The sequence below is a fragment of the Papaver somniferum genome, chromosome 3 (assembly GCF_003573695.1).
Source record: "Papaver somniferum cultivar HN1 chromosome 3, ASM357369v1, whole genome shotgun sequence".
NCBI lineage: Eukaryota > Viridiplantae > Streptophyta > Magnoliopsida > Ranunculales > Papaveraceae > Papaver > Papaver somniferum.
The window spans coordinates 136,656,523-136,728,611 of NC_039360.1; the positions used below are offsets into that span (position 1 = coordinate 136,656,523).

Consider the following 72,089-nt stretch of genomic DNA (forward strand, 5'->3'; position numbering starts at 1 on the left):
ATTGTCGTCATAGCGCGTTGATACGTTGCACCGGCATTAACCAAATGGCATTACAGTATAAAAAATTCCGAGAGGAGTTCGAAAAGCTATCTTACTCGCGTCATGCTCATACATCCTTAGCCGCTATATCCATCCATGAAGAAGAATAAGCCGTGTCCGCTGGTGGCATCCACTAACATGTCGATGTTAGGTAGAGGAAAAACATCTTTGGGGCAGCATCTGTTCAAGTCTCTAAAATCCAGGCAACACCTGATCTGTCCATTTTTCTTTTTTACCGGAACTACATTAGCCAACCAGGTTGGATGATGAATGGGTTTGATGAAGCCAGCAACTAGCCACTTCTGAATCTCAATCTTGATTTTCTCTTCTACCTCGTGTCTGAACCGCCTCGGAGACTGTTTAACCGGCTTGAATCCAGGTATGGAATGTAGATGATGGGTGACCAATTTTTCATCCAAACCGGGCATTTCTTCATATGTCCAAGCGAATATGTCCTGGTACTCTTTGAGAAGTTCCACGAGTTCGTGCGTTCATCCGTACATAAGGTTGAGATGATGGAGATAGGCCTAGGAGATTCCTCATTCCCGATGTTAACGATTTCGAGCTCATCAGTTGTGGAGTTGGTGCTGGTAGGCTTCTAAAAGGTCCTAAAAATTATCCCCGGCAGCGGCGCCAAAAACTTGGTATGCCCGGGGGAGTGTAAAAAATTAAAGCGAAGAAACGCGGGCCTACAGTAATACCGCAAGTGCACGGTCGTCGGTTGTAGCTCGTGCAAGTACGGGTCGATCCACAGAGACTGGGTGTGTTTTGTAGTGTTTAGCTATTTGGGTTTCTAAATTGCTAATGGGCTTTGAATACCCTTTGAGTAAATTGGGTTGAACTGAGCTTGGGCTCAGAAATGTGGACTATGGGCTTTAGGTCTTAAACCTTGTTTTGGGTTTAATAGGTTTTGTTTTGGTCTTCTGGTGAGCCCAAGTTGTGCTCTGGGCTTTTGGGCCTTTGATTGAGTTCAGGCTTTTGATTAAGCCCACAGTTGACTGAATTGGGCTTTTAGCCTTAACCTAAACTGTGGGTGGGCCTTAATGAACTGGGCTTTGAGCCTTAATGAAATGGGCTTCAATTTGTACAAACAATGGACAGTGGGCTTAGAACTGAGAACTGAGCTTGGGCTCAGTGTTGAAGTGAGCTTTGGAGCATCAGCAGCAGTAAGCAGGAAAAGACAGCTGCAGCAACAGCAGCTGCAGCAACAGCAGTACTGCAGGGCAGTGGAAGCAGAAGCAAGGAAGAAATAGGCAGCTGCAGCAACAGCAAGGGAAGCAACAGCAGCAGTAGTGGAATGCAGCAGTGCAAGGCAGGGGAAGAAAACAGCAGCATCAACAGGGAGAAGGCAGCAGCAGTAGGGGCAGAAGCACAAGGCAGTGAATGCAGCAGGAACAAGGAGAACAAGAATTGATGCCTTGCACAGCAGCAGCACAAGGCAAAGAAAAGAAAGCAGCAGCAGTGCAAAGGGCAAGTGCACAGCAGCTGCACAAGCAAAGAAAAGAAAGCAGCAGCAGCAGTGGTGCTGCGCAAGCAGTGCAAGTAGTAGCAGCAGCAGAACAAGGAAATATAGCAAGAAATGGCAGTGAAGAAAACAGTGTGAACAAGATAATGAGTAACAAAACAGTGAACAAAAACAAAACAAAATGGAGCAAAGTGAAAGTGACACAAAGGCAATTAGCCTAAGGCAGGGAAGATGGTGAAACTAACAGTGATAACAATGCAAGTAGTAGCAGTGGCTCTAGGCATACCAATGGAATGGGAGGAGAATTAGCTTGCTATGAGCACTAATTTCTCCCATTGCTCAATCACAACAATGCAAGAGAGTTAAGCATACAAAAATGGAATGGCAAGATAATCAGCTTGCTCAACTGATGTGCTCCTAGCATTGACTGTCTTTTGACAGTACAATCAATCTTAAGCACAGTTGAGCACTGATTTCTTCCATTACTCAATCAATTCAGTGCTTCAAAGGCTTCTAGCCTAGCATTAACAGGAACATAACAGGAACATTAACAAAGGAACATTATCAAAGGAACTTATCAACACAATGCATCAAAACAAGCACATTAACAGGATCATCAACAGGATATGAAAACAAGCACATTAACAGGAACATAACAAACATTTAACAGAACACATGATTAAACAGGAGCACAAATTTTAACAGAACAATTTTAACAGAACTTGAAAGTCCTGGACACTGGCTAGTCCAGCATACCCAAAACTTTACACCCTCACTTCCTATTTATAATCAGAACACCCCATTAGGGTTTTTACACCAAACCCCCAAATTTAACAAAATTAGGGCTTTTAGAAATTTGGGAAAAACTCACCATGCCCTCTGAATTTGTTGTCCCCTCTGCAAATTGACGCCAACCCATGCTCCCAACTTGACTATGCTACGAACCCATCAATTTATTGCGTCTCTGAAAGCCATCTGCCATTTGTACTCAAACCCTAGTTCTCTTAGATGTATCTCATAGGTGATGAATGAGATATAGGTGAGAGAGATAGAGTCTAGAGTGATGTTTTACGGGGGAGGTTGTGTGGTTGGAGAGACTCAAGATGGTGAAGAGGTATAGGAGCTCGAGAAGGAGAAATTGCAGAGCTCTGCAATGGTCGGGGAGAACGATAGTTTTGGGGAAAGGAAGTGTTTGGCTGAAGGTGAAGATATTTGATGTTTAGGTGTTGGTCAGGTGCAGCGGAGTCTGAGTGGAAGGCGTTGGATCATCAGCTTCAGATTGAATCTAACGGCAATATAGAAGAATGCTCTGATCGACCGTTGGATTAAGTGATACAACGAAGCTGACGGCTCCAGATGGAGTTAGGTGCTGTAGTGTTAAGCGGAAGTATCTGGGTTTGATGCGCAGGCAAAGAAGCGATCGTTGGATTCAACTACAATCTAATCTGAAGGCTTGGAATTTCAGCGCTGTGGTGCTTGGCAGAGACTTCAGATTTTGATGCTCTATGAAGGAGCGACCATCGGATGCTTCTGAGAACTGATCTGATGGCTGAGAACGGAGGCGTTTTTGTGTGTAGAAAATGAGGTTGTGTGCACCATTCTTCGCGGCTTCCTTGCGTGATTTCTCCCGGCTTTTCACTACTTTTCTGCTCTTTTTGCTCCGCAAGTCATGCAGACTTTATTTATTACCTAAAAATGCAAAATTAATTAATAAAAATATTTATTCTTGAAAACAATGAAAATACAGAATATGGGATAAAATGTAGAATTACTGCACAAAAGATGAGTTAAATGCCAACAAAAAGGGATACATATATACATTATTTGGCACTCATCAGGTGCCATCTTGCAGTTGTCGTGGAGCATCTAGCACTTCTTCTTGTGGCTCGTCGTTGTTGTAGCATTTCATTGGGCGAAGAGAATGGGTAACAGTCTCCCCTGATAATTGCTAACAGCGACGTCGGTACATGGTTTTCCCTTTCTGATCACGGCTAGCCACAAAAGTTCGCTCCCTCTTAGTGTGACCGTGGGTCGTGGCTTCACGTGATGAAGAAGAATTGGTACGTCTTGTCAGCAAAGATGCATCGTGGGACTTAGCCTTCAATGATGCAAGTCGGTCCTCTTCCTGGATTGACGCCCACGTGGGGAGTGAGGTGCAATGAACTTTGTCTGATTCTTCCGGCAAAGCTTCTCTTGGTTCAAACAATTCCGCTCCACATATTGGTGTGTAAGGAGACAATGATGCAGGAATACGAACGACTTCTTTATTCAGCATAGTCTTCAGGCATTGGTGATACGTCGAGGGGAAGATCCTATTGGCATGAAGCCATGGTCTCCCCAGTATCATATGGTAGTCCGGCTTCTTTTCTATGACTTCGAATTTCACCTTTGATTGGACGAGCCCTACAGATAAATTCAGATTGACATACCGGTATGTGTTGGTTTGGATTCCTTCAAAGTCTGTCATCGTGGTAGGCTGTCGCACGATCTTGCTTGGGCGAACCTTGGATGTCCTGAGTGTTTTGAGAGTAATCATATTCGAAGACGCTCTCGTGTCGATGAGGGCCCTCTTGAACTCTGAATCCTTGATGTGTGTAGTAATGTGTAGGGCCCAGTTGTAACCTTCTTATGCCATCATGTCTTCTTCTGTAAATGTAACATTATTCACAGGCATCTCTGGTGTTTTTGAGGCTTCTGGACGCAAAGGAGTCAAATGCACGTCCAGGGCTATCTGGTTGATTGCAGCAAATGTCTCCGCCCGCTGATTCTTCGAGATGTGTAAAAGTTCGCATAAACTTTCCACTAGAGAAATTGATTCCTAATCCACCGACCTCTGGTTCATAGTGAAACTATTGACTTGAGGAGGATCGTTGCGAGGATCAGTCCTCAGTGTAGAAATCTCTGTGACAGGAGAACTGCTCATATCTGATATCATCTTGACGAGGAGATCGAGTATGTCGTTTATTGTTTCTTTGATCAGGTCCATGTTCTTCATGTGAATCTCCTGCACCCGTGCTAACTCGATCGGTGTTGGGATTCTTCTGGTTACACCATCAGATACACCGTTGGGAAGAGGGGTATCTTCATTGGAGGAGCTTCGATCGGGATTTGAAATTATTGGGGAAGTCCTAAGACCAACCATTTTGAAATCAGCCAAATGGGATTGGGTATTGAAGAAATTGACTTCACAACCGAGAGATTAATCTCTCACTGTGGTCGCCAATTGTTTATGAGTGAAAACTGTTTCTACTGGTTTTGGTAAATTTGGGTGTGTGTGGATGAGAAACGAATCTAAACCCTAAACAAATGCACTGTACGGGAGTGCTTTTGATTCGAGAGATCAATCTATACGATTCTGACCTAAACCAAGAAATGGTTGTTCCAGACTTGCTTCGGTCACAAAGTGAAGGAGATGGGGTTGATTTTAGGGAGGGAAGCGAAGAAGGTGCTGAGATTGTGAAGGTGTTGGTTGTTTATGAGTTGTATCAGAATGTTGAACTGGCTTGCACAATGTAAGCTATCAGTTCTGGGTGTTTTCTGGATACTGTGACAACATTTGGTTTTTCTCTGTCTGTGTTGTTTGGAAATAGGTGAAGGACTGATGAGTCGGAAGACCGACTTTGTTTTACCGCAAGGCACGGTGTCAAAAAGAGCACACAAAAGCAAGCACGGTTCATTCCCTCAAGGAGTGTGAAAACTACTAATCAATATCAAGGACTATCTAACCAAATTCAATATTTTCGGAGATTGTTGTACTAACAAAATGAAAACAAATTGATTCAAGCAAGTTTATAAGAAAATGTAATCAAAGATGTGGAAGTATTAGGGCTATGGAATTCGTTGTAGCTATGTTTACTTATGTTCTATCACAAGGTCTCAAATTTACTCATGCGAAGTGGCAAACCTAGCTACTAACACATGGAAGATATTTCGTTAAGGATTATAGACAAGAGTTATCATAAAAGATAATTTGTTCTCAACCTAGAAGGTAGACATCCTAAGTACTAAGCATACATGCATACAAAGTCTTGGAATAATCATAAAACAATTGATACCTAGGTTATAGCCTAGTTAACAATTCGGGATTCGGCAAACATACGGAACGACAAACGTACGAGTATTATACTGTTTTGTAAAATTCAGATTCGGTCCAAAATTCGGTCGACGGGACGTGATTCGTCAGTAATTCGGAACGGCATACGTACGTGTATAATTCGATTTATAAATGTGAGTTTGGCTCTGAAAATTCGGTATCTATATATAACAAATAATTTGTATTTATAAGGTCATAGACCAATTTTTGTGCATATGTGTGAGTTATTTAAAGAAAAAATAAACTTAATATGATGATATTAATAATATATACAACATTAGTTATCCAAGAGGACGTCGTATGGTGGTTTAGATGCTTGGTTAGTGAGTTTGAGATCTCTCTCACCTTCACCTTCAAATCTCTTCAGTCGTTTTTGTTTCATAAAAATTACAACACGTCTAATATTCGGTCGTGTATGCTCGGAAGGCAGTAAAGCCCAAAAAGTGGAGTCTTTGAAAAGTAAAAGCTAAAGAATTTATGGCGAATTAAGCGGACGTATCATTCGGAATACGTAAAATTCGTGAACGGTTCGCGAATAATCCGGGAATGCCACATAATACGCGACTTGGGTTCGGAGTTGCAAACGTACGCGAATAAGACGGTAAAATTCGTGATACGGAAAAATTCGCGAATGATTCGCGAATCATTCGCGAACTTACTAACTAGGGGTTATAGATGGAATGAAGTTCTAGAATTCAACTATGCAATATACATGGCATAAGACATGAAAAACTCTTAAAACGATCAACCTCTTTTGAGAAATACAAACATGAAATTAAGATTTTGTTTTTGAAACCATTGTTTAAGAATACAAGCACTTTAACCTACAAGTTCATCCTTCACCCTAATGAGGGGTTTAACTAGACATAATCTTGTTCAAAGCCATAGAAAATGATCTAGATATTATTAAGCTAAGCATATGAAAAGCAAAGACCAAACCAAAAAACCTAATTTCTCCCCTGATTACGGCGTGCCTCCTTGAGTCTATCTACTGAAGTATATAAAGTTTGTAGACCTAGCGGACAATACGCCAAGGCCCAATTCATTCCAGTCTGTTACTAGCTCCAGCTGCTTCCTAAGTCCAACCACAGGACTCATACCATCTCAATCAAGTACCTCTGCAGCAAAGCCAAATCAGCCTACACCCAGACTATCTGAACACCTCCTCCACTTTGTGTTTTCTGCCGACTACAACACCAGCTTCTGTTCCCTGGTCATCTGAAGCTCTTCTTCACCGAAACCAACTCTAATTGAGCACAAACCCATAAAGTAAACATGGACCTGTACTTCCATCTCACCCATGATTTCCATTCAAACTCGAATTTGTCTCTGTCTAGCCCAAGCTCAAATTCCATATATATCGACGACTGCAACTGCTTTTCAAACAGTACAGCTCCATCCATTGTTACGATGATAACCACCTGACCACGAATCCAGACCACCAACATCAGCCAGCACTCGTCTCAGATTACTCCTGACTGCAATAACTCCTCCCATTTCACAGCCGTACAACAATTTCAGCAGCACTAACTCAGTCTTCCATGTATATTCATGACTCTTCTTCACTTGATCCGAAAGTAAATCAATTAACCCCAAAAAAACAAATCAGTTGTCATACAAACCACAATTTCATTGCTAGCAAGATAAAACACCACTGCTTTTTGATTTCCGCCATTAGCATTCAGTACCCCTTTCTTCTTATGCCTTCTAACATCTTCCTGCCTTCAATCGAACACCCACTGGTCCATTGTTGCTGCTTTAATTTCTTAAGTGAGAACTGTCACTTAAACCCACTTCTGGATAATACGAAGACCCCCCAAATTCACTCATGCTGATGTTGTCGAGACAAATTGAAATAATTATCTTGAATCTCAACCCCGAAACACCACAGATCCTCAAATTCAGACCTCCTTCTTCACTAGGTTGCAGGACAAATCAATTAACAAATTCCAGCCATGTATGTACCTTAACTTCTCTACAGTTTCACTCCTCAATCTTCCACAATCGACCACCAGAACCATGGATTTTCGTCGACGAGCTTGTTCAGAACCGAAATCCCTAAATTCATCTCCATTTACATCTCAGAACTTCATAACAGATCCAGATTTCAGTTTATGATGATAACCCCCAAACATTATCAGTTGTTGTGTTGTTCCTCAGTTGCGAAATTTCACCTGAACCCATTTCCATTACTGATGTTGCTGTTTTAGAACCTCAGAAAGGCCATCACTGCCAATAATTTAGTCATCTGATTCTTCTCCCATCGCAAACAATTGATGCCCATCTCATACCTGATGCCGCTGGTGCTGTTTCTCAATCAGTTGATGCCAAAACCCCCAATCCTGTTATTTGTCTTCAAGGCATCAAATTCAGCTCCAACATGACTGAAATCTTCACCGATTCGAAACCCTGGATACATAACTCAGTTGTTGTTGTTGTTGTAACCACTACTACTTCAGATCCTTTCTCGTTGTTGTGGCAACTTGAAGAAGAAATGAACCCAGATCCCCTCTAGTTAGGCTGGTAAAGAAATGAACTGCTACTCTTCTCTCTCTCGATGAAAACGGAGAAGAAGCTTTTAGAATATACCCACAAGAGATGTGGTAATAGAGTAGGCCACGTCTCCCGTTTACTCCTTAGCCGCTGGTGGGTTAGGCTTGAGTGGTTCCGCCCATAAGCTTGAGCGAACAAGAAGGCAAGGTGGTACGCGTGCGGCATATGAGTTGTTGGTTTGTCAGCCCACAAACTCTCATTAAACTCGAGTGGTGCTGATATATAAAGATAGCAGGCCATCCATTTTGGTTATTTTTCGGTCGGATGATCGGATTTCACTTGTACTTCCTGTAAAAGTTTTAAAGTGATATAATTAGCAAAATATTGAGACCTAACTAGTATAAATGTGAGTATAAAAGTGTCACACTTGCGTGCTTATCAGATTCCCCCACACTTATATTTTGGTATTACAGCTGGATATAATAGGGGATAGGAGTATCCGCTCTACAGCCGGATAAAATAGGAGATAGGGGTATCCGCTCTATAGCCGGATAAAATAGGAGATAGGGAAAATCCACTCTACAGCTGGATATAACATTTTTTTTTCTTAGAATTCCTAATGAAGGTGAAAACCTATATAAAAAAAACTGAAGAGCGAACCACTCCCCCACACTTAAACATTACATTGTCCTCAATGTAATTGAGTCATCCAATGTAAAGTTAAGATGGGAAAAATCTAAAGCAAACAAATAAAAACAGGATATAAAGAAAATGAGAACAAATCTGGTGGGTTGACTCCCACGAAGCAGAATCCAATGGATTGACTCCCATGAAAAAAGAAAACAAAACGTAAAAAGGAACAATAATCTACTAATATACAACAACAATGATTCAAATAGTTTTAGTCTTGATAAACCGGATCTTCGAGGAGGACAGTTTCCACCTCGGTATTGATGAGCTCTAAAAATGGTTTCACTCGTTGTCCATTGACCTTAAACACATTGACAGATTCTTTATTCTCAAGCTCGACAGCCCCATGAGGGAAAACTTCTTTGACATGGTATGGGCCTGTCCAACGAGATCTCAACTTGCCTGGAAATAAATGCCACCTAGAATTGTATAAGAGAACTTTCTGCCCGGGTTCAAATGACTTGCGACTAATCGAATTATCATGAAATACTTTAGTTTTCTCTTTGTAAAGATTTGCATTCTCATATCCATCATTCCTAATCTCTTCTAACTCATTGAGTTGAAGCTTACGGTGATTCCCAGCTGTAGACAAATAAACATTAAAGGTCTTGATGGCCCAATAGGCCTTATGTTCTAACTCAACCGGTAAATGACATGCCTTACCGTAGACAAGTCGATACGGAGACATACCAATGGGTGTCTTATAAGCAGTTAGGTAACCCCAAAGTGCATCCAATAATCGTGCAGACCAATCTTTACGATTTGGATTCACCGTTTTCTCTAATATTTGCTTAATTTGTCGGTTAGAAACTTCAACTTGACCACAAGTCTGGGGGTGATATGGTGTAGAGACTTTATGAGTAATAGAGTACTTACTTAAAAGAGTCTTAAAAGAACTATTGCAAAAATGTGACCCTCCATCACTAATAATGGCTCTAGGAGTACCAAATCGAGAAAATATGTATTCTCTAACGAACTTGATCACAACATTTCCATCATTTGTCTTGGTAGTTATGGCCTCAACCCATTTAGAAACATAATAAACCACTAAAAAGATGTATACATTACCGTTCGAAGAAGGGAAAGGTCCCATGAAGTCTATTACGTCAAATATCACCACTATCAATATGGAGTTCAGCGGCATCATGTTGCGCCTAGTAATCCTTCCCAGCTTTTGGCACCTGTCACAACTTCGACAAAACTCATGAGTATCATGAAACAAAGTAGGCCAATAAAATCCACATTGCAGAATTTTAGCAGCAGTTTTCTTAGAGATAAAATGGCCACCACAAGCATAAGCATGGCAAAAAGTGATAACACTCATAATTTCATCATTAGGCACACATGTGCGAATAATCTGATCATGACAATATTTAAACAAATATGGATCATCCCAAAAAATGCTTAACCTCAGCTAAAAATTTAGTTCTATCTTGTTTCGACCAATGCTCAGGAATTTGGCCAATAGCAAGATAATTAACAATATCAGCAAACCAAGGAAATTGCGAAACAACAAACAATTTTTCATCGGGAAACGATTCATGCGAAGGTAAGGCATCATTAGAAGACTCTGAAATGATCCTAGAAAGGTGATCTGCCACTACATTTTCAGATCCCTTCTTGTCCTGAATATCAAAGTTAAACTCCTGCAGCAATAATATCTATCTAATCAACCTAGGTTTAGCATCCTTCTTAGAAAGAAGGTACTTTAATGCGGCATGATCAGAGAATATAATGATCTTAGACCCTAAAAGATAAGGTCTGAACTTTTCTAAAGAAAACACAATCGATAAAATTTCTTTTTCAGTAGTGGTATATTTCAATTGTGCATCATTCAATGTCTTACTAGCATAGTAAATAACATGTTGTGCTTTATCCTTGCGCTGTCCTAAAACAGATCCAACTGCAAAATTAGAAGCGTCACACATAATCTCAAATAGAAGATTCCAATTAGGCGGTTGTATAATAGGGGCAGAAGTTAACAACAATTTCAGCTTCTCAAAAGCTGCAATACACGTTTCATCAAAGACAAAAGCAACGTCCTTACCAAGAAAATTGCACAAGGGACGTGAGATCTTACTAAAATCTTTAATAAAACGACGGTAAAAACCTGCATGACCAAGGAATGATCTAACTTCCGTAACTGTACGTGGAGGTTTCAACTTAGAAATTAAATCAACCTTAGCCTTGTCTACTTCTATACCCTTGGAAGAAACAATGTGACCTAACACAATTCCCGACTGAACCATGAAGTTACATTTCTCCCAATTCAAGACAAGATTCTTCTCCTTGCATCTAACTAGGACAAGAGTGAGATGATGGAGACATTCATCGAAAGAAGAACCAAACACAGAAAAATCATCCATGAAAACTTCAATAAAACTTTCTACCATGTTAGAAAATATGCTTAGCATACAACGCTGAAAAGTGGCGGGTGCATTACACAACCCAAATGGCATGCGTCGATATGCAAATGTCCCAAATGGACAGGTAAAAGTGGTCTTTTCTTGGTCTTCAGGGGAAATAGGGATTTGGTTATAACCGGAGTAACCATCTAAGAAACAATAGTAACTATGGCCGGCTAACCTCTCAAGCATTTGGTCGATGAATGGCAGAGGAAAATGATCTTTCCTCGTGACCTTGTTCAATCTCCTATAGTCAATGCATATACGCCACTCGGTGGTCTGCCGAGTGGGAATCAATTCATTACATTCATTCTTGACTATGGTAATTCCTGATTTCTTGGGTGCAACTTGAACAGGGCTGACCCAAGTACTGTCGGATATCGGGTAAATGATACCTGCATCCAACAGTTTCAGAACTTCCTCTCTTACTACCTCTTTCATGTTAGTATTTATCCTACGTTGCATCTATCTAGATGTTTTAGAGTTCTCTTCTAAGTAGATATGATGCATACAATCGCTAGGACTAATACCTTTCAAATCTGCAATGGACCAACCTATAGTCGTTCTATGTTCTCTAAGGACATCTACCAGCTTACTTTCCTGTTCTAGTGTGAGATTAGAAGCAATAATGACATGTAAAGTGTTTCAGAGCCTAAGTAAACATATTTTAAAGTGTCGGGCAATGGATTAAGAGTCAAGGTCGTAGCTTTCTCGACTGATGGAACTAGTCGAGATTCGGACAGTACAAGAGGTTTAATTTTAGGCTTCCATTTACTACTAATGTCCAGCAGTGAGGTGGAGTCTAACAATGCATTGACTTCACAAATAACATTATCATCAGTTATATCCTGCCCAAAATGAGTTAAACATGCTTCTAATGAATCTTCTAAATGATTCTGCAAGAAAGTATCATGAACAATTTCATCAATCATACAAACAGTTTCATGGTCATTAAAATCAGGAGGGGAACGTGCAACAGTAAAGACATTCACTTCCATTTTCCAACTACCAAAAGTAAGTTCCATAATACTATTCCTACAGTTTATGATCGCATTAGCGGTTGCTAAGAAAGGTTGTCCTAAAATAATAGGAATTTGACCATTAGGGTCTGCCACAGGTTGTGTATATAGAATAATAAAATCCACAGGATAAACAAATCTATCAACCTGCACAGGAATATCTTCTACCACTCCTCTAGGAATTTTAATAGACCTATCAGCCAATTGGAGTGTGACATTAGTGGGTTTCAAGTCACCAAGTCCTAGTTGTTCATACACAGAATATGACAAAAGATTCACACTAGCGCCTAAATCTAATAAAGCATGCTCAATCTTGTGTTTTCCTATAGTGCAAGCAATAGTAGGACAACCAGGATCTTTGTATTTAGGCGGCGTTTTTCTGCGTAATGATAGAGCTCACCTGTTCAGCAAGAAAAGCTCTTTTCTGCACATTCAAATTACGTTTCACAGTGCACATATCTTTCAAGAACTTAGCATACAAAGGAATTTGTTTAATGGCATCTAGAAGAGGAATGTTAATCTTAACTTGTTTAAAAACTTATAAGATGTCACTAGAACTAGCTCCTTTCTTACGGGGTAGTAATCATTGAGGAAATGGAGCACGGGGAACATACGTATTTTCAGATTCATCTTTTTCAGGTTCATTGGTTTCTTTTTGTGTCGAAGGTGTAACCTGCGTCACAATGGGTGTGTTCCTGTCATGCTCATTTTCCTTAGGATTACTAATATGATTATCAATGATCCGTCCGCTTCTTAAGGAAGTAACGGCTTGGACTTGATAGTAGGATTTAGCATCAAATGTGCTGACATCAAAAGAACCCTTAGGGTTAGGAATTGTTTGACTTGGGAACTGTCCCTTGTCTCTATCTTTTGTTTGACTAGCAAGCTGACCTACTTGTCGTTCTATATTTGTTATGGACCTTGCAGTGGTCTGCTCTAAGTTTGTTATTGACTTTTGAGTAGCTTGCATAAAAAAACTTAGACTTTTTTCCATACTAGGCATTCTTTGGTTAGAAGAATCATTAGGAATAGAAGGTTTTTGTGTGTAACCACTAGCATTATTAGACTGACCTTCATACTGACCTCTAGACCATGAAAAGTTAGGGTGTCTTGCCCACCCTGGGTTGTAAGTATTGGAATAAGGGTCATATTTACGACAATTATCTTGATAGAGAGCATTGACTTGCTCACTACCATCGTCATAAAAGGTTTGGTCTGAAGACTCGATAAAAGGCTTAACTTTAGAACTGTGTTCTAGCGATTCAAGCCTTCTTGTCAAAGAAGCTATTTTAGCGTCAGAGTCAAATTGAATAACAACTCTGTGCGCTCCTTTGCTATTAGAAATTGACCTTACTGGTTCCTTAGCATCCCACTCTTGGGTTTTTTCAGCTACCTCTTGCAAGAATGCATACCCCTCTTCAGCACTTTTATCTTGAAAATTACCAGCACAAAGTGACTCTACCGTGGTCATAGTTTTATGATCTAATCCTTCGTAAAGAATCAACATAAGCCTCGGAGTATCAAATCCATGGTGTGGACACTGCAGCAAAAGATCATGGAATCTCTCTAAGTAGCCATAGAGAGATTCTCCTTGTTGTTTCACAAAAATATTCAGTTTCTGACGGATAGCAGAAGTCTTATGCCTAGGGAAATTTTTTTTCAAAAACAGTTTTGTCATGTATTCCCAAGTCCTAACCGACGAATGAGCCAAAGCATCTAACCAATATTTTGCCTTATCATTTAATGAGAAAGGAAACAACCTAAGTTTAAGGTATTCATCAGACAAATTTTTAATTTTAACCGTACCACACAGTTCTTCAAAGTATCTAATGTGATAGTAAGGATTTTCATTCTCCTTACCATAAAATTTGGGAAGATCCTGAAGGGTATTTGTCCTAATCTCATAAGTTGTTGTAGTAGCAGGCAAAACAATGCACGAAGGTTGGGAGACTCTAGTTGGATACATATAGTCTCTCAAACTCTTAACTGGAGGGTTTTCACCCTCATCATCGGTTCCATCCATAAATAGTGGAGCAAATTTATTTCTATCCCAACCAACCGGAAAGTCACGCATACACTAACCACAAGCAAAGAGTTGAATCGACATATTTAAAAAGCCTCTATCATGTACTTTGATGTATAATATGATAAGATTGGATCATGACTTGAGAGTAACTCTTGATTCAGAGAATCAAGCCTTCTGGTTCACAAGGAACTCATTCTAAAATCAATTTAATTGATAATATTTATATAACATTCTTTTACAGACACTTAGTTTATATAGATAGATTTTCTATCCCCAATATCCAATGACTACTACAACTACCAGTGACTCTATCCAGACCACACATTACAACCCGATATTAACTACTAATTAAGTTAATTAAATATTCACTACTACTAACTGTAATTAATAACAAGGAAAGACAACCAGCACTATATGGGGTATGTTATTCTTAGATAGGTACATGATAATACCCACCCCTCTTAGAATCCTTGTCCTCAAAAATGGAGATTTGAGCCAAACTTTTCATGGTAAGATATGAGATCCTTATTTTCATGTCCATTATGTTGGGACCTGTAAGTCTTGGCTTGCAAATGTGAATCAGAATTGTACCTCTTAAGATTTGAACCTTGTTTGGACTTCCCGTCCCTCGATTTTAATAACGAGTTTAAGCCTAATATGTTGAACTATAGCTCCCAAGAGTTGCGCTTTGGATATCACAACTAGTTTGATAATCACCTTAGAAACTTTCTCTACGTATCTATGAACCAGTACAATATTAGTATTTTCCGTGACAGACTAGTCATTTCAGTGAGTAACTAACTTTTCCAGCTTCTTAATAAGGCAGATGAGGTGTGGTAATAAAAAATTTGCAGGTAGTTAATTAATAAGGCGTTACATGCCAAGTGGATTTGAGATTTGAGTCTGAAAAACAAGCTTTATGGAGAAGAATTTTCAAACCAGAAATTTGGAGGATATATTGAGGCTTTATTTCCAAATCACACTAATAAAGATGTTTGTCATAACTTATGGACTGGAATTCTGAAGACAAGGGATTTTGTAAGAACTGGGACAATCTTAACAGTAAGAAATGACAAAACTATTCACTTCTGGGATGGTGTTTGGATGGGTGATGCTTCTTTAAAAAGTGTGTTCCCTAATCAATTTAGGATTACAAAAAGGAAGCTTCTATGGTGATGTTGATGGTGGATTTTAGTTCAGGGCTAAAATTGTAAAACCAAATTTAATGTGCTGACATCCTGCAAAGGGTAAAGCCGTTTGACAAGTGATGAGTACCTCTTCGCTTTATTTATTTGAAGCAATTTAATAAATATACAAAATTCACCCAGAATGGTGCATGTAGCAACAATCCCAAATATTCTGTGAATTTATAGCATTATTAATTAATGCATGGTTTGCCTAATATTTCCTGTGATGTTCTCAGCAGAACTCTCATTATTGGTGCGTCATGATGACTGAGTGTTACTCTCAGCAGAGTAACATGAATCTCCAAGTGTCAATAGTGAGGTACGCATGAAATACCCGTACATGCTACACCATTCTTTAACAAAGAGAATATCGTATCGGCGTGCTTATATTAGCCCGATCGAGCATATTTAATTTCCTAAGGGAAATCTGGACTGTCCGTATCAGTCTCAGAAACGATCACGGCCACGCAAGTTGACCGCATGATTTAATCATCCTAGACGAACCCTAGCAGGAGCAGGCGATCACCGTGATGACCACCGGCGGGCCCACTTATGACCTAGCCACTCGAACATCACACCTTGCTTCCCAGCGTGCCAAAAAGCCAGCCCTGAAATAAGGTAGCCGCGCTGCTTTGGAAGAAGCTCGAACGAGCAAGACTGTTCAAGACAGTCTTAAAAAACGATCGCGATCGTCCAACTTCACCAGCCTGATTGGACGGCTTAGATCGCACCATGAACGATTGAGGAGGCGCCAACACACACATTGGCGGGCCCACTCTATCCCTACCTGATCGGTTTGCTCACGGCGTGGTCATGGAGCCATGAACGTTTCCCCGAAACACGATGGGAGTGATGCTTTTCAAGGGTTACGAAAATTCCACTAATGTCTTAAATTGATCACAACCATCCAACTTAACCAACATATTTGGATGGCTTAGATCGTACCTAGGACCAACGTGGGCCCCACACGATCGGTCTCTCCAAAGGAGAAGCATAGCTCGCCACCGTTTGGCCAAAGTCACGTATGCATGACTGTTTCAAAACCCTAATTAGGGTTTGCGGCGTTGCATATCTGTCGTAGTTCGATCACGACCATCCATCTTCGCCAGCCTGGATGGAGGGTGTAGATATAGACTTAAGAGGTCCCAAGAGTGTCAACGTGATCACTGTGGGCCCACCTTTGCATGTAGCCGGCTGGCCTAGGCAGACTAGGACTCGGCACCTCGAAACGCGCCCCCAAAGTGGCATGTCACGCAGCCTTTAATCCTTTACGACAATGGATTTCTGTCGCAAATCGATCACGACCACTCATCTTTGCCAGTCAAATTGAGTGGCCTGGATCAAGCCTTCACGGGACGGAGAGGTATAGGCGTGTACAACAACGAGTTGTCTCCATGCATGACCGGTCGGTCCCACCAAAATCGGCGCCCATGTGTGGATTCGGTCAAGCCAAAGAGGGATGCTTGCGCACCTCCTAAAAACCCTAAAATTCCATCAACGGCCGCAAATATATGTCGTAAACCATCTCGTCCATCCAACTTTGCCAGCTTGTTCGGACAACTTAAGTTAAAGACTAGGTAACCAATGAAGCATCTCGATGATCACCGTCCGCCACTATGCCACAGGGAGTGATCGACCGGGGGATAGCTCACTCGTGTGGCCTCCAAACGGTCACTCGAAGATGGTTGGACGTAATTTTGTTTTAAGACGCTTAATCCACGACTTATTCGGTTAAGCTTTAAAACAGCGATGCTTCATACATATTGATTGTTTTCGATGCATTACATGCATCGAGCATACACAATATTTCATAAATATTGATTCCTTAAATAACTTAGTTATTTAACTTAATAGCACCGTATGCTATTTCTTGCGGTGGGTCCCACGATCCGTTCATTCGAGACATCAAGCATGTCACAAACTGGGAGATACTTACTGGGGTATTGGTCTGGAGGTTTACAGTGTGGAGCGTGCAACGCGCCATTACAAGAACGTGTCAGGAAAAGGTGGACGGTTAACAGTGATGAAGGAAGTGGGCAAAGGTGTGATCGTGTGATAATCACCACTCCTACACGACCCCACTACTCCATCACTTCACCTCCTCCACTTCTTACGAGATAAGAGTTGCGCTCAATGGCTTGTATAAATAGGTCCTTGATAAGCACGCAAGTGCGATACTTTTATACTCACATTTATACTATCTAAGTCTCAATATTTTGCTAATAATATCACTTTAGAACTTTTATAGGAATTACAAGTGAAATCCGACCACCGGACCGATAAAAAACCAAAGTGGATGACCTGCTATCTTTATATATCAGCACCACTCGAGTTTAATGAGAGTTTGTGGGCTGACAAACCAACAACTCATATGCCGCAGGCGTACCACCTTGCCTTCTTGTTCGTTCAAGCTTATGGGCTGAACCACTCAAGCCTAACCCACCAGCGGCTAAGGAGTAAACGGGAGACGTGGCCTACTCTATTACCACATCTCTTGTGGGTATATTCTAAAGGAAAATTTCTTGTTTGGTCCTAAGCCCATAAGGTTATTTATAGCAGGGTCCAACTAGATTTTACTCTTATTCTAAGGTCCAAAGTTATTTAAAAACATGGAAATGACTAATATACCCCACTGTTTAAGTACGTGTAAAATAACATACTTCTACCAAATCGGGATTTTATTTATCTGGAGGTCCAAATTTAATTAAAACATATAAAGGACCATAGATTTGAGTACATATCTGCTACACTGTTTACAAATTTGAGTACATATCTGCCACACTGCTTACAAATATGAGTACATATCTGCTACACTACTTAGGAATCTGAGTACTCCTCAATTCACTTTACTTTATTGCAGCACCAGCACCTCTGCAGTCAACCATTCACCACTGCCTTCAGCTCCATCTTCTCAGTAATCTTCTATCTTGCTGCATCACAATCTTCTTAGCTTAAACCACAACTGCAACAGCTACATCAACACCATTGTCATTTCAATTCAGCTGCAACACAGAGTTGTTCTTCTTCCCTGTTTAAACAGCACTACCATCTTCATAAACCCATTGAGACGAACATCTCATCCACTAATTTTGTTCACAGTAATCACCACATACAATTCCTCCTATATCTCATCTGTATCTTCAGTTTACATCAGCAACCCAGCCTTCTATGTTCCTCCAAATCCATTTGCAGCACACCTTCTTTCAAACACACATCACAACCAATTTGTAACTTCATCAAGACCACCACCAATTTCACAAGCTTGCATATCTGAACCAACAACAACTCCTGTTCCTATCATTCAAAATCTGTCATTTCTTGCAATAAGTTCTGAACTGCAACTCCAGATCATCTCCATATCCAATTCCAGTACTGAATCAAACGTAACAAAGATCATCTATTTCAGTATTTCATATACGTACTGAATCAAACATAACAAGGAGCACTTCCTATCAGTATGTGATATATGTACTGAAGATTCATGAACTACAAATCAACAGTATGACAACAACAGGTGACAGATCTATGAAAAATAAGACAATCGAAAGACATATTACAATATTTCACATAAGTACTGAAGGGTAAGACTAAAAAAGGAGCAAAAACACAGCAAATAACTTTCCTATCATTATTATACATACATACTCATGGATCGAACCAAAAAAATTGGAAAAACTTCAAATAAAACAAAACTAGAAGAGTTTTGTATCAGTACGCCATATATGTACTGTCAATTCATACACGAAAAACAACTGTAACAAACCTAAAAACCATAAAAGCGTCAATCAAATCGATTTGATTATCAGAATACAATCAAAAAAAAAATCAAAAGAAGAAAAACCGAACAAAATAATCAAACAAGATGATTAGAAAGCATACCTGGAAACAGAAAACAAATATTCTCCTCGTAAATCATAACGATGCACCATCTTGTTCTTCTTCTTCTTCTTAAAAGTAGACTAGGTTTCTGTCAGTACGGGATATACGTACTGTTGGTTCATACACAACAATCAGTTGCATGTCAAAAATAATTAACGAATCCGTGAAAAAACAGTATTGAAACACTTCTATTTCAATATTCCATATATGTACTTCTGAATCAAATAAAAAAAGGTCTTCAAAACTAGGTTTCTGTCAGTACTGCAGATACGTACTGTTGGTTCATACATAAAAATAAACCGAAACACATCTAAAACCAACAAAATGAAACTGATATGATCAGATCTAGTGAAGAAATTGACAAAAAACATGATTATCCATATAGATCTGAACTATTTTTTAATAAAATAAAATAAACAATCAAACAAGGAGATCAAAACATAATCAAACATCCATTAAACGATTAATATTAGAAGCCCTAAAATAAACATTACTAGATGAAAATTGATTATAAAAAAAAAAAACTAGACTAACATCAACAGTAAGAAAATCAACCTATATATCTTGCAAAAATCTTCATCGGAGGAGTTCTTCTATGATATACAAAACGATAGCTTTCGGATCGAATTGGCGACTCAATTAACGAAATCAAAAAAATCTCCAGCGTGAAAGCTTCTTTGAAGCAAAACCAAAAATTGAAAGAGAAGGTGACGATAAGAACTAGGAGATTAAATATCTAGAGGTGGAAGTTTAATTTGGGAATTTCGAAATTACGCATTACCGGTCCTGCAGTGTATCGGACCAGGGGATAAAATTTTTGGGTTTGTGCTCAATTAGAGTTGGTTTCGGTGAAGAAGAGCTTCAGATGACCAGGGAACATAAGCTGGTGTTGTAGTCGGCAGAAAACACAAAGTGGAGGAGGTGTTCAGATAGTCTGGGTGTAGGCTGATTTGGCTTTGCTGCAGAGGTACTTGATTGAGATGGTATTGATGTAGTAATTCGATTTGCGGTAAATACGGATTCGATGCTCGGACTTGAAAAGATTTTTAAAGCAAAAATATATACAAAATTGTCACAGGATCAAGAGACACTAGGACTCAGGATTCCACCATAATCATTCATATAATTAATATATTTATTTCCAAAACAATTATAGCTCACATAAAAATAGGGACTCTAATTCTTGCCAAGGTAGATTTTTAGAAGATTAATTGTAAATCGAAAGCATGGCATATCAAAAGTACTAAGACCAAGCATAAACCATCAAAAGAAATGACAATCAATTAAGAAAAAATCATAAAACATTTAATAAAAATGCAAGAAGTCATAAAAGAATTAAATATAATTTTTATATGTGTAAAATATGGCTTCCTCCATCATCCCAGTATTGGGGTTTAGCTATTCATATCAATCACACACTCAAAATATTAATTCAAAGTTCAAAGTGTGATTAAAAGAGTCAAAAGTTATAAAATAGTGGTTCTGAGACTCACAAAACACGTCCAACAGAAACGATAGAGGATAACTGCAGCTAACTGCGACACTTCGCTGATGCTGTTGACGCTGCTGAAAATAAGTCTGCTATGGAGAGTCTGTTCTTCGTGTTCTTGAAGCTTTTTAATGGCAGCAGCAGCAGCAGGTGAACATTGCTGTTTTTCCTTCTTCTTCGCTCCTCCTGGCTCTGGCTCGACCCCAAACTCTTCATCCCCCTTCTCTGACATAAAACCAACTATTTCTAGGCTTTAAATCCCCTTGAAACTCGATCAAACCCCTTGGAAATCTCCATTATTCTTTACGGGTTGTTTGAAGAATAATCTTCTTCTTGTTGTGTTACAGGCTGTTTCTAGCTATTCTCTCGTCTCAAATATCTTCTAGGACTTTTACCCAACTGTTTTGATGTATATCCCACGCAAGATATCCCATAAATCTCTCAAACTAATATCAAACCCTAAACAGAAACCGTGTGCACTGTCTTGACTTTGTGTGGATTTTCTGACTTATCCAGCCCAATTAGATGGGTCTAATCGCTTCTAACAGGTCCCTTATGTCTTGTAGAGTCCGTGGGTACCAAATTTGCCCATTTAATCGCCTCCTAGGTCGCTCAAATCATTGATCCAAAACTGTTGACGCTGCTGCCTTTTTTTCCGCCAAAATCCAGTTTTGAAACTTTGAAGATGACCTCCCCCTATCCAGTTCCGGTATCCCTTTAGTACATGTCCTGAAATGGGGTGCCCCTTAGTAATTAGGTTACCCCTTATCCAAAGTGAGAGTCCGTATAGTAATTTTCTCCCACGAGCGCAAAAACCACTTTTTAGCCAATTTCGCCGCAAAAGCTTATTTCTCCAAAAACACCTACAAAGACATAAAATAACCAAATAAGTACAAAATAGAGTACTAACAATATAAACAATTGGGACAAATTAGACACATAAATGCGTCTATCAAATACCCCCAAACTTATTATTTGCTAGTCCTCGAGCAAATCTAATCTAAAATAAAATGACTACACTTAGCACGTGCAGTAAGCCGTTAAACCACTAGGTGGCCCTAGTGGCGGAGTGTTGTCTCCGGGGGGTTTACCAGAGGTGTACCCACAAAACCTTAATACTCCAGAGCTTAGCTATCTACGCAGAACCTTGGAAGGCACTAAAGAATCTCCTTGGTTGGCATACTTATTGACTACAGGAAGAAGTACCCTGATGCGAAATTCCAATTGTGTACACGAGTTTGCACTCAAGCATACTAAAATTCATATAAAGTGACAGAGCTCTACTCAGATAGTTGCACTATGGACATCATATTCGGAGTCTAAACTAATCACATGGATAGATCAAGAAGATGGATATAGAAAACATAGATGGTTTTGATGTTTACTAAGTGAACGACGTTTCCCATATCTGTCTGAAGGCCTCCGCCAAAATGAACCTATCCTAATGGATTGAGATACTAGTCTGACTAATATCAACACACTGGCATATACAAGGGTACCAGTGGTCGATAACCTAACTCTAGGTCAACACAACTGGCATATACAAGGGTACCAGTGGTCGACTTTATTGAATTTATTCCTTTTGGTCAAATGGTCTGGTCTCAATTTTTTTTTTTTTTTTTTTTTTTTTTTTTTTTTTACTTTTTTTTATCTTTTTTTTTCATCTTTTTTTTTTCATCTCTTTTTCTTTTTCACTTTTTTTTTTTTTTTTTTCATGGTATCTCAATCACTCTAATTCACCCTAGCATTGGTAACAACTTGAATCGTGGGCCCCACCTATCACTTAGAGAAACATAGTTTAAAAACAAAATAAAATAAAAATAGAAGTGAAAAGGACTCAACGAGATATGGTGAAACTATCATGTTATTTCTAACACCTGAGCTCTGTGCTTTTATGAATAGACTCTTTAGATGTTTCCATCTAATCAGATTGGTTCCTCAAACTCCTACAATCAAAATGCTTCCATCCACTTAGATTAGTTAGTGCAATCCTCAATAGGCATAAATTTCTAAGCTCTGGAGTTTATTTATTCATACTAAAAAGTTTCTCCCATACCCCCAAACTTAAACCTAACATTGTCCTCAATGTTCTAAAGATGAAATTAAAAGCATGAACAAGGAGAAACTGTTACCATTTGAAATGAAAGAGTTACGGAAGGATATTACCTGGTTGCATGAGATTGGGTTACCTCCCAAGAAGTGCTAAGTTTAAAGTCTTCAGCCAGACTAAGAAAAGTATTAGTCAACTCGAACCGTATAACAGTAGCCGGAATAACTGTGGGTCTTTAACACCAAAAAGAGCTGACAAAAGGAAACTGCAGTGAACCAAGAAAATGTACAAGACTAGCATGCCCTTACCTAGTTTCCTGATTAAGATATCTATATCTAATTGTGGTTCAGGTTCTATAAAAGGGTCTAAATATATTTCTTTAGGCTGCAACTCCTCAAAATTGAGATCCGAATTATTAGGTCCTAGAGTCTGTAAGTACTTAAATAAGAACTTAGAAGCACAAAATAATAACCTAAATAATTGAGGATCCTCTAAGTCAATCAGGTTTGACTTACATAATTGACCACAGTGAGAGTAGTGGTCATTCTTAAGAAAATGTGTCGATTCTAATATCCTAAAGTAATTAGGTTTAGTCTCAGAACTTAATAATTGACACATTTGAAATTTATACGTTCCCACAATTTTTGAAAATATTTGGTGGGAAAACAAAGTCGATCGTAGTATCATAGCCTGGTCTAACCTCATCAACCAGAGGATGGGTTTCTAACAACTGAACTTCCTTATGGACATCACTAGGTTCAGGAAAACGAGTATGAAAGTAATCTTGTAAAATGGTTGAGGCATGATGTCAAGTCTAAGTGTGGGGACTTCTGAGAGTTAAAGGTAAGGCACTAGGGAAGTGATAATCACCCCCAAACTTAGAGTTTTCAGTTTCTCTAGATAGACCTCTAATTTTTTCTTGAATTTCCGTATCTTCAGAGTCCTTAAAATATTCAAGAGATTCTTCTAAGTTATTATCAGGTAGTGCATCTTTACTCATCTCTACGGGTCTATCTTCTTCTTCCAAGACTATTGTTTCTAAGTCGCTAGACTCTAAAACAGTATTTTCGAAATGAACCCGTTCCTCTAAACCACTATCGGCTTCGTAATCAAAAGGAAAAACTACATCGTCTAAAACGGTGGTATCCCTAATCAAATCCTCGTCCTTTTGAATAGGTGAATAATCATAAAAATTATTTGGATTTGAAGTAGAAATAATATAATCACTATAAAGCTCAATTGGATTACTAGATTCCTGATTACTATGCCTACATTTCAGATTCTTCATCACTACTATCCTCATCATCATAATAGTACGAAGATGATTGAACCTTATCTAAATAAGTAGTGTTACCAATTATAACCTCGTTATCTTGATTATGTGAAAAAGTATCTTCATTCTCAAGGGTATTATTGGATACACTATATTGGCAATTCAAGTTATTTCGAGCAATACTTTCATTCGTCTCTAACTCAAGTCTACGTGTCGACTCAGCTATCCTCTCAAGGGTCTCTTCCAAAGAAAGTTCCCTTAGTGTAGGATCTAAGTTTTGAGTTAATCTATTGAGGATATCTTCTACAGATTCAGTTGTTGTTGCAGTTCTTTCGTCCATAACTACATTATTCACCTCATCTAATTTATACGTCGATTCAGCTAACTGACGTGATGACTTAGCTAAATTCCTGAGAGTCTCTTCTAGAGAAGGAATAGGAACTGAAGGATCATAATAAGGACTACTTTTCAAAAGTTTGATTGTATCCTCTAAAGACGAAGAACTAGTATTATAATCTTCTTGCTCGTATGACTGATGCGCGTGCGGATAGTAATTGGGCTCACCATGGTATGAACCATAACCTTGAAAAGGTTGGCGTCCCCAGTCACTATTCTCACTATGGTCATAATATGATGATGTCCATATTCAAATTCAGGTCGATATTCATTGTATTGGCTTCTATCATACCAGTTCGACATTCTTAATTGCAGGGGAATTCTACGCAATCACAAACAAGTCCGACTCGACCAAATCAAACCTATAGAATCTAGCAAACAAAAAGCATGATGGCTCCACTTAGATTGTTTTCTAGACCAGCTTCTATTCCTTCGAAAAGGAATTCGTTACAATTTGAGCACACCCCTCTGGAATCAATCCGAGCTAATGTAAGTTGAATCGAGGCGAGGGAAGCTCAGTGGAGCTTTGATACCCAAGGCCTCACCGCTATCACAAGGCGGCGCAGTCACGCATTCAACTCACAGAAACCATCATGAACTTTGAAATGTGCTTAAAGAGCAACCAATATTTTTCGAACGAGTTTCCTATTAAGCTCGTTACCCTATTGGTCTCGTTCTATTCAAAATTTTAGGCTTAGGTTCGCGTTTGGTTTCGTTTTCCTAAGGCGGGCAAGAAGGAAACGGTGATGAAATCCGAGTCCTTATCTTGTTTAGGCCAGGCCTTGCCCTTTACTAGGAAAATAAAGACAGTCCGGTTCGTCCTCAAACAATTATCACCTTAAGGCAGACAGTAACCCGCTTGCAGGAGATTCGCGGGTGTTTCGATTGGACTTACCTCCCGTACCAGACGGGCGATGAACCGTTGTCGTCGACTCGGGCCACGACTCCTATGACGTGTGCGAACCCGAGGGGCCGAGACGATATAGTAATCGTCGTCCTTCCCTGCAAACAGTTTGTTTATTTTTTTTTTAATTTATAACCCTTCCGTAGGGTTTTAAAAATAATGTCCAAAGTCCAGAATAAAGTCCAAATAAAAAGTCCAAAATTACAAAAATTATGAAAAATAAAGCCTATTTACAAATTCTAAAAATAAATAAAAAGCTATATACAAAAAAATAATAATAATAAAAATTAAATCCTAAAAAAAAAATTATGTCTTTTTCTTCTTCTCTTTTAGCTTTTAACTTTTAGCTTTAAGCTTTTTGTTCCCAAGTCCTTAGTATTCCACTTCGAACCTGTAAATCAAAGACACAAAAAGAAACGTAAAAAGGAACAAATAATAGAAAAAAAAATAAAATAATAAACCTAAAAACAAATCTATATACAAGTCCCGGCGCGGCGCCATTTTGTTGTAGTAATTCGATTGCGGTAAATACGGATTCGATGCTCGGACTTGAAAAGATTTTTAAAGCAAAAATATATACAAAATTGTCACAGGATCAAGAGACACTAGGACTCAGGATTCCACCATAATCATTCATATAATTAATTATTTATTTCCAAAACAATTATAGCTCACATAAAAATAGGGACTCTAATTCTTGCCAAGGTAGATTTTTAGAAGATTAACTGTAAATCGAAAGCATGGCATATCAAAAGTACTAAGACCAAGCATAAACCATCAAAAGAAATGACAATCAATTAAGAAAAAATCATAAAACATTTAATAAAAATGCAAGAAGTCATAAAAGAATTAAATATAATTTTTATATGTGTAAAATATGGCTTCCTCCATCATCCCAGTATTGGGGTTTAGCTATTCATATCAATCACACACTCAAAATATTAATTCAAAGTTCAAAGTGTGATTAAAAGAGTCAAAAGTTATAAAATAGTGGTTCTGAGACTCACAAAACACGTCCAACAGAAACGATAGAGATAACTGCAGCTAACTGCGACACTTCGCTGATGCTGTTGACGCTGCTGAAAATAAGTCTGCTGGAGAGTCTGTTCTTCGTGTTCTTGAAGCTTTTTAATGGCAGCAGCAGCAGCAGGTGAACATTGCTGTTTTTCCTTCTTCTTCGCTCCTCCTGGCTCTGGCTCGACCCCAAACTCTTCATCCCCCTTCTCTGACATAAAACCAACTATTTATAGGCTTTAAATCCCCTTGAAACTCGATCAAACCCCTTGGAAATCTCCATTATTCTTTACGGGTTGTTTGAAGAATAATCTTCTTCTTGTTGCGTTACAGGCTGTTTCTAGCTATTCTCTCGTCTCAAATATCTTCTAGGACTTTTACCCAACTGTTTTGATGTATATCCCACGCAAGATATCCCATAAATCTCTCAAACTAATCTCAAACCCTAAACAGAAACCGTGTGCACTGTCTTGACTTTGTGTGGATTTTCTGACTTATCCAGCCCAATTAGATGGGTCTAATCGCTTCTAACAGGTCCCTTATGTCTTGTAGAGTCCGTGGGTACCAAATTTGCCCATTTAATCGCCTCCTAGGTCGCTCAAATCATTGATCCAAAACTGTTGACGCTGCTGCCTTTTTTTCCGCCAAAATCCAGTTTTGAAACTTTGAAGATGACCTCCCCCTATCCAGTTCCGGTGTCCCTTTAGTACATGTCCTGAAATGGGGTGCCCCTTAGTAATTAGGTTACCCCTTATCCAAAGTGAGAGTCCGTATAGTAATTTTCTCCCACGAGCACAAAAACCACTTTTTAGCCAATTTCGCCGCAAAAGCTTATTTCTCCAAAAACACCTACAAAGACATAAAATAACCAAATAAGTACAAAATAGAGTACTAACAATATAAACAATTGGGACAAATTAGACAATAAATGCGTCTATCAGGTATGGGTCCTGTGGTTGGACTTAGGAAGCAGCTGGAGCTAGTAACAGACTGGAATGAATTGGGCCTTGGCGTATTGTCCGCTAGGTTTACAAACTTTATATACTTCAGTAGATAGACTCAAGGAGGCACGCCGTAATCAGGGGAGAAATTAGGTTTTTTGGTTTGGTCTTTGCTTTTCATATGCTTAGCTTAATAATATCTAGATCATTTTCTATGGCTTTGAACAAGATTATGTCTAGTTAAACCCCTCATTAGGGTGAAGGATGAACTTGTAGGTTAAAGTGCTTGTGTTCTTAAACAATGGTTTCAAAAATAAGATCTTAATTTCATGTTTGTGTTTCTCAAAAGAGGTTGATCGTTTTAAGAGTTTTTCATGTCTTATGCCATGTATATTGCATAGTTGAATTCTAGAACATCATTCCATCTATAACCTAGGTATCAATTGTTTTATGATTATTCCAAGACTTTGTATGCCATGTATGCTTAGTACTTAGGATGTCTACCTTCTAGGTTGAGAACAAACTATCTTTTATGATAACTCTTGTCTATAATCCTTAACGAAATATCTTCCGTGTGTTAGTAGCTAGGTTTTACACTTCGCATGAGTAAATTTGAGACCTTGTGATAGAACATAAGTAAACATAACTACAACGGATTCCATAGCCCTAATACTTCCACATCTTTGATTACATTTTCTTATAAACTTGCTTGAATCAATTTGTTATCATTTTGTTAGTACAACAATCTCTGAAAATATTGAATTTGGTTAGTTAGTTCTTGATATTGATTAGTAGTTTTCACACTCCTTGAGGGAACGAACCGTGCTTGCTTTTGTGTGCTCTTTTTGACACAGTGCGCTTGCGGTAAAACAAAGTCGGTCTTCCAACTCATCAAGTTTTTGGAGCCGCTGCCGGGGAGTGGTTGCAAAACCCTCTCTAATTGATATTTAGACTTTCTAGTCAGTAGTTTTGGATTTAATTTTCTGCAGTTATTGCTTTGTTTTTAGTTTTTCTTTTAGATTTTTGTTCGTTCTTTTTGCTGATTTGGTTTGACTCTCATAGGTACATTTCTTAGTTGTCGAAATTTAGTTGTGGTTTGCAAATATTTAGTTGTTATGTCTATTTTATCTAGATTAAAAAAATTAAATATAAAATATGTGGATTTGAGAACCAAGTTGTCGAAATTCTTACCTAGTATGTTTAACCAACATATCTGCTAGTTTATCACAAAATCGTCCAATATGACAACAAATCCAACTAAAAAATAGTGAAGTAAACTTTTGATATCATCTTTGAACGGTAAATTCTCCCACGAAAGACAACTACCATCTTTGATGATTTAAGAGACCCATGTTAAAGCATATATTTCTTATTTGAGGTAAACAATGAAAACACTTATCCAAATTTGAAGTAAATATTGAAAACATATTAAAATGGAGCATTCGTCATGGATGATTTATTTTCCTTTTTCTTATTTTTATGGATGAAATGTATGAAATCTAATTTTGGCGAATACTTTGTACGTGTTTATTAAGTTTGACGCATACATAAATTATGTAAAGAATAGCTTACACGCAGTGGTGCAACAATAATATGGTTATATGAGATTTGATTTTATACATATGTAATGTAAGACCATTAAACTTCATGATAATCACAAGATAAAATATGCAAGAGTTGTCAATAGGAAAAACCTGGTAAAACTATTTCGTAGTTAGTCACTGACCAACTTATGGTACCAGTAATATCTTGTGGAGGTCTTAGTTTCTCTCCCTTGACCTTTAGTAGTATTGAGTTGTTAATTCCACGGATACAATATTGATGGTTATTAAGTAGACATAGGACCAAGTTACTAAAGGTTTTAGTATTAGACAATAGATCTCGACCATCCATCAGGGAAGAACATAAATAGGAAATAACCCCTTAAAAAGAAACTAGTTAAGTTTAAGGATAATCTGGATTATCCTAGATTGTTACATGGACCCGAGAGAATATTTGTAACGGTGTACAAATATTCTTACATGTTAAAGATATAATAGAGCTTAAGGTTTTTATAATAAAATTGAAAAGGTTTAGAGAAACAGGTTGTTTTGATTAAAGGAAGTACATAGATTAGAACTAGTTAAATTTCAAGGTTTCATGGAAATGCATACAAAAATTATATAAAAAAATACAATTGTTACCACATCCTTACAGAAAACATCAATTATAGCGGAATCTTAAACGTCGTATTGAAGGAATGACTTAACACGAAAATACAAATAAGAAAGACTCGGAAAAGGACACAGATTTTAGGATTCGATAAAAATCTCATTAATGTCTTACTTTCATCTCTTATGTGAGTTTTTAACTACTATTACTCAACTCGGAGTTGGTAATATGAAGCTTCAATACGATTGATGTTTCCTGCATAATAAAATACCTAGAAAAAAAGATAATCTAATGATTTGAAAGTAATTAAATTATCAGAATTAATTGTGAGGAAAACAAATTATTTTTTCGGCTACTAAGGCCGGTTTTTATGCACAGTGCTTTTATGCAAGTTTGCCACTTTGCACCCATTATGGGCAGGACAAAGTGGCAAACATAACTTGCTAAGTGGAATATCCAAGGTTTTTAAACTTGTACGAGTCACGAGTTGACTCGTACGATTCGCGTCAAATATAATCGACTCGATTCAAATCGAGTCCGTGAATCGTTTTCCTTTAAGAATCGTGTTTTAACCAACGTTGACTTACGATTTGGAAAATGTTGACCAAGTTAAGCTATGAAAAAATTAAGAGGATATAAGGACTCGTACGAGTCACGAGTTGACTCGTACAATTCGCGTCAAATATAATCAACTCGAGTCCCTGAATCGTTTTCCTTTAAGAATCGTGTTTTAACCAACGTTGACTTACGATTTGGACAGTGTTGACCAAGTTAAGCTATGAAAAAATTAAGAGGATATAAGGATTCGAACTTGGGACATCAAGCTTATGGACTAAGCATTCTACCGTTGTGCCAATTCGAATGTTGGTGATTATACTTAACCATACATACTACTTATAAAATCATAAGTTATGATTATTTTCAAATCTTTTCCATAAATCTATATTATTCATAACTAAAATACACTTCAAAAATAAACCATGAATCTATGTTTCACGATTCAACATACGATTCGATTCGTAAAAATAGAAAAACGATTCACGTTTCGATTCACAATTTAAAAACCTTGGGCATATCTAACAGTTAGATAGTTGTAATAGAGACTCTATCGAGCTATGGAGACTACATCGCTCTATGGTCTCTATATTGCTCGTTGGTCATTATAACTCTAGCGATATAGATACTATCGCTCAGCGCTAAGATCGTCGATCTATGGTTCATCATTCAACGGTCACAATTTCATCCCTTTATAAATACTCAATTTCAAACTCATTTCAACTCACACCTCTTCCATACTTCTCATAATTTCTCACCTATCCCATACCTCTCAAAAATCTTTTAATTTTTTTCATAGTATGAACTCTACCATGGATGGGTTCATAGAAAAACAAAATGCCGCCGAAAATCAAAGATTTGCCGATTGAGCCAGCGTGCAATATCGAATAAGAAACCGGGCAGCAAAATTTACTGTCGCTGAAGTTGAATGTTTTATTTCACCCAAGATTGTCAATAGTACACAGCAATAGGGTAATAATTTGTGGCAAAACATATTTTAGGAATTTCAAGAAGAAACAATGAATTCCAATAACCATGATGCAATTATGTTGAGCGGTCACTTCCTACGAATCAATCGCCAAGTAACTTCATATGTTGTTGCGTTAATGTGAGCACGTCGAAACATAATAAGAAGTGGTGAAAGTCTGATATACCCTGAAAAATATGTCGAGTGGAGTGGTTCCACATGAACGGGAAAAACTTCCAATATGGAAGTTGTTATAAGATCTTAAAAGTGTTGCCCAAATATAATGCAGTCTTGTTATTTTTAGTAAAGTTCTAGTTAATTTCTTAATTATCAACTTTAAACTAAATAAAAGTTTTAAATTTTCTTAATTTTTTAATTAAATATAAGTTTTAATTAAGTAGATGGATTAAAACTATAAGGCCAATGTTCAATAATAATTCTTGTTTTAAGTCAAATTTTCGAATTCATTAATAATATTACGCCTTTTTACATAACACTGTGCCATTTTACAAGATATAAACTTTGATAACAAAAAATTAAAAGAAAGATTTCAATAAAAAAAATTGTCAATCTTTGACGTCCTGGTTTTCTTCATTTGAATAAACTTCCATTCAATACACTCTTGAGGGGATTTTCCTTTGTTCTTCATACCAGTATGGTTAACTTTCAAATTTCCTTTGTCTTTCCCTTGATTTTCCTTGGCTTGAACTCTTCTTTGCCCTGTAGATGCAGGATTGGCTTGGTTGTCCAAAACTTGAAGACTTTTTTTTTTTTTTACCTATTCTTTATAACTGTCACATAGCTTTTTAACAATAGCTTGAAGTACTACTTTAGAAAAATCTAGTTAAGTTGGCAAATCAAGTTGGATATAAAATCCCGGTATTTAAAAAAAATTGAGAAAATTATTTAAAATTGAGAAAGTGAAAGAGAGAAACTTTTGCGTAAGAATTTGGGTGTAAAAATTAAGTTTGAAAATCACCTATACAGAGAAGCAATTGATGGAGATAGATCCATCGAGCGAAATAAAAAAAAAAATCCCTAGCGATAAAAACTCTATCATTGACACTTTAAACACGCTTGCTCGATAAAAATTATAATGCTGAACCATTTTCACATAATGGCGCGGTTAGTTTTCTAGGCCACCTGGTATAGCAAATGCAAATTCATAACATGGTGCATAAGAACCGGCCCAAGACATCACCTATCTCATTGACCCAATCCAAACATCCCTGAAAGACAAGCAGGCTCACAAAAGGGGGACACCGAGGGGTGAGGGTCACTTGCAGAAACGTTATATCACAGGTGTAAAGACTTCGTCCCTCATTCATCTTCAAATTAGGGTTTTATTTATCCGTAACATCTTCAAATTTGAGCTACTTTTTCTTCTTCTCGTACTCGACTTTAAGAAATCCTTTTTCCTTATTCTTTAGCTTTGAGTTTCGCAAATGAAGAACCAGCCATCGAAAGATGGAAAGAGAAAGAATTTCAACCAAAAAAAGAGATTAGGAGGTAAAGGTTTATCTCTCGAAGCTTTTGCCAATGCAAAATCCAAGATCGATGGATATAATCCTTCCCTTATAAGTAAGTTTCTCTTTGAAAAACCCTCGTTTTCGTTTCGCATTATATTTTCCATCTGTATGTTGTTTCTGGGGATTTGTTTGGTTTTTATAACTCAGAATCGATGAGAAAATATCAAATTAAACTAGATTTGAGTTAAAAGTATATTCTATCAAATTAAACTAGATTTGAGTTAAAAGTATATTCTCAGAATATAGACAAAATTAGGTTAACGATGAGAGCTTTGATTAAATTATGTCTGGAGATGGGGTTTTGAATTTACGGATTTGAGTATAAATGTTAACAAGGACACCAATAACTAAATTGAGTAAGGCATTGAATCTGTTTGAGCTCTAACAGGTTCTTGAAAATGAACTCGAGCCATGCAGATGTGCGAATTCATGTTTATTTCTTGACCAATAACTTTGTCATTCTGTGCAGAGAAGCAAAGGGAGTTTTATAAGAATGCCAAATGTGTGAACAAGTACAAGAAGTCCTTGAAGCAACAAAATATACAACAGGATCACATTTCTAAAGAGACTATTACAAAACTCCAGCAGGTTTGATTGCTTAAATTAGTTATATATTTTAAGCCTTGTTGCCATTTGCCGCTCTACAGTCTATACATTACTGCTGCCTCAGTTGATGCTCTTAGTTAAAATATATTGCGGATAGATTTAGGGTTTCTTAAAACAGTTATTTTTTCAGTTGAGTTAGTGGTCTGGAGTGACTAATTGTTCTGCAATGGTGGTACTACAGGACGATGAAGAAGCTGGAACAAGTAGGAAGATGAATTATAAGCAAAACAAGGGACACTATCAGAGCTTGAAAGAGGTTTATGAGAAGAAGCATGAGGAGGAAGAGAAGGCAAAGGCAGAAAAGGAGGCAATGTTACAAGCGAGGAACAAAGAGAGAGAAGTAGTTGAATCTAAGAGGAAAGAGCGGAGGGAGAATATGTTCAAGAGGACACGATCTGGTCAGCCAATCATGAAGTACAGAATAGAGCATATTCTTCAAACCCTTCAAGATTCTGCAAAATAGCCAGTGCTCATGGAGTCCGTCTTCTTTTCTTTGCTCATCAATGGGGGGTTGTTTGAAAAAGATCAGCATCCCTCGAAGGAAGTTCCTTGGTGCATTGTCAAAATGTTTTTTAAGTGGCAGTTTTTGCTGATTCCTGAACTATGTTAGTGCTGTAACATTACCATCATAATATGGAAGAATTTGAACCATTTCTCTTAGAGAAAGTCTATAGGAACGAGCACAGAAAATGCCTTTTTGTTCAGATTTTTTATACCGTGTAATGAAATTCAGTTCAGATTAATATGTTGTTAGGTGACAGTCTTAACTTACTTTGGATGAATGCAATTTCAAGTTACAATCTTGCTGGCTGAGACAGACCGACAGAAACAGTGTTAAGGCACAGGGAAGAAATAATCTCGGCAACAGTAATACGCCAGCGCTTAGCTGCTTGAATGTGGCCGCATTTGGGTCTGTGCTGCCCATTCATTTAGGACGGTTGGTAGTTGAACTTACAAGCTAACTGGGTCTTCAAGATAATCGGTCTGTGCATAACAATTTTTTTGATTCAAAATAGCATTTTATTAATTAGATGTTCATGTTACAGATAACTCGGTCACCCTGAACCCAGCCATCAATATCAGGCGGGAGAACATTTGAAAACTCAAAACTAGTGGCATCTCTTCTAGCTTTTTTAGCTATTAAATCTGCCACACCATTCTTACTACTATTAACTGATTGACAAGAATAGTTCATTCGACTCTGAAGTAAAAAACTTGACAGCCAGTACTGTATTCTGGTTTAACCAGTGAACATTGGAGGTTTCATGGTTTATTGATTTAATTAAGGTTTCACTGTTTGATTACTGTATTCTGGTTCAACCAGTGAACATTGGAGGTTTCACGGTTTATTGATTTAATTAAGGTTTCACTGTTTGATTCAAAGATGACCTTCCCAAAATTCTTCAAGATTGCCCACTCCACAACTTCATTTAAGGCAAGACATTCCAGCTGCTCCACTTCCTGATCTTGTATCATTCCTCCGTTGAAGAACCTTCATTTGACTCCAAGGAAGTTACCTGCAAAGTCTCTAGCTATTAATCTTATAGCTCCAGATAAGTTTTCTTTCAGAAAAAATGCATCAATGTTAATTTTGATGGTATCAATATCTGGAGGATCCTATTGGTGTTGCACCCGTAAACTAACATGATCTGTAGAAGGAATAGCAACTGTCCTTTTACAATTATTCAACAGAGTAAGAATGTTATTCTTAGTGGTAAATTACCAAAAGGAATTTACATGTTAAGGTCCACAATTTTTATATTGTAGTTTACTAAACGTATTGTTCTCATTCGGATATTCTTTCAGAGAGAGATAAATTTCTCAGCAGCTAAATTGGCTAAGAAAATACGCTACTTGGCAGAGGAATTGTGAATTATGAGGAAAAACGGAGTTTTCTTTGGGGGCTTTGGAATGTGAACTTTCCTTTTTTTTTTTTTTTTGTTCCTAATTCTTTGCTTATTACCTGTTGTTTGCGGGTAAAAATGACATGCTTGTTTTCTGGTAAAAAAATGGTGGAGAAGGAAAGTGCTCGTTGAAACAAGTGCTCGAAGATGCAAATCGCCTGAACCTTTAAACAAATGTACTGCACGGGAGTTTCTTAAGTTCGAGAGACAAATCTGTAGGACTGGCCTAAACCAAAACAATGGCCGTTCCAGGTTCAATTCTGTCACAAGAGGAGGAGAAAGGTCGGTCTGTAGGGAGGGAAGCTGATATTGTACGGAGATCAATTGAGACTGATCCGTTGGTGATGTGATGTGTTGAACTGCTTTGAAGATGATTCTCTGTGTAAACGAGAGAAATCTTCTGAAAGTGTGTGATAAATTTTGACTGTCGTAAGTTTGCTTACGTTGAGTCTCGTTAAACTTATCAAATCATAGGTTCAGAAACCTATTTATTGTAGCACGTCAATGTCCTGTAAGTGGTTAAAGTTGAAGGAAGTGGAAGAATGGGAAAGTGAGAGATCATACAAAAACCATTTCCACTTTGCATGGAGACTTGGTTGATCGACAATCCACTATTCCCATTTTCTCCTTTAACTGCCAGCACAGTTACCACAATTCTCATCGTGGATGTGCCTCACATCGCACGTGTTGTAGGCCGCCAGATCAAAACCCTAGTGATATCCCCCATGTGACATGAATTGATGTCTCATGTGAAAGTCTGCTTTGCTGACGTATGGTCAAACTTTGACCCAAGACTATGAGTCTTACTATGAATTGAACAGTCAGAGTTTAAGATGGATGAAGCATCGAATGTTGAAACCGCGACATGCTCTGCAGACTATGAACTGAATTAGGTCATTGATGACCGTGACACATCATTATGCTAGTTGAAGCAGTAATGATAGTTGAATGACTTGGATATGGTTTGATGAGATCGTTGGTTCGATCATAAACCATTATGTTGATGCGCTGAGCATTTATGAAAATAATCATTACTGAATGATCACGGAAGATATTTCTCGATCCATGTGTCATGAGTCAGTCGAATGACGAGGAGAAGTTATAATATTAAAATAATGGTCGACTAAGGAACCAAATGTTGGTCGATGGACCAATGAAATACTGATAGCTGGATTAGTATGAAATTCTCGAATGTTGATAGCTGAATCAACATGAGAAATATTGCTACTCAAACATCGATAGCCGAACCAATATGAGGAGTATTGCTATGTTGAGCAATTAAATATTGATAGTTGAATCAATATTGCCAGATATGACGGTTCTGAACCTTGTTGGCCGTGACACATATTGCCAGCTAGAGCAACTCGGGTTGTTGATGGTCAAAGCAAGTACTGTTATATCAACTTTCTAAACTGTGGTAAACCATTTTCTAAAATATTTTGAAAATTATATGAACGCAAAGTAGAAGAGTTGATTTAATAATTATATGAACGCAAGCGTGAATAATGAAAATTGATAGCAAAGTAGAAGAGCTGTAAAGAAAATCAAAGTCGATTTAATAATAATGTGTGAAACTACATTGGACTTTATCTTCTATTTACATGGAAAACATTAAAACTCATATTCATAATATCATTTTGATTACCCCAACTTGGAAAATAAGGAATTCTGAAGGAAGAAAAAATCTTGAACTAAATAAGTTCTAAAAATAAATAATTTTAATCCTAAAACCCTCCCGAAAATAATAAACTCTTAAGCACGAGATGTTTTACATCATGCGTGCTTCGACTTGGTCAACTTTTATTTGCTGATTTGTATATGCTCTTAGCAGCCCAAACAACAATGAATAATGAGGTTGCCCGATTTTTTTACGCCCGATAAAGATAATAAGATGGTAAAAAGTAGTATAGTAATTATTATTACATGGTATCAGAACGTAGATTTCATCTTACAAAAACAAATTTGAAATCACACACACTCTAAGGAAGGCGAATCAGGCGACAGATGAATTGGCTAATAGAGCGGTCAGGGATCAACTTCAACACTCAACAGCTGCGACAACAACTAATTAGGAACACACTAGCCCATCTTTTATCCAAGTACTTAATGATACAATGGGAATCACCTATCCCAGAATTGTAACCAACTCTTAAACTTAAATAAACAAATAATTGGTTACCATCAAAAGAAGAAAAAAATGCTAAGATATTAGCCATACTTTCGTAAATTAATTTTCACCTTATTAATTAATAAATTAACTGTAATATTATAGCCGATGTGGGATAACTGAACTTATCATACCGCTAGGAAACAAACCGGATCTCACTAGGAAATAATTAAATGAACAGTACAACATTTCTTTTAACTGGTAATCCGGCCCGGCACCCCCAAACGCCAAAACCTCAAGACCTGCAGAACTTTAAGTTACATCGACCGCATAGCGTTTAATTAAAATGGCTTTACACCGATAATGTTGCCATGAGGTTCGTAATTACAGGTTATGAAAGTATCGCCGTTATCACACCCGATCCTAGCACAACCGACATTCAATGTATACTTCCAAACAAGTTGCGTATAATGTGTACACACTTTGTCAGCCAAACAAGAGTTGTTTTTGTAGTTGAAGAAGGATTTCTCCGCAAACCATTGGTTTATTGCATCTTGGAACGACCAGTTTTTTCCTTGTCCCCAGAAGATGTTCTCTCCGTAATCCGTATCGGAATGAACTAGTTCACAGTCTCGTCTTCTTTGGTGAGCATACCCTCTAGCATACCTTGCTATATCTGGATTCCATGTAAGAAAAGGTAAGCCATATTGAGCTCGAATCTTGTTATGTGGATTAAGAAACATAGAAATTGAGGGTGGACGTGGTGATTGATCTGTGGGTATTGATGTTGCTGTTGTTGAGCTTACTGGTCTAAAGTGAAAAGTAGAAACTAGAATAAGTAGAAAAGTAGTAGTGAATATCAAGAACATATATGAGACCAATAACTTACTGGAAATGGCCATGGCTGAAGAACAAGAATCAGTGTGAAAAACTAGCTAGGGATGGTTGTTTTGACTTTTGAGGTACTGATGCTTTTGAGTTGTATTTATGTAATTTTACTACATTTTGCTAAATAATGTTAGAGATATACTAGTATTATATGGCCTATGTGAGCCCTGAGTTAATGCAAAACGCAGGGAAACATGATAGTTTAAAGATAAAGAAATTTTGGTCAACGGGAACAAAGGATACGGAGAGAGTGGGATTAAGACATGAACGTGAGTATAAATTGTATGTCAGAGTAAGTTTTTCTCTGATGATCTCATGTGTGAGTGGCGTGAGAGCGGCTGAAACTACACAATCCAATGCGAGAAATTTATGGGCTCAAAGAATCGTAAAACAGTCATAAACAAATTCAGCCAATTTTAGTCAACATCGACCACTTGAATACATTGACTATTGAATCACAAGATCTTTCACAGTCGAAGTGGTGCATAAGAATCTCTCTGACTTGGAATATTATGAATATATCGACCTGCATATAGTGAGAACTCAATTAATCTGAATAACACTTGCTAAACAAATAGTTCCGACTATAAGTAACATCTAAAGAACTCAAATACAATCAGCTTGCAGTATTGATCTGCTCTTGCTGCTGCTGCTGCTGCTGCGGCGACTGTTGTGATAGGGATGGTGGCTGCTGCGTCTGCTGGTCGTCACTCAAAGGACATGAGTCATTAGATGGTTCGGAAGGGGTGATTGGGTCAGAACTTGCTTCAGGAGTCGCAGTGCTTATTTCCTCTGCCATCTCCATGAGGTTACCGTTCTTACTAGTTTCATCACTAACCTCCTCTGCATCTGCCATTTCCTCATCCTCGTCACCTCCAACCCCATTCTGGATGGCCTCTGTTTGACCCTTCGGTACCGCATCCTGTGCTACTACTGCAATAGGCCCATCCCCTTCTCTGCTTACTATAGGGTCCGGATCAGTACTAGTAGAAACAGACAGAGTAGAAGTCACCAACAGATTCTGCAAGACGAGACAAAAATTGTAAGTAAATAATACATAGTTCAAGAAAGTTTTTTTGTCCTTGGCAGGAGATTCTTCAACTGAGATTTCTTTGAAAATGTGTTCTACCAATAAATAGCATCGCTGCTATAGATTAAACTCTCTTTACATCTATGGCCTACTGCAGTCATACTGCTCGACTTTGTACACAGTCCTACAGAAGTATCTTCATGGACTAGCAATCACCAGGGTTTTGATTTTTTAAATCCACTTACTCCCATATCAAAAGCTTCTACATGAATCAGAAAACAAATGCAACTTTTAAATCCTGCCGAGGGGCAAGAAATTGTGTTTCATCAGGTCAAAACATCATAACATTCGGGTTGGCGAAGGAGTGTGTGGAATTATACGTAGAACCAACAGTTGCTGTTGCAGAAATATTAAATAAAACTCCAGTAACCCTATCACATTCTCAAGCAGAATCGAGATTCGAGAGTGAGCGAGAAAGACTTGTCATAAGAAAATTTAGAAATACTTTCAACCAAATGGATAGTGCAAAATCTAAAAATGTATTGCCAGTCTCCTTTTGAACAAAATAAAAAAGTATACATTTAAAGAGAAAAGTTTCTTAACAAACCTTTTCCAATGCTAGAGCAAGCTTTGAGAGATTAGGGTAAATATTTCGTGCAGCCAATAAGATCTGTTCAATTGCAATGACAATCAGGTATAATAAACAGAACACTAGAAGAGGACAAAGCATTGTAAACCAACCAACAAATACCAAATCATCACTGGCAATCGCGAAACCACATGAAATTGCTTACTTTTACTGAAAGTAATGGATATTCAAACTCGGGAAGGGATAATACAGACACAGATCCACAATATGAAGGGCTTTTATCAGCCATGCAGGGATTTCCATATTACGAGAAACTCAGCATGGGACTATGGGTATGATGATTACCTCACAAATCCTCTGTAGGGTAAACGGAGGACCTTCTATGAAGCTATGAAGTGCTGCAAAACAATAAACGTAGAGTATGATTTAGTTCTTTAAAATACTGAAAAGATAAATTCTTGTTAAACCAATATCACGATCAGCGAGGGCATGGAGCCATGAAGCATCGCACATATGACTTCCACAGTTGATTGCCTACATTGTGCAAGAAACCCCTTTCCAACATGTAGTGATCGCCTAACTATGTTTTTGTTCTTTATACGTTGCATTACAACAAGAATAGAATATGCCATGAATTACAGACAATTAAACAAAGTAACTAACTTAACTAACAAGGATATATATATAAGGAAATCTTAGAAATACCTTGATCCAGCCTTTTGACCAAGTCTGGGTATGTTTCTCCTAATTTAGAAGTTTGCTGATCGCTGGTTAGTTGGGCTTCGGGATACTCGGACAGGACCTTCATGAGGCCAATACGAAACAAAGAATTAGTGTATCTATGAAACCAATGACTTGAAAGATACTTTAATTATAAAAACTACCAACAGTCATCACTAGACGCTTAGTAGTGGAGACTAACATGCTGGGCATACCTCACCATACCTGCTTCAGCTTAAATGATAGTAACATCTGCAACATCTCCCAGGGATGCCTGAAAGGCAACATAGACATACTAAGTACTCCAAGTATATACTCTATATGAACTTAATAGACAACTGAAGATGCCGTGATATTCTACATACCAGAACTTCCCGGTGGCTGCAATGACTGACAGTATTTCTGTAAGCTCACCACCAGTAGATATCTTAAACCTCGGTTCCGAATCTCTACAAATTCAAAAATATAGCACACTTGATGATTGTGGATACACATCTGAGACAAACACCAAGACCACCGACAAGCATGGATAGTGGATACAGTAATCATTACAACAGAAGAAGATTGGGTTCCCCGGTATAAGTAAAAACCATGTCTTCTAAAATTTCAAAGAAGGGTACAAAAGTTCAGCTTGCAACCAGCAGTTAAGAAATGATACCAAGTCTTCATCACTACATAAGCTAAGGAACCTGCAAGATATGCAGTTTGCTAGCCTTGTATGTATCAGGTGCTACATCCAGAAGCACTTCATTTCAACAACAACAAAAAAAGGTACACTAACTAAATCATTTGGCAGTAGACAATAGACACCCACCTATGACACTCTAACAATTAGTTGAGAAACTGCACTATTGTGTCTCTAAGACATTAGAACCTCAAATCCTATCAAGCACGGATCCCCAACTCCTCACCATCAAGCAATATCATTGCTTAAAAGTAAACATAAAGTGAACACATAGCAATATAAGGTTCTCAATCACAGGAATTTCGTAATTCATAAAATATGCATAGACACTTAAATCAGTACGAAAAAAAGAAGCAGTAATGTGTACCCGAAGTATATGTACTGATGATCATCATCATTGGCAACATATTGTGCTGCAGGTTGCTCCGGATTTTCTTCAGAAGTCATCTCCATTATCTGTGCCTTGTCCACCTGCATAACAGCCTTTGCAGTTCACAAATTACTTACTCGGATAAGTAATAATCTACACTAAAATGACTACGAAATATACTGGTTCTTAGAAAACCCTAGAAATCCTAAGACCCAATTGAAAACCAAGGAAAGAGAAACTCTGACTTAACTGGATGATAATCTGCAAAGAAAGAGAAACCCTGGCTTAATGGAATGCTATGTGAGACGTACCTGTTATTTGACGAACCCTAATTCGTAGAAAGAGAGAGAAACGAAGATGATGAAGTGAGACTGAGAGAGAGCGGTGGAGTTGAACCAAAGGTGTGAGTAATACTGAGCATATTACAGAAGAAAAACAAATTGTGATACAGTCCCCTCAGTTTTCGTGTAATTACAATATTCCCCTTTGAATTGAGAAGAGGGCCTCCTTTGAAGTCTACTTTTTTGTTTGAAGCAAAAATTTTGCTTCCGACTTTTGTTTAGAAGCCTATTATTGGGGTGTCACATTCCGAACGTCTAGTGACCATAAAACGGTTAGGGATATTCTTGGTTCAATACCAAATGTCTAAAATAACTTTCAATTAAAATCAAAACCTAAAAACTAAAACCAAAATCAAAACTTAATTCTCATTTAAAGATCTGCTCCACCTTTTCTTCTTCTTCTTCTTAACTTCCTCTCATTCATCAACCATAAATTATTCCCTCCTTTTTTTTCAATCAAAATCATTTCACCATCTTCGATCAATCGACTGTTCGAAAAATTTATAATCACCGATTGAATTCTCTTTCAAAGGTGCGGAAGAAGCATATTGATAGAAGTGATGGTAATCAACAAACCAATTGCATCTGAAGCATATTGATAGAAGTGATGGTAATCAACAAACCAATTGCATCTAAATGGTTTGATTGATTGAAACCGTAGAAAAAAAAATTAGGTTTCAGAACCAGTTACGGTTGGGTTTTCTTAAAAAAACCAACCGTAACTGTTTTACAGTTGGGTTCGACCAAAAAAACCTAGGCGTAACAGAATTACAATTAGGTTCGACACAAAAAAAAAAAACCAGCCATAACTGTTTTACAGTTGGGTTCGACAAAAACTGTTGTAGCTGATTTAAAGTTGGGTTTCGACCAAAAACCCCCAGCCGTTACTGGTTTAAAATTGGGTTTTCCTAATTTTACCTAGTTACGGTTAGGAGTTCATCATCACCTAACCGTAAATTTATCTTACGGTTGGCTACAAAGGAAAAACTCAACCATAAACTGCTCTGAAAAGCTAAAAAATTCAAATTTTTACTTTCATCAATTTTGAAAAATAAAAAGAACATTGGTTGGGTAATTTAAAATCTAGGTTTCAGTTAGAAAAAATCTCCAAAGTTTCTCACTTTTCAACTTTTTCTTCCCACCTAAATCACTTAATATGATTTTTTATCACTAATTATATAAAAAATCTTATCAACCTAATTATTAGTTAATTAGATTATTAGCACTAACCACATAAAAGTTGTTTACTATTATAAAATTATTTTACATAAGGGTTTTCCAAATTACTTATGGGTGACCCCGTTTTTGTCCTATTAAGTGAAGTCCATCTATTAGAATGTGACGTACCAATAATATGCTTCTTTATTTATGGAAACTTCTGGCATCCAAACGGGTGTTTGGCCCTCTTCTCCTAGGCTATTACTCGGTGCTGAATTTTTCTTGAGGCCTAAATAGTTTTGGGATAATAGAAAAACACTATAAAAAAACGGATAAATTTTTAATGGGGTGTGAGGGACGAATAACAGATCGCCCGTTTGTCATTTTCATTAACCGTCTCCAACCACTTAAACATGTAATTATTTTTGGGAAGGTTATTTTCGGATTTCGAAAAAATGGCATATAAATCAATTATAGCCTTAACTCTTGTTTTTCTTCTTGGAAGATAAGAGAAATTTATATTTAACTCGTAATCACAATCATAATTTGTGAAATTATTTTTTCAAATCTGGGATTGGATGTATGATTAAATGATGAACTTACATCATGCTTAGTATAGAGGATTAGGAATTGTGAAATTGGTTGGTTGAGAAGGAGATGAATTGAACTATTGAGATTTAGGGTTCTGGAGGAGCAAGAAATTGGACTACTGGATCATGATTTTGTGGATATGGTGACGAACACCTTGTAGGTAATGATTGTACGGGTCGTATAAAAAACAAACTAATCCATTTCTGGGGTTTTGTTACTATGGCTGCACAGGAACCGTCCAGTCCCGTGGAACCGTATCGGAACCGCAAGAACCGTTCCGGTACCGTTTCGGAATCGCGGTTAAATGGGACAGGTACAAGTACCAAAAACTGGTACCGTGTCTAGAGTAGGTACAAGCAACGGTTCTAGACTATTCTCGTCCCGTCCCGTAGTACCGAGCAACAAGTAATAACGTCTAATAATAGCTAGGGTTTTTGAAAACTAATTAGTTTTTGTTCATTTTTATTTAGTTTTTGTTGATTTCTTTAGATTTGAAACTGATTGTATTTTTTGGTTTTTGATTTTAGGATTTTGAAATTTTTGGTGTGGTTCATAACTTCATTTGAACTTAAAACTTGGAAGATTTTTTGCTTTATTTTCTTTTTGATAATTATACATATGCTACGGGTAAAGAACCGGTAGCGTCCCGTCCCGTACCGAGTTAAACAGGTACAGGTCCCGTCTCGTGCTGCACAAGTACAGGACAGGTACGGGTACAAGATACAGGTACCGGCCATAGCGAAGTACAGGTACTGAGCTAGGCAAAAACCCGTACCGTCCCGTCACATGTGCAGCCCTATTTGTTATTACCATTTTGATTTAAGAAATTAAATCACTATGATAGCGCAAGGAAAGACTTTTGGTGCCTTTAATGGAACGGTCGGATTTGTTTAGGGTTATTTTATTTTTTTTGGTATGATTTGTTTAGGATTATTTTTAAGATGATTGTTTTGAGGATTGATCAAATTAAAAAAGAAAAAAGAAAAAAATAATTTGAAATCCGAAAATACTCTTTTTTGAAATAATTAAAAAAAATTATTATTTTTTTATTTTTTGATAATCAACCATTAGTATTTCATTCCATTAAGAAACGTTTACATGATGGTTTTCAAGAACAAAGAGTACATCATAAACATGAAACAAATACAATAAAAGATGCAAAACGTAAATAAATCGCAAAGAGAAAGAGTGATCCATAGCGGTAGCACCTAAATCTTGTACGGAGATATTGGAGAAGGAATGGTACTCGAAATCACGATTCGACCATTTTGATTGATTTACTTCTTGGAAAAGAGATACTCCTATTAGAGAGGAGTGATTTTCCCGAAAAATCATGTTTAGAGAGAAGCCCAGAACTGTAGATCTATTATTCTGTTGAAGAATAACTTGATCTTGCCTCCGTCAAATCGCCCGATGTACTTGTATCTTAAAACCCGAATCACGAACAAATCTTTGGAAAGAATCAGTATAAAAATGTAGATAAAATCGCTCTATTAGTGAAGAAAATAATCGCCCTAATAGCGAAGAAAATAATCGCCCTGATAGTGAAGAAAATTACTCAAAACGTAAAATAAAATTAAAAACAAGAAATCTTTGCTCAGATCTGGTCCCTTGCTCAGATCTAGCCCCTATAGGACCAGATCTGAGCAAAGGAGGAAGAATATGATAAGTTTTTTTCAAAGTTTTCGAGAAGGGAGAGAGAAAATGATATCTTACTTGTACCTGTAAAAAATGATTAAAATTTGAATCAGTTAAAAACAGTTGTAAGAGATGATAGGTGGAAACACCTTATTCGTACCTCACGCCCCCATCAAATATTGCACCCCATCAAAAACTTATCCAAGAAAACTCTAGTTACTGACATCGTTTACAAAAAAATATAATATCCAAAAACAATCTTTCTTTCGTGATATAGTGATTTTTATTCGGGAGAAAAAAAGAGAGGAAATGATAATGGTTGGTTTCTTAGATTTTTTTTTATCGATCGATATATAAACATATTTGATTCAATTTAGTTTTTTTTTTTTCATTTTGAGTTATTTGGTCTCTATCGAGAAATATTTTGTCATTTCCTTAATTTAGGTTTAGATTTTAGAATCTTTGTGTTTCAGTTGATTTTGCAACATGATTTTCATCATGGTTGGGTATTTCTTCATCAATTAATTGAGTTAGATCTTGTTTTTATATGGTTTAGAGATTCCTCACTTCTTTGTTCTTAATCTTTATTCATTCTCCTTCTTTCGAGTCTAAATTTTGATGATATTTTTTCAGTTATTTATATATTTCTTTTGTTCGATTTTGGTCCTGGTCTATAGTGTTTAATTAAACTCAAAAAATAACATTATATTTTTCAAATAATAAAATTCAACACTTTAAAATCATGACCTTTTGATTTTAATAATACTGGCATCTCAACCATATTAGGTGAACAACTTGGTAACAGCTGCATAACGGCGATCACTGACATGACGTCGATGAGGTGGGAGAGATAATTTATGGTATGCCTCGTCATTTTGATAAAATAACCTATAAATAGTATCTCCGGAGGATTAGCATCAAATGGAAATATTCATTCCCTTAAGAATCTAAAGTTTATTTTCTTTGCATCATCATCACGAACCGTCTTCTCAAAGAAACACGAAGCGTTTTTTTTTATAAAACCAGGAATAAACTAGGATCTCTCACCTGAAGGTATCATCAACATTTAGCGGCAATATCACATATACTTTCCTTTACCGATCCACTTTTTTTTTCCCTGAAAGTGTAGTAAGACCTTATTTTATTTTCCGTACCGATCTTTCTCTGATGCATTACCAATCTCAGACATAAATTCTTTAATTTTCCTAATAATTAATTTTATTTTTGGTCATGAAAATTTGTGATCATAATCAAGTTGTTCCTTATCAATTTGAATTATGCTCTTGAATATCACAGACAATTTGGAAGTTCAATTGAATATAATCCAAATGTCTATCAAATATAACACAATAAATTAATCTTCAATAAAATGATCCCTAATAAAAGTTCCCTTTATTAAAAACCAATATCAAGACAAAAAATCTACTTTGATAGCTTTGATAAAAAAACAGCCCTAATCAGAACGTTAATTTCTTTTGAGTTTTGACTGAACGTGGAGTAAAGATTAGAAAATATGAAAAAGATATATTTCTTTTAAGAGATGGAAGAGAGATATTGAATCGTGAAAGAGATCAAATTTTCATTACTATGAATAAATTAACGTGAAAGATGTTTGAAAGAAAATTTTTTCAATGAATTTATTAAAAAATCTAATATCATTTGTAGGACTAGAGTGTTTTTCATATTTAAAATGACGTGAAAAATAACAAACCATTTATCTCCTCCACACCATTAGACACGCCGAAAATGTTGTTATTCAGTTGTTATGAAGCTGTTCATATAGCATTTTCGCACTTTAAAATATATGACTAAATTTACCTTTACTAACTAATTATATGAGTTACTTTTTGGCTACTCTAAATTGTATACATTTTAATGTTACAATAAATAACTAACAATATAGAGGTTACCTAATATGACACAAATATTTTTCCGTTCGCGAACATGTATGGACAGTTCCTTGTACAATCAATAAGTATAGATCAATAGAAAAGACACTTGTACTTGATTGTATATCAATTTCAACCTAGTATGTTCCCGAACTGTACAAGATCCACATTCCAACAAGAACAACTCTTACAATGTAGATGGTGAAATTTGGATAAGGGTCAAAAGCATTATTTTAAGTCCATAGACAAAACGCCACTCTCACGTGAGAGATTAATCCGCTGGTCCTCAAGGCACCCATAGCCACGATTTCTAGTACACGTCCCTGCGAGACATTGCTGGTCGTGATGCCGTGATTCCTAGTGCACATCCTCGACGAGATACTGCTGGTCAGGTAGGTTCTGTAGAGCATAAAACTTCCCTCGCAGAATTATGAACCATAAAAACCACAATTCCATCATGTCTTCGCGAGACGCAGCTGATTGTGATGCCATGATTTCTGGTATACGTTCCCGCGAGATATTGCTGGTCATGTAGGCTCTACAGATGCGTAAAAACGTCATGTGAAGACTTATGACCCATAGCAGAGACATATGTGTCTCCCGTGAACACGACCCACCCTATTTGAGATCAAGGACTGATTCCTAGTACATCATTGCGAGATACACTGGTCATTTCTGCTCTAGGCTCTGACTCGACTTACTGAGGTTTCCGAATAATTCCTCGGACATCTCCGCGAGATACACTGGTTATTCTGCCTTCGGGCCTTTTCGACAGACTCCCAGAACATCCTTTCGAGATACACTGGTCTTGTTGGCCCCATCATATGGACACATAGTTGATTACTAACACATCTCAGCAAGATACGCTGGTCAAAGACAAGTGAGCCAAAGTCTCGCAGAGACATTAATCGGGAGTACAAAGCCTTTTTTTTCTCTCTTCAAGACGAATACTAGCTGACCACATAGAGATTCAGATCCGTTAAGTAAATCTTCATAGAGATTTTGCTCCGTCCTTAAAATCTCGGAGAGATTCACATCTCTCCGCAAAATCTCGGAGAGATTCACATCTCTCCGCAAAATCTCGGAGAGATTCAAATCTCTCGGGAAATCTCAGACAGGGCTGAATATTCCCCATGATAAGCACGAGACTCATGTAGGAATCGATTCTCCTTTTCAAACTCTCCACACGAATTCTGAGGCATCATATGTTTTTTTCACGTAACTCATCCTAGTCATTCTTACAGATCGGAGAATATCTCTCTATCTTGACCAACTCGGATAAAGAGAATATTTCTCTCTCTCAACACAGCATCAAAAAGGCTGACTCAGCTTCACACAAATGGGGGGATAACAATTAGGTTTTTGGTCTGGTGGTCTACGACACGTGTGATAAATACCTGGCTTATTTCTCACCACATAAGAGAGTAAAGGCGGTGGAATAATGATATAAACTCAACCTAGTTTGTCTCTATCTATTCTTGAAGAGACGGGAGAATTACTCTGCACGGCACGAGAAGCAATCCTTATCTTCACCAACCTGAGATTAGAGAATTCAGCTATAAATAGGTCCTTTATTTTTCCAAGCTATCACAATCTTTCTCATAACCTCTCAAAGAAATTCTTCTTCAAACCCTAGAATTCTTTGATCTATCTCTTTGTATGATTCCCTCCCTAAGACCAGTGTTAAATCTCTTCCCTGTGACTGAGGCAGCCTTTGAACGACCACTATGCGTGGTTTTGACAGAGATTGTTCGTGCTCTACCTTTCGTAACTCACTTTAAGAAACCCTAGTTACCCACTTCTAACCTTTCTCATATTTTAGGTAACTACATTTTGGCGACCACAGTGGGAGATTGTTCACTCAGTTATATATATAAATCATGGTCTCTTAGGAAGAAAGACGATTCCACCAATCCAAACACAAAAACCTTCCATTTATTCGGTCTCTGTAAATCCATTACAAACTTAGCCGAGAGAGTTATCCCTACCAGCACTTTCTCTCTCTTTCGAGTTTGACCTTAATGAATAGGTTAGTGCATCCAGGATCACATGGATCTTTCCTGCATGACAAAACACTCTAGTAACCTATTTTCATAAAAATCTACTGTTAATCCTTGAAAATGTTGGATAAGAACCAAGGAGAACTCCCGGATACTCAACAGAATATTGCAAAATCTCAGATCGACATTCAGACTTATATGAGAACGCCTTTAGGGTTACTAGTAGGGATAGATCCATCAAATATAGATCGAGTACACGTTTCCTAAAGAATGAGTAGTAGAACAGCAGAGAATAGCACTGTCGGGATCTTGCCTGCAATCGACCTCGCCGGAGAAGATAAAGTTCATTACGAACGCGATAGAGCAAAGGAGCAACCACACAGCCGACCTTATCACTCTCAATGACCTCAAGGACCAGATGACACTCTAAACTTGGAGATTCTGACGAATATTGACCCCAAAATTCGTTTAGGTCAAGGGCCTCAACCTGATCACAAGGGACTCGAGAAGTTTACTTTACTATTTTACTTATAACTCTTTCATTATGTATCCGATTGACCTAGTTCTTTTTCCGTTCGATTTGTATTTTCGTCCTCTACAGGATAAACTTAACGAAAACTTGGAAAGGCTCCAAAAAATTCGTGACCTAGTCAAAAGCGTTGCAGAGCCACATAGAGTCATAAAATGCCAACAAAGATACATTTTGTCGCCCTTCCTGCTTCAGAGAATCATGACAAGAACACGAAAATGTATGAAGCAAAAATAGATCCCAAGACGAGGCTCATACGAAACTCATCCTTATCTGAAGACGCAAAACTGCTAGTCAATATGCTACCTCGATACTCGTTATTTCAGAAAGAAGAGGAACTAGACCTAGGAGTTACGACCAAGCCTCGATGAGCCTCCAGTTCAGCTTTACCAAAACTATCATATTTCATTTTCTGATGAACCTCAGTTCACCTAAGACGGATACGGATAATATCTTTGTAGACGAATCTATCAAGGGAAAATAAATCTGAAGCAATACTCATGAGGCAACAATTCAGGTAGAACTTAATTACTCGACATACAGCCGCAACCAACTATTATTACTGAAGTAAACATGGGAAGGATCCGAGACCGTAGCTCCAAGCCACATGCTGCTTGCAGTTCTGTCTGTAAAAGCCTCCTCTATCAAAAACATATGCTTGGCAGGGTATCCCATAAGTCAGAGTCATACGTGATGATCAAAGGACAAGATATGACGATCAATTACAACTTTCTCATGTCAAAACACGATTCTACCGCGTGAAGAAATGCCTAGAAGATTTCCAGATAACTATCCCATCAACACAGTTACCACAGATCGATTGTTTAGCCACATCCATAGTTCTGCTAGAAGGCATACATTGTTCTTAATTTTGGTTTACCATCTCCCAGAAGAAAGACAAATCTTGATAAATGATTCGGCTATATAAGTTCGCATGAATCCTTGTCAAGACACCTAGTAGAGCCGAACAACAGCTTCATCTTGTGTAGGAGGACACATGCGGCCAGTACCTCGATATGATTCTCCACGGACGTCTCCAACTCATAGAGTATCACTTTCCCACCTTGAAGACTCAATCTCATACGCTACAAGGGTCTTATTTCATTTTCCAAACATCCTGAGTCAATGAAAATCCCTATTCATACAATAAACTGGGGACTGCTGAAGAACCATACATCATACATCTTCAAGTTAGAGACTTCTCACTAGAGGTGTATGAACGAGAATCATATATCATGTCCGAGCCTCAGCTCCCAAGGCCGATCCCCGGGCACAAGCACTTCAAACCTTGATATAAAGTAAGGAATTGCGGGATGCTATCCCACGGGAATGAACTCATTCCCATGACAGAGATGCTGAAATACTTTTACAAGTCAAAATCAGGTTTTTTCGCATCCAGAGAAGGACTCACCCATCTAGGGTTTCCATCACGATCAAGCAAGATAGGTTTTACAAAACCCCATATAAGAATTTCAGAAAGGAAGCACGTTCCGAGATTACCCCAACGCATTAGAGTCGTTTCTCTGCTCAAGATTCACGGCTGAGACAAACTAGGGTTTGCGGTGGGTCAAAAAGAGTTTGTCGCTTATTTTCGCTCAAACCGCCTCATACTTCATCCAGCCAACTCGAAAAACTGGGAAAAATGGGTTGAGAATTCGACAACGCGCCCTTGATAAAAAAAATATTTGTCTATGTCTCTCCTACCATGTTTTAAAAGGGCATGATGTTTCAATACACGATCCAAGAGATATCATCAAAACACTTGAAGGAATAGTTGTTAAATATATTTGGATTCCGAGTTCAATTTAATATGGACATATCACCAGAAAAACAGGCTCCAAATCCTAATTTGTCTCCAATTGATGAAGGTTGGGTCATTTTTGTTCGATAGTTGGGATCAACCATTGAAATCAGACGTCAACTGAAGTTTTTACAGCCTCTGGAGTCAAGATCGCGCAAGGAAGGACTTTCTATTACGAATTTAACTTCGGGTTTTCACCTACTTGCATACGCAACGGATCAAGCTAGGTTTTGCACAAATTAAAACTCATGATCATCCCCTTCTTTACCAAATGCATACATAAAAGGTCTAGAGGGGAAATTACCAACATTTAAGGAAATCATCTGGCAGCAGTGGCCTTTACCTCCCGGGGAAAAAACTGTCTCTTCTTCTTTAATGCCTTCATATTCTTTCCTCCACGTCTCCTCAGCTACCGTTATCTCTTACATAAGGGTTTCTCTAAGAAACGAAGAACGAACTTTATCTTTTTCAAGACAGTTCCAACAGAATCCAGCGACTCTCGGGACTATCTCACATTGAAAACCTAATTACCGAGAGAGACAGAGTTGAATCTGCAAATCGGGTCATTGACTCAGTGCAATTATTGCAGAAAATTTTCTTCGATCTACTTAATTTCTTCAGGTTTTTAACGGAAATCAAGTTCGAATCAGGTGGTTTTTCTTCTTCTAGTCATTATGTTTTTCTTTTAATCATTAACGGTAGTAATAATCATGGTTTTAAGCGTCAGTACTAAAAACCCAGATAGGGTTTCTCAGGTAGTTGATATTTCTCAAACTACTGAAAATTTTCCATAGGTTTTATTAATTGATGATTCAAATGTTGAAAGATATGCTCAATGGAAATTCTCTTTAATTTGTCGTTTAGATCTTCTCAAGATTAAATTTGTTGAAGCTGTAAACATTTTAAAAAGTCAATGGAAGTTAACAGGGTCTTGTCAATTTATCCCTTTAGGGAAAGGTTTTTTTACTATCAAATTAGATAATGAACATGATAAGAAGTATATTAAATGAGGGAAATGGGAAGTAGGTGATCAATTCCTTCGTAGTCGAAATTGGATACCAAACTTCAGGCCAAAAAATCAGAGGATTCGACTACAATGTTGTGGGTTAATTTTCCAGGTCTTAGTTTGGAATATTGGGATGAAGCAACTCTTTTCGATATTAGTAAAGCCATTGGTACACCTATTAAGGTTGATGATGCAACTCTTCAATACTCAAGTGGTTATTCAGCAAAAGTTCTAATTGAGGTGGATTTAAGCAAAACAATTCCCAACAAACTTTGGATCATGTCCAAATATGGTGTTTTCTCTCAAGGTGTTCTCCTGCCCAAGTTTACTAAGTTATGCAGTAAGTGTAAAATTGTTGGACATCTATTATCTGAATTCAAATTTAATCAACCTCAAAATGTAGAGAAAAACTCTGAAAATTTGAAACAAAATGATGGTGATAGTAAGCAGCAAGAGGGATCTTAAGATATCCCAATAGAGCCTTTTGATATCTGTCATACACCACCTCAGGTGCATATTAACAAGGAAGTTATCATAATTCATACCGGAAGTTCAACAAATCTTGGTGGAAGATTCAATCCTCTCATAGAAACAGAGACTATGTAAGTATCTGAAAGTGAAGTAGAATTTAGAAATGACTTGGAAGCTACAAAAATTCTTCAAATTGTAAATGATAATTCCATAGAGCAAAGTGTGGTAAAGTTTTGTGGATGGTAAATCAGGCACAGTCTCAGCAACAAAAGTTCCTACAATTACTTGGTCTAAAGTAGTTCAAAAACCTAGTACTTCATCTATTCAAAGTCCAGTTGGTTCAACTCAAAACTCTATCAATAATCAAGAAGTTTCTAAAGAAGTATCTACTGTTTCTTAGTCTAAAGCAGTTCAAAAGCCAGCTGGTTCTTCAGTTCAAAGTCATATAAGTAGTTAAGAAGTTTCTAAAGAAGTACTTATCTCACAGTTAAATACAATTTCAGGAAAACTCAAGGAAAAGGAGGTACAAAAGGCCTCCATTCCAATCCATGAATATTTTTTATTGGAATTTAAGGCGTCTTAGAAGATCTAAGGCTCAGAATAAGTTGTGGTCTTTAATCAATCAATTTGATCCTTCAATAATGTTTATAGCTGAACCTAAAGTAGTTTGTAGTCATTCTTTTTGCAATAAATTGAATTTACCTCGTATGCAGTCTATGGTAATTCGCAATTCAGTAGAAAATAAAAAGGGTAATATATGGATGTTTCGGAATCAAAGTTTGCCAACTCCAACAGTAGTTTCCATGTCAAGTCAGATGATAATAGTAAGTGTATGTGATGTTCTTATTTCTGGAGTTCATGCTCATGTGGGGTCATGCAAAGAAGATTTCTATGGTCAGAAATGGAGGCAATAAGTGAGTTGAAGAAACTATGGATAGCCATTGGTGATTTTAATGCTATAATATCCTTGGATGAGAAGCTTGGGGGTAGAAGTCCTAGTTGAAGAGCTATGTTGGATTTTTCTAATTGTCTAAATAGTTGTGAGTTACTTCAGGCTCCTAAATCTGGATTGCAGTTCTCTTGGTAAATTGTCAGCAAGGCAGAAATAAAATCTTATGCAACTTGGATAGATTGGGTTACAATCAGTTATGGCTGCAAAAATATAATGATTGGAGTTATAAAGTAGGTTTGAGAGTAACCTCTGACCATACACCATTATTAGGTGGTTGTGCAAATATTCCAAAGCCTAAGAATGCTCCTCAGAAATTTCAAAAAATGTGGTTATCTCATCCCACATTCATGGATGTAGTTCAAGAGTGTTCGGCTAAAAAAATTACAGGAGATCCAGCTTTTGTTTTTCAAAGCAAGTTTAAAAAGTTGAATAAGGTTCTTAGTGCTTGGAACTGGAATGTGTTTCGGAATGTCCATGTTAAAATTAAGTAGGCTGAAATCAAAGTTCAAGAAATAATGATTCAATCTGATGAAGATCCTTTTAATAAGGAAATCCTACTAAAGTTGGTTGATGCTCGGAATGTATACAATTCAACAGAAGTTCAGTTGAGTACCTTATTAAAACAAAAATCAAGAATAAATTGGGTCAAGGAAGGAGCAACTAACACTAATTTTCTGCATACAAATTTGAAGATCAGGCAAACAAGGAACTTTATAAGTGAACTTGAGGATGGTAATGGTAATATCCTAACTGACCAGGAGAAGATAGCAGAAGTGCTAGTTAATCACTATGAAAACAAGTTTAAATATCAACCTGTCTCAATTGAAGATTCCTTACTAAATGCTATTCCACAAGTAATCACTCAAGAAGATCAAGAAATGCTTGATAAGCTCCCAGATGAAGAGGAAATTAAAGCTACTATCTTTGATATGGACCCTGACAGTTCACCAGGGCCAGATGGATTCACATGTTGCTTTTACAGAGCTTTTTGGGACATTATTTGCAAGGATGTGGTGAATGCAATTCAATTTTGTTGGAGTAGAAGGTACATTCTTAAAGGCTTAAACTCAAATTTCTTAGTTTTACTCCCTAAAATTGAAGGTGCCAAGTCTCCCAATCAATTCAGACCAATAGGGCTAAACAATGTCAGTTACAAAATATTTACAAAACTTAGAACTACAAGAATGAGTAACCTGCTAGTGAAGCTTATTTCTCCTCAGCAAGCTGCATATGTGAAGGGTAGATGCATTCAAGAACAAATAATGCTTGCTTCTGAAATGGTCAATAAGATGAAAAGGAAGAGAAGGGGAGATAACATAGGACTTAAACTTGATATATCTCAAGCATATGACACTGTCAGTTGGGAGTTCCTTTTTCAAGTTCTTCAGAAATTTGGATTTTCAGCTACTTGGTGTAATTGGTTACATACTCTTTTTAAATCAGCAAAAATATCAGTGATGTTAAATGGGGGTCCGATTTTTTTCTCAGTGGGAAGTGGATTAAGGCAAGGATATCCACTCTCCCCTATATTATTCATTCTTATGGAAGAAGTTTTGAGCAAAAACCTTACAGAACAGGTAAGTAAAAGAGTTATTAATCCAATGGTTACAAGGAATGGTATTAGTCCTTCTCATCTGTTGTTTGCAGATGATGTTTTCATTTTTTTAAATGGTGCAAATAAAAGCATAGAAAACTTACTCAAACTTTTGAATGATTACCAACTCAGTTCTAGACAATGTATAAACAAGATGAAAAGCAAGTGTTTTGTGGATGGGACTTCAGAGTCAAGAAAGAAATTGATTAAAGATATAATACAAATGTATATTAGTGATTTTACTGACAAATATTTGGGTGTAATACTATGTGCTGGCAGGGTTAAATCTTCCACAGTTTGGCCTATGGTGGAATTAATGCAGAGGAAGCTTGCTGCTTGGAAGGGTAAACTTTTGTCATTTCAAGAAAGGTTAGTTTTGATAAAGTCAGTCTTATGTAGCATTCCATTATACAATATGGCAGTTTACAAATGGCCACGTTCAGTTGTTAAAATCTGTGAGAAGATTATAAGGAACTTCCTTTGGTCAGGAGACAGTAAAACTAGAAAGCATATTGTTTTTTCATGGAAAAGGGTGTGCACCCCTTATAAGGAAGGAGGATTGGGTATTCAAAGACTGGAAATCATAAATTAAGCTTTCCTTATGAAAATATTGTGGAAGATAATAAAATCTGAGGATGATTGGGCACTGTTTCTTAAAGCTAAATTTAGGACAAATATAACCAATGGAGTTCTTCATGGAATTTATCATTCATTCGGCCAGGTTTAATATGGGCTTGGCAGTCACTGCAACATAATTTAAGATGGTGTATTGGCAATGGAAAGAAAATCTCAGTTTGGTTGTGTGGATAGGTGAGTCTCCTTTAATATCAGTAGTTGGTCAAAATCAGTATGTTAAAGATAATATTCACATGAAGGTTGCTGATCTGCTAAATAATGGACTTTGGCTTATTCCTCCGGATATACAGAATGCTCTTCTTTCACTCAGTTTACCTGCAATTAGTGGAGGAGCGGATGAATTAATATGGAATGAATCTTTTTCAGGTGACTTTGTTGTCTTAATTGCAGTTGACAAAATGAGATTTAAGGAAAACCAAGTAGGCTGGTCAAAATATATATGAAATTCTTATCTACACCCAAGTACAGCTAGCAACATATGGAAACTGATCCAAGGACTCTACATGGATGATGAATAAAAGGTCAGCAATGGGTATGAGATGGTTTCTCAATGTTGTATTTGTAAGAACTCTGAAGACAACATGCATCATCTCTTGTGGGAATGTGATTTTAGTCAGTCTATCTGGAACTGGTTAACTTCCATTTTCAACTTTGCAATTCCTTATTCTTTTGAAGATGTGTGGTGAAGTGCAGTCAACAAAAGCACAATAGTTCAGCAGATCTGGATCACACCTACCTACAGTACATTAAAGGAATTGTGGTTTTAGAAAAATAAATTTTTTTTTGAAGAGATCACACCCAACATCTCTACTTTTAAGAACAGGATAATGAAAATGGTTTTTGAAGGAGGCATGAGAATTACAGGGTGCAAATGGAATCAACTTTATGACACTCATCAAATCTCTTTTTTCAACTTGGGTTCAAGGCAATCTAAGTATCATTGTATTAAACCTTGTTATTGGTTGGATCCTGAAGTTGAATACACTCTATTCTGTTGTGATGGTTCCTCTTTAGGAAATCCAGGTGTTGCTGGTATTGGAGTAATTGCAAGAGATCATAATTGTCAGGTGTTGGGTGTAATTTCAGGTGGATTAGGGACTACAACTAATTATATTGCTGAGGTTTATGCAGTTTTGATAGCAGCTGAATTAGCAGTAGAATCGAAGCTTAAGACGATTATTATTCAGTCAGATTCAAAAACAGTTTTGAATCAGTTTGCTAAGAGTCAAATACCATGGTTTATCAGAGTCGGATGGTTTAAGGAACTTAAGACTTTGACAGATATTAGATTTGTTCACTGCTTCAGAGAAGTAAATTTTTCTGCAGATTGTGCAGCCAAAAGAGGTGCAATACTTCCAGCAGGAGCAAGAGATATTCATATTGGCAGACCTGTATGGTTGGGGAGAGTGGAAATGCCAGAAGTAGTTTACTATAGATTTTGTTAGTGGACTAGAAATTTTAATGGGCTAGCAAATCTTATTGGGATGGGTTTAGTTTTGATTATTGCTTTCTTTTTAACTCTGTAATTTGTAAAATTTATTTTAAAATCAATAAAATTTCATGTGATTCAGAAAAAAAAACTATCTCACATTGAAAGCAAAGATTTTCACGGGTTATCATCAAGTTTCTCATATTTACAAGATCCTTAGAAGCAAGGACGTTCAGAGTTATCATTTTCATTACACTAAATCCTCCAACAAGTATCTCTTCCGAAGTCAAAGAAGACATAAGTCCCGTGAAATTATCCTCAGGTCGGTCGGTTGTCTCTCTGCGCCTTAAACCTGTTTTTGAAGGCTCTCTGAAATTGTTGAAGCCTGCTTCATCCTCAAAGTCAAACCCTTTCTCGCCATGAGGAATACTTATCTCCATAAAAGTCTCATTTTCGATACAACTCTACAAACGAGAGAGAAATTAGAGAATAAGTACACTAAAAGAGTGAAGACATGTGGCATATACATAGGGTCTGTATCTGTGCTGTGAAGTTTCAAGCCTCATGAGCGAAATCCGAAACTTGCTCTCATGCCTATATAACTATCCTTATTTCAATCTCAAGCAACCAATTCTATATCTCCAAGGATACTCACGGAATTATTCGGGTCCATACTTTCACAAGGGATCAAGCAAAATATGTTTTTCTGGAAACCAAAGAGTAAAAACAAATAATCATACCACGGACGTGTCTTTGGCCTAATGATACAAAATTCATGACCTAAACCAAGCTAAGGAATGGTAGTGAAGTCATAATACTCCGAGGGGTTGTGCTTGAAGCAAGAGAACGCTTTAAGAGTCCAACTGAAACAAGGATTCCTGTTGTAATTCGGATTGATGAACATTGCAGCACGGAGACTTGAAAACTGATGACAAACCATAAGGAATTTCGGTGTACTTTCTGAAGAAAATATGTTTCTCTATGTCTTATCAGAAACTTACCAAAAAGGTGCCTCGAACGTATAAACGAGCTAGGAGATGTGGCCCCGACACCAAAGTAAGTGCAATCTGAAAACTTCTGAAATTTTATACGGGATTTCTGAAGTCAAAAGTATACACGGATTTGATTGGCCAAACGAACTCGGAAACAAGTCATTCTTTTTGCATTATGAATCTTATTCTATTTTATTTCAAATTTGGCGTCGGGGACTCAAATTGGAATCCGTATGAAGATTTTACATTCATTCTCCCTAAGTGTCTCAAATCTGAAGTTTTATGACAAACACCTAAACAAAGAGAATCCTTGACAAATACGACTACTTTAATTCATTCGATGGCCGAATAAGTATGCATCAGAGATGATTAAATAGAAATAAATTTCAATACTTACCGAGGATGCCTCAATGAAGAACGAACGATGGGTATCTACGTCATCAAATCCAAGATCGTTAGCACTTCTGCTATTTTCTACATCATCAGATTGAAGACTAGTATCGATCTTTTTGAAAGACGAATGACGCTATCACCTAAACAAAGGAAGACGTTATAGCAACATTCATGCCACGATTATAATTCAAGGGTGAATAATTAAATTCAAGCATTAATTAAGAATAATAAATGGGTTTCTAAGGTATTTTCTCCTTCCAAGACTCCTCCAAGCCGTGACCAATGCGTGAGAATGCTCTCCTAGGCCAGTGGGACGTCACTTATTCTCTCGGAATTTTTAAGAGAGACCAAAGTCAAAGAGAATTAGGGTTTTGATGAAAAATAGCCTTAATTCCAAGAATTTGGCGAAAAAGGGATTTATTCTAAAAGAGAAGGGGTCGAGCCTATCCCCATTCTATTGGACGGTTCTCCACAACTCTCTCATCCCTCTTTTATATCATCACTCTTCAACAAAAACGATCTCATAAGGGATGTTGACCGAAATACCCTTATTTTTTTATAATTTTGAGTATTTTCAAAGAAGAATGCCCTAATACATCCAGAGACCGACAAGCGCTCATATACTCGTTCTAAAGGCCTCATACACGTGATTATTAAGTTTTTTAAGTGTTCAAAGAGGAATGGGATTGAAACGGAATCCAGAGAGGCAGAATTTCAAAGAAAATAAAGGGAATCTGGCTCAAAACGGGAAATTCGAGTTCATGATTTCCAAAAGCAAAACCAGAACTGCTCCAGTCTATCTTTGAAGACGTGACTATACCTAGGGAAGATTCATGGCTCTCTCATGCCAAATAAAAATTAAGCTCATAGTGGTTTTTGACGAAAATACCCTTAGTTTCAAAAGTATGCATTTTCTCTAATAAAGAGATGTCTGATTGGACAAGGAATTAAACATGCTCTCATCACAAAAGGTGCGGACTCCACAAGATAGATGCACACATTCCAAGCCTCGTCAAGCCTCTCCAGAGCGTCTTAAGGAGTCAGACGAGAACAAAAGAGAAATTAGGGTATAAGTACAGTACAAACCTGAATTCAGTATTTATATGGGATAGGTACTCAGTAACTTCAAAAGTAAGTACCTATATTTTCTCACGGCTCTTTACCAACATCAAGTCCATCCAGGAAGCCATTCAAAAACTCTCTCTTCCCCACATACTCGCCTGTACAAACTCGAAAGCTCAAGGATGCACAAAGAGAGAAGATTAGGGTTTTTTCCAAGTAAACCCTAATTAACAAATTCCATTCGCACAAGACGGAAATTTTGTCTCATCAAGACTTGATTATCATGTCGTTAACGTCTAACACAAAATACCAGGAAGTTCCAAAGTCGAGAATCGATACCAAGATCAGAGTCATAACAATCAAAAACTAAACATCAATTCGGTGACTCCACAAGTCTAGAAGACCGAGTGGATTTTAATTTCGTATCAGAATGATTTGTCACCATCTATATACTCATCATAGAACAATCAAGGTTCTACTATGAGTAGGGGACTTAATGTAGATGGTGAAATTTCGATAAGGGGCAAAAGCGTAAATTCAATATCATAGACAAAGCGTAACTCTCACAGGAGAGATTATTCCCTCGTTCCTCAAGGCACGATTTCTAGTATACGTCCCCGCGAGACACTGCTGGTCGTGATGCCGTGATTCCTAGCGCACATCCTCGACGAGATACTGCTGGTCGCGTAGGTTCTATAGAGCGTAAAATGTCTCCCGCAGACTTATGAACCAGAACAACCACAATTCCAGCATGTCTTCACGAGACGCAGCTGATTGTGATGCCATGATTTCTAGTATACATCCCCGCGAGATAATGCTGGTCATGTAGGCTCTGTAGATGCGTAAAAACGTCCCGTGTAGACTTATGACCCAGAGCAGAGACATATGTGTCTCCCGTAAGCACGAATCACCCTTTTTGAGATCAAGGACTGATTCATAGTACATCATCGCTAGATACACTGGTCATGTCTACTCTAGGCTCTGACTCGACTTACTGAGGTTTCCCAAACATTCCTAGGACATCCCCCGCGAGATACATTGGTTATTCTGCCTACGGGGCCTTTTGACAGACTCCCAGAACATCCTTTCGAGATACACTGGTTTTGTAGACACTAACGTATCTACAACTACATCCTCGAACGGCAGTCAAACGGGGGCGATTTACCTCAGTGGAAAGGCCAATTCGTTCGGATCAACATGAGGGTCCAACTACATTGCATTGCCAGAATCCATGTTGTATATTTGAAACAGGTTGAACTCCTTGCTTCTCTCATGGTACAATCCTCTTCCCGCTGAGCCCCCCTTTCTCCTCGGTCCACAGAGAAAAAATGTAGGACTAGTGCCAACAGTTCATCACGGAAGAAAGGATTCACCGAGCCGGGATCACTAACCAATACTAATAGAATAGAAAATAACTGTCTTTTATGTATACCTTCCCCGGTTCCGTTGCTACCGCGGGCCTTACCTAATCGATCGGATCGATCATATAAATATCCCTTCAACACAACATAGGTCATCGAAAGGATCTCGGACGACCCACCAAAGAACGAAAGCCAGGATCTTTCAGAAAATGGAACAATTATTTATTTAGTATTTAGGGTATCTCATCTCTTAAAAAAACGGGGAAGCGTAGGGAGAAATGACAAGAAGATATTGAAATATTAATTTGGAAGAGATGATGGAAGCAGGAGTTCATTTTGGTCATGGTACTAGGAAATGGAATCCTAGAATGGCACCTTACATGTCTGCAAAGCGTAAAGGTATTCATATTACAAATCTTACTAGAACTGCTCGCTTTTTATCAGAAGCTTGTGATTTAGTTTTTGATGCAGCAAGTAAGGGAAACCAATTCTTAATAGTTGGTACCAAAAATAAAGCAGTTGATTTCGGGAAAAGGTGGAATTCTAGTTCTAAGATATCTAAAGAAACCGTAGCTGGAATTGAGATCTCATTTAAAGAGAAAGATATCAAATATCTGGAGTTTCTTTTTGTATCCTATACGGATGATTCAATCTGCAAGGATCGTGGAAGCTATAATTGTAAACCACGATCGAATCTGTGGAAGAATTGGTTTATACATTCCTCTTAGTCTCGACTCTAGGGATTATTTTTTTCGCTATCTTTTTTCGAGAACCACCTTTATTTGAAATGAATTCTCTATTCCTAATTAGGGTGGTACGAAAAATACTGATAAAGGGTAGCCAAGACATAAAAATATCCCCGTGGATCCATTTATGATACATGAAATGGGAAAAATATCCGGATCACACCCCTTAGCTTCGGTGAATTTACTTCGGCGAAAAGGGGGAAAAATTCTCCGAATCCTTGCCTTCCTATTTGAGTTAGGTTCAAGTCTGAAGGGAATAATATTCTACGACTAGCAATTCGTTTATTTGACCAACTGAGGACGGGTTTTTGGGGTTAGCTCACCCTCGCGGGATCGCGACCCTTTGTCCCGGCCATTGTAACAACTGTAGATTTATAATAGAAATATTGGAATCATAGACAGATATTCCAAAATAGACGGTTTTTGTGACTCGGAAGAAATGTTCTTCTGTACAGGAACAGAATAACCATTTCTTCCTATGAAGCATTCTGGAACAAGAACATTAAATCAGAAACACCGACAAATTCTTCCGTATCCCAAGTAAATAAAAAAGAAATAAAGGGGGTACGCTGCTACAATTTTCTCTCTACTATTGAATTTTGATATCAGAATAGCTCATATAGTCATGATTCAATGGGTCAGATCCACTTACTTTTTCTTTTTTTTTTCTTTTTTTTGAAGCATTTTCTTTTGTTGATTTCTAAAGTGACATAATAGTTCTTCAACTCAGCGGAATGACTGATCATGATAATCAAGACAAATGTTCCACTTTATAACTATACTACTATAAATATATAAAAGAACTTATTATATAATAATAAGTTGTTTTATATTTATTTTTTATATTTATGTGGATGTTTCCTTTTTTTGCCATTGAGTTTACAAAAAGCAACAATATCTCTATTTTCCTCCCAAACCGAAGACTTAGATTAGAGTTTTGTGGAAAAAAAAACCTTATCGGATTTGAACCGATGACTTACGCCTTACCATGGCGTTATTCTACCGCTGAGTTAAAAGGACTCATTTGATTCAATTGTTGAATGAACCAACAGTCACTATGAGTGTACTGTATGTACCTATGTATATAATATACATCATATAGATAGATTTCGGCCCATTCAGGACCAATAAAAAAAATTACTTTAGATTTTTTTTGAGAAATCTTGAAAAAAATGTAGTGCATTAATATTGATAAAATAAAATACAAATAAGCATTTTCCTAGACCGCCTAAAAGTTTTTTTACTCTCATCAGAATGAGATTCATTTGATTGAGACACAATTCGACGTAGACCCAAGATATTTCATCGAATCATTGATGAAGAGATTCGACTCGTACCCTACAATTTTTATAGAAAAAAGAAATTAGATGGAATCATGAAAGCAGAAAATATTATTCGAATTCAGTCATAGCATTACATTATATTGACAAGTACAAAAAACTGTTCATACTATCGGTATAGTAAGCGATCAGGCGGGTATGCCCCCGTCGTCTAGCGGTTTAGGGCATCTCTTTTTCAAGGAGGCAGCGGGGATTCGACTTCCCCTGGGGGTAGGGTACTACGAAAAGAGGTTGATCATGGATTTACGGACAAAGGCTCTTATTTTTCGTATTTGTCATTCCTTACCTTAATTCCGAATCTACTCCTTGGAAGAAAATAAGTCTCTTGGAATTTTTAACCTCGAGTTGTATCCCCCAAAAATAATGTCGAAAAAAACCACCTAATCATTCAAATCTTTATTGCGGAGTCTATAATCTGTACGTCCCCTTGTTGAATCATAAAGACTTACTTCGATTTTGACTTTATCTCCTGATAGTATCCGTATAAAACTACGTCGGATCCTTCCTGAAACATAACCTAGAATCGGATCTTCATTATCAAAGAGAACCGGAACATGCCATTGGGAAGTGATTCAGTAATTAAACCTTCATGAATCCATTTTTGTTCTTTCATTTCAAGTAACCCCCTTGAAGTATCAATTAATGGAGGAGGAGTGATATTAGGCAACCAGTCCTTCCTCTTTTTCTTTTTTTCACAATATAGGAAGTTACCAATTCAATTCAGATATCATAAAGATAACCATATATAACACAAAATTTCTCCTCCGAAGACGTGACCTAATACATAGAAATAACATATGTAATGAAAGTTTGTGTGAGTTTTAGAAAACCGGTTCAATCAAGTAGTAATTGAACCGGTTCTATAAAACTCCAAACGTATCTGATTGCAATTCACTTAAGATTAAGATAAGGAAAAATAAGGAAAAATAAGACTTCTTTTTCTTAAGATTAAGATAAGATAAGGAAAAGTAAGTAAACGTGTATGATTTACTTAAGATTAAGATAAGGAAAAATAAGACTTCTTGTTCTTTTATTGTCCACCGAATTTTTCTATCCCAGCTTTTTCTTTTATGTCTTATTCATGCAAACTATCGAGAAAAGTAATTAGATAAAATAACTTCTACCATGGGATTTCTTGGTTCGGACCGAAGAAGCAATGACACTCAATCATTATCAAACTGACTGCAATCTTTTTCTGTCCGTGAGGATCCCACCAGAGCGCCTTCTACTTTTAGTATGCCATGAACTAGATCAAAATCATTATCAACGAATCCATAAGAAGTGATCCAATTTTTTCATCGGGTCCGGGTAGAGACCAAAGATCTTGAGCGACCGATCCGGCAACTCCAACCAATTGGAAGAGAATAAATAGATTCTTTTCCGGGAGCGATTCATCCTTCCCAAACGCAACATACAACACTCTGTTGTACTGCGCTCTTCACTTGCTTTGATAACTAACGGGTTTAGGAGGCCCAGACATTATAACTTGTTCGAGAACTATGAAAGGGTTCTGGAGCATCCTCAGGTTTAGGTATTGTTCCTCCAATGATCGTAGTACCAAGTACTTCCTGACGAGCTCTAATATGATCAGATTTATAAGTAAGCATCTCTTGTAAAATGTGAGCACCTCCAAACCCCTCTAGAGCCCAAACTTCCATTTCTCCTACTTGTTGGCCCCCTTGCTTAGCCCTTCCCCTAAGGGGTTGTTGGGTAACAAGTGCATAATGCCCGCTGGAACGCCCATGAATTTTATTATCAACTTGATGAATTAATTTTAGGATATAGGATTTTCCTATTATAACGGGTTGTTCAAAAGGATCTCCCGTTCTTCCATCAAATATTATGCTTTTCCAGACCCACTTACTATCTATTATTTGATTGACTAACCTTTTATATTGGGATGAATGAAGAGTCAAATGTTTTGGCAATTCTTCATGGGAGGATGAATCGAGATAATTTTGAATCGGAGCTTTGGATTTTTGTTCATCCCTCGTCATAAAAATATCTCGGGGTTTGCAGCGATAACTTGGTATATCTACTATATGGCCATTAACTAAAATATTTCTATGGTTAACTAATTGCCTTGGCCCCATAGTATGGGCACATAGTTGATTACTAGCACATATCTGCAAGATATGCTGGTTAAAGACAAGTGAGCCAAAGTCTCGCAGAGACATTAATCGGGCGCACAAAGCCTTTTCTCTCTCTTCAGGACGAGTCCCATCTCACCACAGAGAGATTAGGATCCATTAAGAAAATATTCGTAGAGATTTTGATCCGTCCTTAAAATCTCAGAGAGATTCATATCTTTATGCAAAATCTCGGGAAATCTCATACAAGGCTGAATATTACCCATGATCGGCACGAGCCTCATGTAGGAATAGAGTCTCCTTTTCAGACTCTCAACACGAATTCTAAGGCATCTCATGGCTGTTTCACATAACTCATCGTAGTCATTCTTACAGATCGGAGAATATCTCTTTTCTTGACCAACTCGGCTAAAGAGAATATTTCTCTCTCTCAACACATCATCACAAAGGCTGACTCAGCTTCGCACAAATAAGGTTTTGGTCTGGCGGTCTACAACATGTGTGATAAATATCCGGCTAATTTCTCACCGCATAAGATTGTAAAGGCGGTGGAATAATGAAATTAACTCAACTTAGTTTATCTATATATATTCCTGAAAAGACGGGAGAATTACTCCTCACGACACGGAAATCAATCCTTATCTTCACCAACCTGAGATTAGAGAATTCAATTATAAATAGGTCCTCTATTTTTCCAAGCTATCACAATCTTTCTCATAACCTCTCGGAGCAATTCTTCTTCAAACCCTAGAATTCTCTGATCTCTCTCTTCGTCTGCTTCCCTCCCTAAGACCAGCGCTAAACCTCTTTCGTGTGACTAAAGCAGTCTTTGAACGACCATTGTGCGTGGTTTTGCAGAGATTGTTCGTACTCTACCTCCCGTAACTCACTTTCATGAACCCTAGTTACCCACTTCTAACCTCTCTCAGATTTTAAGTAACTACATGTATCATTTTCTCAAGATACGAATTCTGGAAGAACAAGTCTTGTTAGGATCTATACAAGTTGATCTAAAAATTATCTAGGTCGATTTAACGTACTACCCGTGATTCAACTATAACGATAAACGATATAATGCGGAAAAAAATGCAAGAAACAAAAAATTACTGCAAACTTGTAGGAACACCATGGGAGCTCATCCAGCTTGCATATTATACTTGTTAGAGCATAGCTCGGTCAACCTCGCATGCGTTTCCATATCAAGCATGTTTGTCAATGTTAGTGATCAAAACTATAAAGTCTTGATTTCTAGCCTATTAGCTAAGTCCCGTACTAGGATAGGAAAAGTTTAGTTGAGCTCAAGGACTTCATGGTGATTCAACGACAACGACGAAGATCTACACCAAGGAACCGTGGAACTTCATCAACAAAAAAGTATGTGAAGACTTGAACTTATCTATCACTCGAAAGTCTATCTATTCTTCTCCTACTTCTTATGAGACAAAAGTCGTATGCTATATAGACTAGATCATATACACTTGATATTACGAGCTGAGTATTCATTGCTTATCTTATACTCGAAATCATGTGTTGGTAAAGCGTTTCGCTTTGATCATATTTATCTTCACCTAGTGACGAAAGTCATGAAAGTTTCAATCACTTTGGAAATTGCTCTGAAGAGAAAGGTATGTTGTTCTTCACGACTGAATATCGCCCTCTGAGAATGTTTCAATGATCGAAATGAGAGTTTAAATTATATAACCATGTATTCCTTGAACCGAAGTTTTCGAACTTTATTGATCAAGAGAAATCGGTAGGATTATGGAATTGGCTTGCCAAGTCCGCGAACTGACAGAAGTTCTCGACCGAGAATTTTTGCTGGTATTTCCAAAACTCGTTTGTGTGCCCAGTCCGCGAACTGGCGGAAGTTCTCGACCCGAGAATTTCTGCTGAGTTTGAAAAACTCAACCGATTAGCTTAAGTCCGCGAACTTGTTTGTGAGATTAAGAGGTTATGATCTAAAGATGTGCTTTGAACATGAAACATTAATTATTAAGGAATGCTTTATGCAAACCGTGGCTATAATGTTCATGAGCCGATTCTAATCGAATCGAATCATCTTTGTTTCAATTGTGTCTTGTGTAGTTACATAAGATCTCATAGCAATTGAACAACTCTTAACTAGTTCATTTGAGTCCATTGAACTAGTTATGGTGAAGAAGAACATGATTAATATGAGATGCTCATATGGTTGACCTTTTGGGTTATCATGTTGAACCAACATACGTGTACTCGTTTGGGCGTGGTTTTCACGAACCCAGTAAACGTGTACCCAAGTGTGTGTGACAAGCTATGTCTTTCGATCTAACGGTTGAGAGATATTGGCTTGAATTTAAATTAGGTTTTCATCTAACGGTAAATAAGGATTGCTTTGTACCTAAGGCAAAACCCTGATTTGAAGGCTATATAAAGGAGACGTCTAGCATTGAGCAAACCTAATCCCCACACGTCTGTGTGCTACTAGTGCTCTCGCTAGAGTCGATCTCCATTAACTCTTGAGTTTCTTCTCTAAACTCGAGTTAACGACTTAAAGACTTCATTGGGATTGTGAACCCAGACCGATACTACTTTTATCGTAGTTGTGTGATCTGATCTTGCATCTTCTATCGTACGAGTACAATCGATTGATTGGCTAGCGTCTGTAGCGTCTATAGCGGCTTAATACAGTGTGTATTCAATCTGAAGTTAGCGGCTTAATATCAGTGGGAGATTGGTAGGGGTTCAACTATAGATCAGTCTAAAGTTAGCTTAGAGTAGACTAGCGTCTGTAGCGGATTAATACAGTGTGTATTCAATCTGGACTAGGTCCTGGGGTTTTTCTGCATTTGCGGTTTCTTCGTTAACAAAACTTCTGGTGTCTGTGTTATTTCTTTTTCACATTATATTTTATATAATAGAAATAATAGAGGTTGTGCGTTCATGATCATCAACTTCTCTAATCCAACTTTTGGTTGTTGATTGTAGTTGATTGATCCTTGGACATTGGTCTTTGGTACCGTCCAAGTTATCTCTTTTTGATAAAGATTCGCTATTGATTTTAGCTTGAGTAGAAATCAAATCGAGAGATTGAGATAATAACTCCTTGAGATACTTTTTATCTAGATTAAGTCTGACTATTTAGTTGATTCTCTAGCAAAGTATTTCGGAGTTAGTCCATACAGATTGCTAAGCGAAATATTGGGTGGTGTTGGTAGACCCCCGCTTTTTCAATTGGTATGAGAGCAGGCAAACACGTTAAAGACCTCACCAGTCTGTGTTTGTAGCGATCTGACTCTATGGACAGAGGTGTTATCTCTATTAACGTACCACCAGTCTTCGATGGATCAAATTACTTATGGTGAAAAATTGTTACGCGAGCTTTTCTTCAATCGCGTGGTTTTCAATCATGGGTATATGTAGTCAATGGATATGATGCGCCCGTTGTTGCAGCCGGAAACAGAACTGTTCCCAAGAATATTGGCGAATATAATGCTGCCGAGATTCTTGCTGCAAAGAAGAATTCTGAAGGGTTGAATGCTATCATATATGCCATTGCCCCAAGTCTTCAACACCATGTGTCTAATTGCACTAGGTCTAAAGATGCTTGGGATATCTTAGAAACCGTATTTGAAGGAAACTCCAGTGAAAAGGAAGCTAGGCTTCAAAACCTTAATTCCGATTGGGAGAACCTTCGTATGGCAGATGAAGAAACATTTGATGAGTTTAATCATAAAGTGTCTGAAATTGTTAATGCATCTTTTGCATTGGGTAAGACTATTCCTGAAAAGGACATTGTGATGAAAATTCTCAGATCGTTGCCATCCAGATACGAGTCTAAGAAGCATGCCATCGTTGAGGGGAATAACCTTAATAATCTCTGTAGAAACACCTTGGTTGGGAATCTAAAGATCTTTGATCATGAGCATACATCCAAAATCGGTAAGGATGTTGCCTTTAAAGCACAGAAGAGTACTAAATTACTAGCCAAAGGTAAAAGTGTTCATGTCTCGGAGGATGATCAGTCTGAGAACGATTTTTCAGATGAAGACCTTGACAAGTCGGTCTCCTTGATCACAAGACAGTTTAGGGATCTTCTGTTGAAGAGAAGTAAACGGTTTTCAAGAGACAAACCTCACGGTCGCGTACCTCCTAAAAACATGGATGCTGACGAGGCTGATGACGAGGACATGCCTCAGTGCTTTAAGTGTAAGGGGTTTTGCCATTTTGCAACCGAATGCTCTAATCGCAGAAAATACACTAGGAACAAAGGTCTAGCTGTAACACTTGATGAAATGTCTGAAAGCTATGATTCCGATGAAGATAGGAAATCAAGTGTAGGGCTTCTTGGTGAAAACATCGATTTTGATACTTGTAGCAATACATATATCAACCTCAATGGGTTCAGGAAAGAAGGAACCCCAATCAAGCTGGAAGATTCGATTGATTTATCCTATGGAAACTCTGATCGTGATGTTTCAGAATCTACTATGTGTTTAGCTGTTGTCGCACCACAGATGCCTGATTATTATCCAAGATTGACGTGCTCGTTTTTTTCGATGAAGGGTCACGAACTACCAAGATGTTACAAGTACAAGCATCAAATGAGGCACGCCAACAAACTTCAACGAAGAGCAGATCGATTAGCAAGGAAGTTGGAACTTGCTCAGAAGACCGCCAAGGTATGTAGGATCTTATCTTCTTCAAAGAAGTTGGTTTCCAGGGATACAATTAGACCATTTGAAAAGAATGTATGGTCAAATCGTTTTGATAGACAGAATCCTGAAGATTCCTCTTTTAAGGAAAGTGGTGGACAAATTGTTCTTTACCACAGCACAAATTAATTGTGTTGTTGTGCAAATCTTGTCTCATGTGCCTGATCAAAAGAGACAAGATCGTAAACGTGCAGGCTTGTGGAAAAGTGTTTCTTTAGGGTTGTTGTTTTTGTCTATCAAACAAAAGAAAGGGTTATTATCGATAATTCTACTCTTTATAGGGTTTAAAGCTGAACGACCACAAACCTGTTTTTAGGTTTCGAACCCCACATTCCTTTTTCCTTCTTGATATCCTTTTTATCTCTAGACCTGATGAGATTGTGAATTCCATCCACAAAAATCAGTTGGTTATAACTGTTCTCAAAGCATGTCTATGGAGATAAGTTATGTCAACATGATTGTTAAGCCATCAATCAAGGAAAAAGAAAAATCTCCTGTAACTTCGTCCCGAAAAAGGAGGAATGCAAGACAGCCAAAGGCAGTGTCTTCTAACTCTCAGAAGTTTTCCGATGTTCTTGATGAGTTGAAGGAAGTAAGAAAGAAGATTCGTGAAATAAAGGCTTTTGTGTCAAAGTCCTTAGAAATTCAGAGAGCCCTGGTACGAAATAGTCAGCCAAGACAGTTCGTTGATATAAACTCCTATCTTCGTGAACCATATGTTCCAATGGCTGTTGACAACAAGGAGTTCGGGAATGATGCTGAATTTCTCAAAGGCATTGTAGCCTAGGATGTCTTCTTTTTGGTTTAAATGGAAGAATAACTAGTGCCTTGAATAGCGATGATTGTGACTACACATAGCTATTTTTGTTTTCATCTTCTTATGTTATTTTTTTTAGGGTTATTGGTATTAAATTCTAAAAATATTTGGAGGATTATGATTATTGCAGTATTTTCTTGGTTTGTTATATTGCAATATTTTTTATGGGATATGTATTGTTTACGTCCGTGAACTTGAGGGTCCCATAGTGCGGTCAAAAGTAAAGTCGTTCATGAATTGATATTCGTATTAATGAAAGGACGATGGACTTTTGACGTATACAAAAGTTATGCCTATGCAATCATGTATTGATGGAAAATAGGATTAAATCTTTTGTATGACAAGGATAAAGTCTATTATGTTGTTATGCATATAATGATGCAAAGATAGAATAGATCCTTGTATGTTATCCACGGTATTGATACTCATTGATCCATTTTATTATGTTTTACCATGAAGGCTCCATTGTGTGTCTTATGTTGAGCACCTTACAACTAAGTCGATTAATCTTGGCTTTGTTGGTTGTTCAGTAAGATGCTATATGTTGAGCATTATGAACTAAACTAATCATCCTTGGTTATTTAGTTTTGTACTCCATAAGTTTTTCCTTATTATGTTGAGTACATGTGCGGTTAAGAGGGTCATGTTCCATGATAATCTTAGTCGGGTTCCATAATCTCTTATGTTGAGCCCAAAATAATTAAATTGATTACCTCGGTGATTAGTTTGGTTATTTGTTTGTATTCCGATTAGATTAATTATAGGTTTCCTTGTAGTTATCTAATTGAGTTTTCATATATTCCACAAGTTCTTGTGTTGAGTCTATGAAAGGCTAAACTATCATGTTTTATTGGTTAATGTAGTCGCGTATTCCGTAAGGTTTTCCTTATGTTGAGTACTTGAACGGTTAAGTTAGTCACCTTCATATGATTAACTTAGTCGTAGCCTGTTGCTCCGTGAGTTTAATTATGTTGAGCACTTTCAATTAAATTGATCACTTTTGTGGTTTTGATTTAATTGCGTAATTCAATTAGAATACTCATGGGTTTACTTGTGAGTATTTTGGTTGAGTTTTGGATATAAGAAATCATTCTTTGT

General features: G+C 37.4%; 5 protein-coding genes and 1 long non-coding RNA gene across 7 annotated transcripts; 3 read left to right on the forward strand and 3 right to left on the reverse strand.

The window, feature by feature from the left end:
* Positions 1–11,790: 11,790 nt before the first annotated feature.
* Positions 11,791–12,661, reverse strand: LOC113360013. The gene is made up of 2 exons (XM_026603567.1): positions 12,605–12,661; positions 11,791–12,516 (listed from the first exon to the last, which is right to left on the reverse strand). Exons 1-2 carry the CDS (start codon positions 12,659–12,661, stop codon positions 11,791–11,793), a joined length of 783 nt encoding a protein of 260 aa, XP_026459352.1.
* Positions 12,662–12,787: 126 nt separating this feature from the next.
* On the reverse strand, positions 12,788–14,227 carry LOC113360014. Its single transcript, XM_026603568.1, has one exon. It carries the CDS (start codon positions 14,225–14,227, stop codon positions 12,788–12,790), a length of 1,440 nt encoding a protein of 479 aa, XP_026459353.1.
* Positions 14,228–20,182: 5,955 nt separating this feature from the next.
* Positions 20,183–27,591, forward strand: LOC113361662. The gene is made up of 2 exons (XR_003365257.1): positions 20,183–20,279; positions 27,364–27,591. It is a non-coding gene; the product is annotated as an uncharacterized LOC113361662 (long non-coding RNA).
* Positions 27,592–32,310: 4,719 nt separating this feature from the next.
* LOC113361663 (stress response protein nst1-like) lies at positions 32,311–33,913 on the forward strand. The gene is made up of 3 exons (XM_026604833.1): positions 32,311–32,617; positions 33,035–33,153; positions 33,353–33,913. Exons 1-3 carry the CDS (start codon positions 32,482–32,484, stop codon positions 33,632–33,634), a joined length of 537 nt encoding a protein of 178 aa, XP_026460618.1. The 5' UTR covers positions 32,311–32,481; the 3' UTR covers positions 33,635–33,913.
* A 4,539-nt stretch (positions 33,914–38,452) lies between these two features.
* LOC113357465 (serine/threonine-protein phosphatase 4 regulatory subunit 2-like) lies at positions 38,453–41,886 on the reverse strand. Of its 2 annotated transcripts, none has more exons than XM_026600865.1 (8): positions 41,776–41,886; positions 41,462–41,577; positions 40,775–40,858; positions 40,635–40,683; positions 40,395–40,491; positions 40,035–40,087; positions 39,708–39,770; positions 38,453–39,091 (listed from the first exon to the last, which is right to left on the reverse strand). In XM_026600865.1, exons 2-8 carry the CDS (start codon positions 41,569–41,571, stop codon positions 38,687–38,689), a joined length of 861 nt encoding a protein of 286 aa, XP_026456650.1. In that variant the 5' UTR covers positions 41,572–41,577; positions 41,776–41,886; the 3' UTR covers positions 38,453–38,686. The 2 variants fall into 2 exon arrangements, with proteins under 2 accessions (XP_026456650.1, XP_026456651.1); XM_026600866.1 differs by having other exon boundaries at positions 41,462–41,565; positions 41,776–41,833.
* A 19,735-nt stretch (positions 41,887–61,621) lies between these two features.
* On the forward strand, positions 61,622–62,035 carry LOC113360016 (30S ribosomal protein S2, chloroplastic-like). The gene has a single exon (XM_026603569.1). The coding sequence runs from the start codon at positions 61,622–61,624 to the stop codon at positions 62,033–62,035; it is 414 nt and encodes a 137-aa protein (XP_026459354.1).
* Positions 62,036–72,089: the final 10,054 nt, after the last annotated feature.

Excerpts from the sequence above, each read along its gene's own strand:
- LOC113360013 (XM_026603567.1), bottom strand. The coding sequence starts at position 12,661 with ATGTGCACTGTGAAACGTAATTTGAATGTGCAGAAAAGAGCTTTTCTT. Across the intron at positions 12,517-12,604 it reads GAGCTTTTCTTGCTGAACAG|ATTGAGCATGCTTTATTAGA; the intron begins GTGAGCTCTATC and ends GGAAAACACAAG.
- LOC113360014 (XM_026603568.1), bottom strand. The coding sequence starts at position 14,227 with ATGGATGGAACCGATGATGAGGGTGAAAACCCTCCAGTTAAGAGTTTG.
- LOC113361663 (XM_026604833.1), top strand. The coding sequence starts at position 32,482 with ATGAAGAACCAGCCATCGAAAGATGGAAAGAGAAAGAATTTCAACCAA. Across the intron at positions 32,618-33,034 it reads ATATAATCCTTCCCTTATAA|AGAAGCAAAGGGAGTTTTAT; the intron begins GTAAGTTTCTCT and ends CATTCTGTGCAG. Across the intron at positions 33,154-33,352 it reads CTATTACAAAACTCCAGCAG|GACGATGAAGAAGCTGGAAC; the intron begins GTTTGATTGCTT and ends GTGGTACTACAG.
- LOC113357465 (XM_026600865.1), bottom strand. The coding sequence starts at position 41,571 with ATGCAGGTGGACAAGGCACAGATAATGGAGATGACTTCTGAAGAAAAT. Across the intron at positions 40,492-40,634 it reads TATCATTTAAGCTGAAGCAG|GTCCTGTCCGAGTATCCCGA; the intron begins GTATGGTGAGGT and ends GGCCTCATGAAG. Across the intron at positions 40,088-40,394 it reads GGTCAAAAGGCTGGATCAAG|CACTTCATAGCTTCATAGAA; the intron begins GTATTTCTAAGA and ends ATTGTTTTGCAG.
- LOC113360016 (XM_026603569.1), top strand. The coding sequence starts at position 61,622 with ATGATGGAAGCAGGAGTTCATTTTGGTCATGGTACTAGGAAATGGAAT.